Here is a 55,738-nt window from a genome sequence, read left to right on the forward strand (position 1 = left end):
CCTTTCTCTAGGCTGAAGTAGGCCCGAATTCTAAAACGCTTCTAACTTAAGACTGCTTCCTTGCGTTACACGAGGAGCCCTTCATGCTCCCTAAACGAGACAAACCCTAGGAGGGCTGCCCCGAAATCTGAAAGCCCCCTTCACACTTCCTCCCGAAAGGAGCGCCTCGCCTAAGACCCGCCTGGTATCGAGATTATATGCAATAAACGCCAACAATATGTCAGCATTTGACAAAATTAACTGCGTTTTTGCACCTGCATGTAATTGATACAAGCGAGCTTTATATGAATTTTCATTTACATACTCGGCGAAAGTTTTTTAGGCTGTAGATTCCGCGGAGGAAAACACCAGCTTTGGCAACAACTCCTTCAGCGTTGTGGCTCTTGGCCGTCATCACCATTGCCACCGCCACCTGTTTACAGTGTGACCCCCACTGCCCTGTTGCACAAGCACGTTTGTGACAGAAGTGCTGTCATGCTAGGCAGAAGCTATTTTTCTAAAGAGGAGAAAGACCTCCTTGTCGAGCTGATACGCAAGTACAAAAATGCTGTCCAGAGCAAGAAGACGGACGCCGTGCCGCTCAATGCGAAGTCAAAAGCGTGGGAGCGCTTGTGCACAGACTACAACAGCATGCCAAACGTGCGCCCACACGAGGTAAAACAGCTGAAGAAATTGCAGTACAATTTGAAACAGAAAATTGAAATTGGCTCATACACACGACCACGCAAAAGCTCACTTGCACGGCGTAAAAACCCAAGTTTCAAAGCTAATGTCCTTGGTGACAAGCGGCTTCGGCAGCACTGCTCGTTTCCTGAAGGTAAGGAAACGGGCTAGTTGGTGTAAAATTGCTTGAAAGGAAACAGCGCGAACACAGGTCGAAGAGGAACAAACAACACAGGAGCCGTGTTGCTGTGAATGCTGCACTGAAAAAAAAAATGTTTGAAAAGTTACATATTCTCCACTAATCTTCACGTACTGGAGAGGGGCTGATCAACTGTTGTGCTGCTAGTGCTGGACAGACTATTCCAGCAGGCCCATGAACAGACAATGAGACCTTGGGGAAATCCCAACCTATATTGGCTTTATGTGGCCCCATATCAGCATCATGGTCTTCAGCAAGCCACCTTTAGCAATTTTGTTCTCTTAAACGTCCGTGGTGCAACATCATGCAATAGAGCACTGCACGGGCCAGATTTAGCTGCCAGAGCCCCGGCTAATCGCTTGAAGCCAGAGCCCGGCCTGAGCCCGAGCTGACATAAAGCAGGCCCGAACCGGGCGCGCGCTACAAAAACTCGGCCCGGCCTAGGCACAGCAGTCATTCGTTGAGGACTACTTAAGAATGCACAGTTAAGGCGAGAAAAAAACACTGAACGCTTTTTATTCAATCATAAATCACCTAGTCCTGATTGACATGCAACGCTATGTAATAGTCTACATCCCAAATAAGCGGAACGAAAATTCCAGGCACATAAAAGAAAGAAGATTTTCAAAAGACTGCATGAAGCACTTTTTTTATCGAAAAAGCGCAAAACTGCACTACCAAGGCTCTTATTTGGGCAAGTTGGTAGCTAGAATTGGATTTAGGGGCTACCGCACGGGAAGCGTCCACCTAACTTCTGTACGCATTTTCTACATATGCTAGCCATTTGCCAGTACCGAGATTGTAATAAACTTACCATTAATAATGTATATGCTAAGAGCCATGAGTAATTAGTTCTCTCTGTTGTCTCAATTGCTGGATTAGTGATGATAGGTATGCTGTCCACATCTCGTTTCCTTTGGTCAAGACTATATTTCAAATGCAATGTTTTTTTTTTAATTTTTACTATGAATTTTACTATTTACTACTATTTACTATGAATTTTTACTATGAAGTAAAGCACTCCTATCTTAGCCATGCATAACACTGATAATACTGCTAAATTAAACATTACTGCTTAAATGGTACATAATAACAAACCAAGATGAGAGCAAAATGTGTCAAAATATTCTTCTGAGCAGATGAGGGCACTTTTAAAGTACTGGCAGAGACAATTGCTTGATCAAGAAATTTCTGGCATGCCAGTTTAATTAGAGCTGTTGTGCTCATGCACTTTCAACAGCTATGGATTACAGGGATTTTAAATATGCCTCCTTAATATCAATCAGCCCTTGAGACCAGTTATTTGCTTAATCACGCGCAGAGACTGCCCCCAGCAACTATTCCACAGGAACCTGTGAGGAAGGGCAGGAAAAGAAAAAAATCTACAAACTTTTGTGCAACAATATTCTGTTGATGAACTTCATGGCCGCTCTCCGCATCTTTATGAAGACTGAACGAAATGCCTGTTCATATTCTATAGTAAACAAACATTCCTAATTCAATGAAGTTTCTCGTAGTGTAGAATTTTTTTTTGGGGGGGGGCCAAGGTGAAGACGACTACTTGCGGAGCAGTTGATTAAAGGTCCTTCTTGAATGGCCTTTATGAGGCTTCGTATGTCTAGTCGTTGAGGGTAACCTAGAAACAAAATGTTACAAGAGTGCTTTCTGCAAGATACTGCTACGAAGATGACGAAGCGGGCAGTGGCGCGGGGCAGAGCGCTCGCGCCAGGCCTGTTGGCCATTAAAGCATATTTCATAGTCATGTCACCACGTCGTTCTGTTTCTGTTGTGTCGCCGTGTTCCATCGCTTGTCACGCCACCACTTAACATTTGGTGGAGGTGCGGCTCATCCCCATCCTCGCCTTGCACCGTCGAAGCCAACCGTACGCCGGGTCCATCTGCTGAAAGCCCGTGGAGATCGCCGCCCAGCCCCGATGAGTGTGCTCACTGATAGTTGAAAAATCTCAAGCTAGCCCCGTTATGTACTTAAGTAGGCGAGTGTTCATGGAAACGAGCCGTGTGCCATGCGTTGCAGTGCTCCATTTTGACCTGCACATGGTAACAGAGCATGCTGCAGAGTTTTGCGCATTTTCTTTTTAACTCTTTCGCTTGTGTCGCTGAATGCCAAGATGCGTACACAGCCAAAGTTACTTGGACAAACCACCGAGTGCAGCTGATTGAACTCTGTCTACGAATAAGCCTTTTCTCTCATCCGCTATAAAAAATATTACTAATTTATTCATAAACCACTTCAACGATTTTAGCGCCGGAATTTCTTAATTTCCGAAAGAAACAGTACACAGGTAGCCAAAGCCTGGCCTGGGCCCGCATCTTCAAGCCCGTGCCCGGCCCAGGCCCACAACTTCAAGCCCGAACCCTGCAAAACGGCAAATTTCTGGCTTGGCCCGGGCTTCCGGGCCGGTCCGATCCCATGCAGTGCTTCATGATGCAAGCGTCGTCACTCGCCAGCAGGCAGCATACCTGGGAGGCCACCTCGCACAACAGGACACGTTATCACGAAGCATATAAAAAAATGTTGCACTGGAAATAAAATCTCTTCCCACTCCCGACAGAAAAAGGCATGCAAGCACTGAACAAGGACTGCAAAGCTCTAAAAAAATTCAATCAACTTCTTGCGGAAGATCAGTTTTGTGTTCCCCAAAAGAAAACCATGAGAGCGTCATCCTGGAATCAACTTGCCTGCGAGGGAAGAGGGTACAAATACCTGAGTGTGGCTGCCGCTACCTGCTGACTGCACGCTTCAAACACATACTGAAGACATCAAATTGAGCCAAGATATGTGGCAATGTTTAGGTGCACAAAAACTGTACCCGTCTTTTAGCGCAAACTTTTACCCATGTTCCGATAGCGGCAAGAGAGGTTGATCAAAACTATACGGGTGAAGCTTCTAGTTTCAATTTTTTAAAAAGGTAGCACTGTCCATTCCAGCATGCATCCGTATTGTAGCTATATGGTAAAAGCTATGGTATGTAACCAACAGCAGTTTTTCTTTTCTGGGTATTCCAGAGGGTTTTTCCACCATTACCTGCAAAAGTGGCAGCGTTCAGTCCTGAGGAGTCCTACGCAAACAAAAAAAGTTCAGTTAACCAAATTGGAGAAGCGTTAGCTCAGTTATATAAGGTTTTTCCGTTTTACTCTATTGAGACCTTTTAAATGATACGATACTTTACCATGTACCATAAGTCGAAGTTAATTACCAGTATTTAATTAAGGCATGTTTTAGTTTAGCGCAGTTATACTTGACACGAGCTAAGCAATGATATACGAATCGATGTCCATAAACGTCATTTTAGTTGCAATCAACTATTTAACTGTAATTAAGCACAACACATAATTATAAAGCGGTCAGTAAGGCATGTGGTCATGCACCAGTTTGCCGACTAAGCGAGACTTGTCACTAGCAGGCTGAGGCCCAATTTGACCTTGGCCGAGTCAAAGTCCAGGTTGACAGACCCAGGCGTTTTCTGGGTTTGTACTTGTAGTAGCAAAAAATGTCGCTCGAAAATGAATGTGGTCTGCTGTCCACATGCCACTAGAGTTCGTTATACTAGAACTAAATTAATACGCTCTTTTTCGCAGAGCCCTGATATTTGGTTGCATTTGGCACAAGGTGGAATACAAAAATTGGATCACAAGGGACCGGCAAAAGTGTCAGAGTTAACCGAATTCCGGGTTATCGAATTTACCACGAAAACAACAAAATATGTACTAGGCATACCATATACCTTTATTTATTAAAAAAAAAAATGAGTTATTTTTGTTTGTTTCTTCATCTCAATTTGCCTGATAGCAATTTTTTTCATTCCCATTAAGTTGTGGCACGCACGCTTATTGTCACGTAATCCAACAAAATTCCCCCAGTACAGCGACAGCTTCGGTGGCTTCTTGCACAGTGCGACATCGCTGAAACGACTGCTCATGACTTTCATTGCCGGAACAATTTCAGTCTTCATCGAGAACTTCCGATAATATGTTGTCATCGGTCAGCATACCAGCGACGGCAACATCGTCATCGCTTCATTGGAGAGGAGGTCGCCGTCATGGAGCGCAATGGCAGCGGCAACAGGTCCCAAACACAGATGAACAGAGCAACGGGAGCTTATTTTCATGATTCGCACGCTGTCACCGTCGCATCACAAACAATTGGGACAAAGAAATCAGGCGTGCAGCTATCGCAGTCACGGGACAGCAAAATACAGTCTCGCCGCCCTGACGATAATATGGCTTCTCCCTTTGAAGCGCGCTGTCACCAGTGCCACCTAGCCACTGCTCAAATGATCCGCTTTCATTACTACAATTCATGCCCTTCAGCTTTTTTTTTACAGCTGTTTTTGTTCTCGCTGAGCAGTGCGCAGACAGACTCGCTTCACGTAGGTTTTCCGTTGCCCGCCCGCTGTGAATTCACTTCCATGCTGTATCGCACGGTAATACAGGAAAGCCGGTGGTCCTTATCCTCGGAGTTCTCAGAGTTAACCGATATGCGGGTAAATGCCTCCGAGATAATGAGCGACTGCCGCTACTGAACTATACACAGACTTGCCAGGACTGCACAGAGTCAGAGTTAACCGAATTTCCGAGTTAATAAGATCCAGATGAATGAGGTTTTACTCTATTTCAAGTGGTCCACTGCACACGTTAAAGCTAATTCCTATGTCGGAAAGAAAAAGTATGTGGCAGTAATTAGCTAAAATTTATTCTAAGGAAAGTGTTAGAATGTGCGGTGGACCTTTTGAACAGACTTGCCAGGACTGCACAGAGTCAGAGTTAACCGAATTTCCGAGTTAATAAGATCCAGATGAATGAGGTTTTACTCTATTTCAAGTGGTCCACTGCACACGTTAAAGCTAATTCCTATGTCGGAAAGAAAAAGTATGTGGCAGTAATTAGCTAAAATTTATTCTAAGGAAAGTGTTAGAATGTGCGGTGGACCTTTTGAACTGTATGCATGCTACTAACTTTTTTCAATGGGAAATTATAATTGCCCTTAAGAAATAAAGTAGGAGTTATTTAGCCATACCTTCTTGGGATGAGATTTGAAATGTAAATGTGCATTTGAAATCAGCATTCTATTCTACACTTGCATGCTATGTTTCAACAAGATATGTTGAAAAATTGTTTCCAAGACCTGCATCCCCCCTTAAGAGATGTAAAAAAGTAGCATGAAAACGGAACTCCAAAAAGCAGTTATGGACTTTTATGCCCTCCCATGTTGCCAGTGAAAGACCACATTAACAACAGCAAGATACATTAAACGCTGCATCAGTGCACAAAAGCCAAATAATGAAATGTGATTGAATAAATGAAAGATTTCAGCTGATTCCTTTGTCACAGAAAAGATACTGGACCCCATATCTGACATCAGATGCTGTGAAGGCATTGGTCTTTCAATGGATTGCATTACTTTAAACATGGGTGAAAGTAATCAGGCCGTCATGGCCACAATATATGGCCGTCCATGGACCACCTGTCCCCATCCAGGTGGAAAAGACTACCGACCACTTTCTTGCAGATGTGCGCCACCTGTTGAAAAACTTGCTCGGGCGTCTGGTTCGGCAACAAAAAATACTTCCAGAATATGAAACTGTGTACAACAAGTTGCCAACCAATTAGGTAAGTACCTTTAACAATCTGACACTGTTGTGTTCAGAGTTTAGTAGTGTGGCAGTTGCACGTTACTGCCGTAGTGTGGTGTGAGTGGTGTTCCAGACTGGCAACTATGAGCGGGAGACTTGTGTGGCATGCCAGTGGCGCTGTGCTAGTAAAGTGTTTTTTTTACTGTTGTCACGGCTGGGGCCAGACTAAGTTTTAATAAAGGTTGTGATGGACCCGACTTAACAGACATCAACTGCTATTTACTTCTAGTATTCGCCCAGACTGCCCACTTGATTTGAATTCCTTGAAAAGTGTTTTCATATGCAATGAAGATTGTTTACTTCCACTTAAGTATTTCTATTTGCCACAGCATTTGGAATGACGGGTCACGAAATCAAACAGCCATGTTTATAGTTTTTACCCTGGTGAGAACAAGGCAACAATGCACACCAAACTAGCAATACCTGCACTGACTAATCTTTTGATCCTTCAATCACTGACCACGTGCCATCCTTGTCGCTGAATACAGCACTGGAGCGTCCAAAGGGTACTTGATCCAACAAAAAAGGTAATGATGGACCCATTACTAGCCAGATAAAGAGACAAGGCTAGTCAAGACTTATTGCAGGTGCACACTCACCTAACAGGGATGCTCATCTAGGCTGTCTCACCTGAAGTGCACTGGGCGAAGCTGGCTGCAGATGACCCACTCCAAACCCAGCCAAGAAATAGACGGATTTTCCATGACACTAGACGTTGCCAACCCTGCACAATACACATCTAACTAAGCACTGATTGCCACTAGGGAAGATTTTGGGGTGAGCTCGTATGAAACAGCAGCCAATCTGGAACCATAATGTCGCAACAATTTTTACCCAGGTAAGATCTGGATTTCACCTGAATGGCTTCCCTATAACTACTATAACCAACACCTATAACCATTAGGGAAAATGAGCAGCTATGTAGCAGTGCTGCCATCTCCTGAGACCACAATCAACGTTAGTAATGCAAAGTAACATATTTTCCATTCGAAGTCGCAGAGACCACCAAAAATATTCAAATTAGGCGAACATGGTAAACAATTTCGTTCCGGAAACACGACACCTTCTGGCAAAGCTTTGTGGCTACAACTTACACCAATATACATGTGACTGTCATGGTGTTGGAAGAGTGGAAAAAGTACTGATGAAAAGGGGGAGCTGTGCACTTCTACAACTGTCTCCTTCGAGCGAGGCTCACCGTAATGGAGTTACACAAGGAATTGGAAATTAAAGAACCGAGAAGGGGGGATGTGTCAGGTCAGGGAAGAAGGCAAAGAAAAAGGCAGAGGAAGGGAGTCCTGGTTTAGAGCACCGGATAAAAAAATGGACACGAATTACCGCAAAGGAAGAGAGCCCAAGTTTGGAGGAACAGATAAGACGATGCAAGCACATCAGTATGCGTGAATGGTAGTGCGCATGTGAGGCTAAATATGACTGCGGTGGCGAGCACTTGTGAAGACTGCTTCTTGCGTAGGGGAATCTTGGATAAAGATGCTGTCTAAGGGTAATAAATTGGCCAACAGCAGGAAAACAATGCTCTGTGCCATCACTGTGGTAAAACGACAGCAATGGAAGCCTTTCTTGTGCTTTATTAACCTACCAAGCTTCCACTGAATTATCTCAATGCTTTCATATGCATGGCTCAGATGAAGCGAGCCCCTACAGGTTGTTTGCTGAAACCATGCTCGGAAGGCGAACTTCCCATGCAAAAAGCCAAAACAGATGTTCCAGGAATTATTCACAGTTTAAGAACCGGGGATAGATTTTGCAAGCTTCAAAAGTCTGTTGGAGTAGTTTGGCTCAAAACATGTGACTACAGATGTTGCAGGATTGTATTACACATTGATGAGCAGAATTCAGTTCTAGTTTAAGCTTCAATTACAAATCACCTTTGCCACCATGAGATGCTTTGATGTCACATCGACATGTGCAAAAATGCTCATCTTTTCTTGATCTCAAAACGCACGGAAATTCTGAGGTATGACATAGCAAAAACATTTGCAATTTTCTCTTCCCGCACTTTGACAATGCCACAACTTCAAGCACAGGAAAATTCAAACTTTAAACACATGCTCTTGCCCACAAGGAACGTGGTGAAGATCTTGCATTACATTACTGGCACAACTGTGATCACTCAGGAAAACAGTCAGGCTCATTCCTTCTCCTTCATCAGCCCATGGCAAGATATGTGAACACACGACTAAACACAGCATGCCAGCAAACCATGGCTTTTACAGTCGCTCATCTTGCTATCCGACAACCAGCAAGTTCTCAAGTTTATAAACAGCGTAACTATGTCCACAGCTTCAGCACACAACATAACCACTGCTTCATATTTAAATAGCTCCAGCTAACTGCCAACAGGGCTAAAATGACAGTGAGTGAACAAAGAGCAGTCATGGGTGGAAGCAGGCTTGAGCATTTGGAAGCAGCTTTAGGAGCAGTAGTAAAGCCATTTTGGAGCAGCTTTGGAGCAATGAAACAAGAGTTTTGAAGCATTTGAATTATGTTTTGGAGCTGGTTTCTACGGTGAAACGCATTTGATAATTGCAGTTTTCTTTTTCTGAAATATAAAATCTCAAATCCGATTCCTTTTTATGCAAGTTCAATGCCTTTCAACTTCGCACTCATCTCCGACAAGACAAACGGCCAAAACATGTAGATATGCAATACAGGCCGATGACAGCAAAAACTTGGAAAAGACTAGCAGCAAACACACTTCATAACTGAACATCTAGTCTGACCTAGTTAGCATTTACCTATTTTGACTTGATAGATTCAGATGTCAAATCTACACTTCGATGCCCTCTAGCAGTGATACTAGTTTGGAGTTCAGATTAATGGGAATGACATTTGCGCTTCCTATCTTCTGCATATCTACTTTATTTTGCTTATTTAGAATACACCTAAAGCCCCCAGATATGGGGTATTATATGACCCTTTTTGATCCTATCCAGGGCTGATAAATGCCCGATCACAGGGATATTTCGTCTGCCAAAAAGGAGTCTTCAGACCTTAGTACTGCCGCTCCCATGCTTTTTGCCTATAGTGGGACCGCAGACTATTGCAGCACAATCTTGATCGTCTTGACTGTTTGTATATATGAAGGAGGTTCTACAGGGTGGAAGCAGGCTCGGTCATTTTGGAGCAGTTTTGGGATATAGATAGATGGCATTAAAGGGTAGCCTTTCCATCCTACAGCTTTTTTTACTTCACTCCCTCCTGCCAACAGTTCATCATTCTTTGCTTGAGCAATGCCGGGGGTCATTTTTAATATTTTGGTGATAAACCCCGAATGCCTTTCCGGCAATCTTGAGAAACTTCCTAGTGATTGACAGCTTTGGCGTACCAACCCATAACACTTCAAGTATATTTTTTTCTGCTGTAGGCCTGACAAGCTTGTCATTGATAAAAAGATTCAATGGTGAAGTACCTGCTTATTTTCACAGCAGAATCATTGTAATACCTCATTCAGTTTTCGCATTCAGACAAGTTTCCTTCCTAACGGTTCACAGTAGTTTGAGTTTCCTGCTTCGCTTGCTGATCTCGCTTCTCTCCACCAGAGATTCAAAAGGCTGAGAGGAGGTTGTATGTCACATTAACAGTGCATTTTCTTTTTGCAATTATCTCCAATCACCGCTGGCTCATACTAAATTTACTTGCGAACAAATATTTATTATGCTCCATGCTTCTTTCCCTTACAAAAATTTCATTTGCATTAAGCCCAGTGCAAGGTGTGTTATATCTTTGCCATTAGTGCAATGACATTGTTCCCGTGTTCTGCTAAATTTGATTGGAGAACATCAAAACAGCCAGTTTGGAGCAATATTACCTTTTGGAGAAGGATGGAGCAGGGAATGCAGTTTGGAGCAGAATGGAGCAATTGGAGCAGCACTTCTACCCCTGAGCAGTGCAGCTGTTGTGTGCCCCGTATAACCACAACCCAACCCGAACTCTTGAGGCAACAGTTTATGGCAATCTAATATGCAGTTGACACTGCGAGGTAAAGTGCTCGTACAAGGCCTTTTTTGCTCACTGAACAAATTCTTCTTGATGGCACTTAGGTAGTGCACCCATTGAAGGGCCAGAGGTTCACCACACCCTTTAAAGGAACACTGCAGCACTTTTTGCAAAAGTTGGGCTTTCAGCAGAAAGCCATTTTCATGCTGCGAGCTCGAATATCAGATTAAATTAGGCAGAAGAAAGCAGAAATAGCCTTTTTTTCAGCAGATACGCAGCCCGCGCGACGGGGCTCACCGCGGGTCGCGCCACCGTCCGTGATTGACCAAGACGTCACGCGACGACATTCTGAGGAGCGGCGAAGCTGCCGATGCAGCTCCTTCGCTGCGCTGGGTTGATCGCAGCTCTCTGCGGCTTTGTGAATATCATTATGGCATGCCATTTCCACACGAATGACTATAAGGATTTTTACCGCATGTATCTGTACAAGATACGCCCACAAACGATGCAGCCCTTCCGTTGTGGGGAGAGTAGATTTGGCATTAAAACTTGCTTTAGTTGCAGGTATTTTGAAAAATAGTGTGTTTCATTATTAGCAGAAACTACATGGCCCTCAGCGAAACCTCGGCCCGCATTTTCCTGGGAAGGAAGGGCAGCGAACAATGCCATAGCCGACTACCTCCGTCTCAGGCATTTTGCCCCGCCCGAAAGGTCATTGTTGTGAAAAATGAACTCAAAGCTTGGTGTACCAAATCCTGCTGTGAATTCCAGTCGTGGTACCTTTGTCAAACGAAGAATGTTATAGAAAGGGTGAAGCAGTACACGGCTACCACCAGACAAATGAACAATAAGCGAAGCGTGGTTGTGGAGCTCTGCAATACAACAAGGCATTGACGGGGCCATTGTGCTGGAGACCAAGTCAAATGCGCGCAGAATGCTGCTTGAGTCATACGACATTTAGCAGACGTTGAAAGCCTTTCCTTTTTATCGTACTGTCACAATACACGTTTAGTGAATTGACGGCTGACCTATGTTGAAAGCCAGGCTGCAGCTCCTCCGCACCCATACATTCATGAGAAAGCCGTGTTCTGAAATGTGTTTTCTCACAAGAGCTTCGTCGTTTTCATTTCCAACTTAATGTGCATCTCCAAACAAGACAGGGCTATGTAAAATGACGAGGCAGCAATAAGTGCAAAATCGCAAGGCCATGTATGAACAACTTTGATGATTGATTGCTTGGACGCACCGAAGGAAACCTCGCTCTTTGCGCTCCTTACCTGAATGCGCCTCTACCCAGCTGAGCGGTACCTTCCTTATCTTCTAATAATGCTCCCGAAAGGGTTCCACGAACATATCAGGCACGTGCCGTGCTGGAAAAGATCTCGCAGTCTTCACAACCTAGCTCGACACAGCAGTGACTCTTCTTAATCATCTGCTAGTTCGCAAAAATCATCAGAGCGTGCTACTGATGCGTTGTCCATGGTTATCACAGAAGCCGTGGCGCGAAGCTTTTGCACAAAAAAAAAAAAAGACATGCGAATACAACCATGCGCTGATGCTGTCTGATCGTCCTATCATGAGATAGCAGTCCATGAACGGATCGCAGATGACTGTCCGGACTGTTTTGTACAAGGAAACAGATGGAACCGTGTCATGGTTCAGCCATGCCTTTTTGTCAAAGCCCTATAGAAATCGCATTAGAAACAAACTTCATGTGGTCACAGTTACGAAAATGCTTCGTGTAGAATGTTTCCTTTGGTCGGCTTGAATTTATCTCTCTTCTCAGCAACACCACATTGCGCCGCGAGCTTTTAATACAATGGAAGATCCCATCTTCGCGTCCACAGCTGTTCGTGCATCCGAACACACGCAGAGCTGTGTTGCACCAGGTGCACAACACTAAGTTGGCGTGTTTCGTACATCCGTAACGTACACAAAACGAGGAACAGTGCACCCCGAAAACCCCCTCCGTTGGCTCTGAATGCCTCCGGCTCCTAACGGTGACGTCACAACGGACGAAGAAGCGAGGTTTCTCCCTCCGCTTTCCACCTCTGTAGCTGTCGCGCAGGGCGCGGGAAATTTCAATTGTGCGCTTTTAGTCGACGATTGTACAGGTGTTATATGTATAACCGAAAGAATAACTTCACAGGCATGATCAACAAGTAATCTACTTCAAAAGCCTATAGTATTGGTACATTTGAAAACCGCTGCAGTGTCCCTTTAACTACCTTCTTTTTGCAGCGTCAATAGATGTAATGTCCGATTATATTACACCCCCTCTTGACCAATAAGGCTTTTTCATGATGGGGAATGGTAGCACGAATTTTACAAGACCTCTAACACTATCGCAATAAAACCTGCAAGGCTTGTCCCAGCCCACAAATCTCTCATAGTTTACAAAATAAACCTGCTAAACTAGCTAGAAAAAACACAGAAAGAAGCCTCTGGTAAATTAAGAGAAGGTTATTACATGTACACGTAGCAATACACTTTTAACCAAAGAAGTGAACATTCATTTAACTAGTCAACGTTTGACTGACATGAAATTGTTTTGTTCCAAAGTCTCCATTTCCTGCAAATTGGACTGTTGACCCCTGCAATCATTAATCAAAGCACTACATACACATCTCTGTCCATTTTTTCATATAATAATAAATAATTGGTTCACAGGAAGGGAAAGGCGCAGTATCTGTCACACTTGCTCTGTGGACACCTGAACCGCCCCGTAAGGGAAGGGATGAAGGTGGGAGTGAAAGTGGAAAGAGAGAAAGGGGAGCCGTAGAGGCGGGCTACGGAGTAATTTCGACCACCTGGGGATCTTTAACGTGCACTGACATCGCACAGCACACGGACGCCACTTAATTTCGTCTCCATCGAAACGCAGCCGCCGTGAACGGGTTCGAACCAGAGAACTCCGGCGTCTTACAACTGCACCATTTTCTGGTGCTCTGACATCAGCTATTATGTTCGATGTCCTTAAAGGGCCACTGTCCAGGTAAGGCCCTTTTAAGCAAAGGAGTCCAGTGTTTCGATCAGGTACCGGAGATAGTCTGTGCAAAATGCTACAGTGACACGCGCGCCGCAAAGCATCGAAAATACAATTCAAAGCTCTCTCATGCTCTCCTTTGGGAAGCCAGCTTCCCCGTTTCCTGCGCAGGCCCGACGGGCCACAGTAATGACGTACGTACCGCGAACAATGTTCATTGGTCCGTCTCGCTGACTGACGGGAGAAGGATGGGTGTCTACCGCTCGCAGCGCGCTTTTCCCTCGCCACGGCCAGACTGAATCCAGCGGCGCGCGATCCCTCGACCGTTTTCTTTTTTTTTTTTTTCGCGCTCGCGGAGAGCCACGCCCCACCTCCCGCCAAACGCGGAGGAGAAAGGAGAATTTGTCTTGCAGAGGCTAGACGACCTCGGGCAGGAGAGTGAAAAACCTTTGCGAGGGAACGGAAGGAGAGAGGCATGACAGAATCGGGTGATTGCGGTGGCTGTAACTGCGTTATTAGTTACTCTTTTCAAAAACATTTTGCGGTCTTGCGTTCTAGGGGCGAAGTCTCGCAGTCACCGGGGAAGAAAACATTTTCGACCGGAGGGTGGACAGTGGGCCTTTAAACCATTGTACCCCAATGGCCAAACATACGGTAAGTATCAGGCGGTTACTGAATACAGAACAAAGGTGAAATGGCATAAAGTACTGCTGCCGTATCACCGCTGGTCTGGACACTAATTTTAGCATGCCATGTCACAGCTTCAGTTCTCTTGTATCGCAAATAATCTAGTGCATATGGCCAAAGGGATACAAAGGGGGAAGAAAATAAAGCACCCAAGCAAGTCTACTCCAAGGGAAAGGCACAAAAGAAACCATACAAACTGAAAGAAAAATTTGCATGAAACAAATGTAGTGATCACCATCTTCTGCCCCCAGCTGTCTGTAAGGTGGTTTAGCAGCTATCTTCCACTTTCCTCAGGAGACTGAAGCTAAAACACTTTGTGAGAAGCACAGTGAGGAGGCCTCCCACAAAAATAACAAAACTTCAGACTTTCAGTTCTTGGTCGCATTTTTCTTCCCCCACACTAGTGTCCCAACACATGAAGCATACGCAAAAACGTCGAGAGTCCTTTTCAGCGTCTGGTCTGCTCGCACTGCATCAGAGTAACACGGCGCATAGCCAGTCAAGTGAAGGGTAGTAGGCTTTCCTGTGTAGCAGCAGGGCTCTATAAACAGCGAGCAGGTGCACAAAATGGGAAATAAGCTGAACATCGCGCTTTTTCTTTCTTTTTTTTTTTTTCTGCAGTGACTGCTCGCGATGAAATGAAACAGGAAAGGGTAGAAGAAAAGTGTTGTGGGCGCCAATGACGACAGCGCCCCAAGCGGCAAGCTAACCAGGCAGACCGCCAGGAGACCCCGGCATGGGCGACCCCGTCAAGCAGAGCGAAAACGGGCGCCATTACCCGATGTATAAATAAACAGTTTTGCTTGTTATACCGGCTACGTCTACCACATGGTGGCAGCGGCGGGATAACCAACGCAGCATGACACCCAGAAGGACAGCGAGCCCAACGTAAGCGGCCACAGCGTCATGCCAGACACTAGCGGCGCGAACGAAGAGCGCGCGAGCGGCACTCCGCGAATGACGTTCAACCCGCTCGCCGTGGAACTGCCGACAAAGCTCGATTTCCGCAAGCCCGAAGTTTGGACACGATGGCACCGCAGGTGGGAACGCTACCGACTCATAGAAAATCATTTCCTACCTCGAAAGAATGTCATCTATGAGAGAGCGCAATTTAACAAGAGCAGCATGAAAACGTCGACGCATTTGCGACTGAACTGTTCAAGATGGCCGAAAGATGCGATTACGGAACTCTCAAAGACGAACTGATTCGGGACAGGCTCGTGGTCGGCTTGCGAGACGTAAAACTCAGCGAGAGCCTGCAGCTTGATGCAGAACTCACTCTCGAAAAAGCAATCACAGCTGCCCACAATTCAGAGAGCATGAAACTTAAACACAAGTAAATTCACTCCATCGAACAGCCAGCTCTCGACATGGGAGAAGTTCGCGGCCAGAAACGTCAAAACTCGCCGGAACAAAGCGAAGGTGCCTTTCAAGTCGCACCCTCAACGTACACACAAGACGGGAGACGAACGCCGCAAGTGGTGTGGTGGTGTGCGTGACCACACGAAGACACAGTGTCCCGCGATAGACAAGACGTGCAACCAGTGTGGGAAAAAAGGCCACAGCGCCCGCGTCTGCATGTCTAAGCCGAAGGACGAGACCTCGAGTATCCGACAACGACCAAAAGATCTTGGAGAGCTATATCTAGGCGAAATCAAAGTGGGAGTGAACACGCTGTGGAGGATTACTGCTACCGTGAACAACTTGCCTTTTACCTTCAAGGTCGACACCGGCGCGGATATGACTGCAATCGCACACGACCAGTACGACAGAACCGTCATGGGACCCATCAGGTCAACGCAACAGCTGTTGATAGGCCTAGGCCAGACAGCGACAGCCACTGTTGGCTACATCGATGCAACAGTCACCTGGCGCAACACTGAAGTCCAAGAAGCAGTCTTCATCATCAAAGGAACCGCTGCTCAGTCGACCAGCTATAGAATCACTTGGGATTCTACAGCGCCCTCTTGAGCTAGACGAAACCCTCGCACAATCAATTGATGTCCCCAACTTGTTGGCGTCATACCCAAAGCTAACGTCTGGGCTTGGAGTCATGAAGACTGAGTCCCGCATCAAAGTCAAAAAGGATGCTGAGCCATACGCAGTCAGTTATCCTAGGCACGTGCCTCTTCCACTGCTTCCACTTGTGAAGAAAGAACTAGAAAGGATGGAAGACTTGGGAGTCATCCAGAAGATCGAGCGAGCAACCGAGTGGTGTTTTCCCCAATGGTTGTCGCACGAAAAAAGAACAATGAGCTGCGCATCTGCGTGGACTATGGTCAACTCAACCAACAAATAATATGCAAACGTGTGCTCATGCCTACGGTGGACGAGTGCCTTGCAAAATTAGCAGGTGCAACAGTTTTCAGCCCCTAGATGCACGAGCAGGGTACTGGCAGGTGCCACTGTCCAAGGACTCTCGCGAATACACAACCTTCATCACACCAGTTGGCAGGTTCCAGTTCCTGAGGCTTCCCTTAGGAATCTCCACAGCGCCAGAGTTCTACCAACGAGAAATTCTCCGTGTGCTCGAAGGACTAGATGGTGCGAGTTGTCTACAAGATGACATTATTGTCTCAGGGAAGTCAACTGAGGAACACGACACCAACCTACTGCTGGTGCTGAGGAAGCTGGTAGATGCAGGTGTTACCCTCGACATCGACAAGTGCTCCTTTCGACAAACAGAAGTAACATTCTTAGGACACGTCGTAAACTCAACAGGAGTCGGCGCCGACCCGGAAAAGGTCAGGGCCATAGTCCAGCTCAACCCACCATGTGATGTGTCAGAAGTCAGGTCTTTGTTGGGCTCTGCAAACCACCTAGCGAAATTTCTTCCAGAGCTAGCCGACTTTACGAAGCCTCTCAGAGACTTGCTCCACCAAGACGCCGACTGGCACTGGCGCCCAGCTCAGCAGCAGAGTTTTGACAAACTCAAGCAAGCTTTAAGCAGGACGCAGATTCTCACTCACTACGATGCTTAGTCGCCTCACACAGTGTCTGTGGATGCTTCCTCATACGGTCTTGGGGCTGTACTTCTACAGCAGTCGCACGAAAAGCTCCTACCTGTGGCATATGCATCACGCTCCCTTACGGATACAGAACAAAGATATGCCCAAATCGAAAAGGAGGCTCTGGCAATCACATGGGCTTGCAAACATTTCCGCAAATACTTGCTGGGATCAACCTTTCACGTGGAAACTGACCACAAGCCGTTAATACCGCTGCTGACGATCAAACAACTTGACAAGCTGAGTCCTCGCCTTCAACGTTTCAGGATGCATCTTTTGGAGTACGACTACACCCTGTCCCACACTCCCGGCAAAAAGCTGCACACAGCCGACCTTCTGTCCCGGAAGCCATCTGGGGAACCAGCATACAAAGAAAGAACGCTCGAGAGTCCTCTGCGCGAGAACTGTGCATGGGCTGTCACCTGACCTGAAAAGGTACGTCGAGGTGGATAGTGAGGTTTCACTCGTTGATGGCCTGCTATTCAAAGGCGACAGAATAATCATCCCGCCAGACATCAGAGTAGAGGTTCTGGAAAAACTCCATGCAGGCCACTTGGGCACAACGAGGTGCCGAGCGAGGGCAAGAGAATGCATATGGTGGCCAGGCATAGGCAAGCACATTGAAGACTATGTGGAAAAGTGTCCAACTTGCAGAGAGCACAGAAAGCCAGAAACAGAACCCCTGCTTCTAACCCCATTGCCGGCACACCCTTGGGACACAGTTGGCATGGATCTCTTCACGCTGGAGGGGGAAGAGTATGTTGTAGTAGTAGACTACTACCGATTTTTCGAGCTAGAACAGCTGCCGAGGACAGCTACAAAAAACATAGCCCTAGTCTTGGAGCCAATGTTTGCACGGTACAGTGTTCCACGGACAATTTGCACAGACAACAAGCCGCAGTTCACTTCCACAGAGTACAAAGAACTAGTGCATCACTGGGGAGCCTCGCGCTTACTACCTGCAGGACAACGGTATGGCTGAGAGGGCTGTGCAGACAGCAAAGCAGCTTTTGAGGAAGTCTTCCAACATACACGAAGTGCTGCTTGCCTACAGGGCCACACCCAGCATGGAAGGGTTTTCAACAGGAGAACTCTTAAATGGCAACTGTCCAGGGAAGGCCCTTTTAAGCAAAGGAGCCCAGTGTTTTGATCAGGTACCGGAGATAGTCTGTGCAAAATGCTACAGTGACACACGCACCGCAGTGGGCACGGAAGCTCAAACAGGATGAAGGACTCACGGTTCATCGTTTTTGTCATGCAGATGCTCAGCTTCCTATCAAGCGGTTACCAGGATCTTGGAACGCCTTCTTCAGTGGCAATGGTCTGCTGCTGTTTTACTTCAAAGAGCCCAGTTTTTAACTGCATCGACACTGCATTTTCACGTGCGTCAGAGAGCGAAGCGCCCGGCTGCCCCAACAGCGTCATTCCCTACTTCGACATCGAGCAGCGCTGCCCAGCGTCAGTGACATCGACACGTGTGATCGCGGATGGTTTAAAAGCTTGTACCGCTTGTTACCACGCCAGTGGGCACGGAAGCTCAAACAGGATGAAGGACTCACGGTTCATCGTTTTTGTCATGCAGATGCTCGGCTTCCTATCAAGCGGTTACCAGGATCTTGGAACGCCTTCTTCAGTGGCAATGGTTTGCTGCTGTTTTACTTCAAAGAGCCCAGTTTTTAACTGCATCGACACTGCATTTTCACGTGCGTCAGAGAGCGAAGCGCCCGGCTGCCCCAACAGCGTCATTCCCTACTTCGACATCGAGCAGCGCTGCCCAGCGTCAGTGACATCGACACGTGTGATAGCGGATGGTTTAAAAGCTTGTACCGCTTGTTACCACGCCAGTGGGCACGGAAGCTCAAACAGGATGAAGGACTCACGGTTCATCGTTTTTGTCATGCAGGTTGGTCATCCCCTTCTTTTGCCTAGCAAATGTTAAAGTCAGATGATCCGTTTTTGATTGTGCTTCCGTGCCCAGAAGCGCTGCTTGTACCTTTTTCTTCTTTGCTGCTATTGCTTTGCGGTGATATTGAAGAAAATCCAGGGCCTGATAAAGCCATGGCGGAATTGCTTCAGATGGTCAAAGATACAAACGAATGTTGTATCCGAATTGAGGCTAACCAATCCAATATGCCACAGACAATAGCGGAACTTAAGGTTTCCCACGAGACAGTTTCTGCCGCTGTCACCGACATCAACGTGCGGTTGCAGATTGCAGAAAATAATATTGGCACTCTTCAGAATTTACAGCAAGAACTAGCTAACGCACGCGAGTCGCTAAGTCACGTAGAACAAGAAGCAGGTGAGTTGCGTGCCCGTCTTGACGAAGCCGAAGACAGGTCCCGAAGGGACAACCTGTTATTTTACGGTATATCGGACGCAGAAACTGAGAATTCTCGTCAGTCCGAAGAAAAAGTTATCGCTATGGCTTGTGACAAACTGGGCATTAGCTTAACGTCTGAAGACATAGTTCGTGCGCACAGAATAGGTAAATATGTACCGGGCAAAGATCGACCACTCATTGCCAAATTTTCCAGCTACAAGTCAAAAGAACTTCTCTTTCTAAACGATCCGAACTGAAGGATAGTGGCACAAGCATGACCGAAGATTTTTCTGCATCAACTCGCTACGCTCGTAAAAAGTTGGTGGAATTCGGCCTTAGCTTAAACACAACCTTCAAACTGCGGTACAAAAGGCTGTATGCAAATAATAAGTGCTACATGTTCAATGCTTCTGAGAATTCTGTTTACCAAACTTTCTTGCAACCCCCAACTGTCTCACCAAATGCCGGTGCTGCTTCCTCGAGGGCGACCAGATCAGGCCGCATCTACTCTTCCGCGAACTAGGATCACGCGAGGGGTGGCGGCATACCGTCAGAACTATCTATTCTGTTCACCAACATTCGCAGTCTCGTTCCAAAAAGAGACAGTCTGAGCGCTTTAATCAATGACACAGATGCTGATATAATCTTATTAACTGAAACTTGGTTATCTAATAAAATTGCAAACAATGAACTTTTTCAGTGCCAGAAACAACTCAATGTGTATTATTGTGACCGAAATGAGAGAATAGGTGGTGGTGTCCTCATTGCTGTGAATGATTGCATTGACTGTGCTCTTTTGAATATATCAACCAATTTAGAAATGGTGTGGTGCTGCTTAACCATTAGTTTTAGAAAGATCGTTTTTGGAATTTGTTACCGCCCGCCTGACTCAAACAGCTGTTTTTGCGAAGATCTTGATGACAGCTTAAACCAAGTACTGGTACGATTACCCGGTACACCAGTTTTCCTTCTGGGCGATTTCAACTTCCCTTCAATTCAATGGACTCATTTTTGTCCACTTGCAAAGCCGGCTTCCGTTGAAACTACTAGCTTTCTTAACACTTGCTTAGATTTCAATCTATCTCAACTGGTTCATCATCCTACACGTGTTTCTTCTACCACATATTCTTTACTTGATTTGATACTAACGTCATCACCTGATATTACATCCCCAGTGATCCACTTGCCCGGACTCAGTGATCATGACGTGTTGCATTTTTCTGTTTCCGTACCAGCCTCTAAAAGGAACAAGCGCCTGAAACTTATCAGAGATTATAATAGAGCTGACTTTGCCGCTATCAATGCCGATCTTTCTTCTTTTCTCGACAGCATCTTATTAAATCCTAATGCATCAGTCCATGACCTATGGGCATCTTTTAAAAGTAAAGCGTTACACCTAATAAAAGCATACATTCCCCTAAGGAAAGTCTATCAATCATCTAACGCGCCATGGTACACAAGACACCTTAACCGTTCATCAAACACCAAAGGTAGGCGTTTCCGAGCAGCGAAAAAATCGCCGACTGCTGACAAATGGTCCGCTTACGCCATTGCAGCAAAAGAATACACCAGAGCTTTGAAGGAAGCAAAACTTAATTTCTTTAACACCACCCTCCCATCGTTACTTAAAACAAACCCAAAGCGCTTTTGGAATGTCGTGAAAAGCCACGATAATCAAACTATAACCCTCACTAACGAATCAGGTGATGTAATACCAAGCAGTCATTGTGCTTCTGTACTTAACCTTGCTTTCACCCATTCATTTAGCTCCGCATCCTCTAGCAGCTTTCCCCCTTTCAATTCCCCTAATTTATTTCCAATGGACCCGTTCATATTTGATTCATCTGGTATACACTCGATTATTAACAATCTAAAAAGATCTTCGTGCGGCATCGATGGCATTACGTCCAAATTCTTGCAGGGCACTGCAGAATATAGTTCCACTATCCTAAGCATAATTTTCACGAACTCCCTTAACAATAGCTCTTTACCGAAGGACTGGAAAACAGGCAAGGTGGTTCCTCTTCACAAATCCGGTGACAAACATAACCCCTCCAACTATAGACCTATTTCATTGACATCAGTTCCATGCAAAATCTTTGAACACGTCATTTTCTCACATCTCGCTAACTTCTTGGAATCAAATAATTTTTTTCATAGCAGTCAGCATGGGTTCCGAAAGTCCTTTTCTTGCGAAACTCAATTATTAACATTCTGCAATGATCTTAATACATTTCTGGAAACTGGCTTTATTACCGACTGTATATTTCTGGATTTTTCGAAAGCATTTGACAGAATTAACCACCACCTACTCTTATTAAAACTCGGCAGACTAAACATTGATCCTTTGGTTTTAAACTGGATTCGAGAGTTTCTTTCTAACCGCACGCAGTATGTCACCACTAATGACAGTGACTCTTCTGAGGTACCAGTCGGTTCAGGGGTACCTCAAGGATCCGTTTTAGCACCGTTGCTTTTCTTAATTTACATCAATGACCTTCCTAATCAAATCTCAAGTTCCATCTGTTTATTTGCTGACGATTGTGTCATATACCACAAGATCGAAAGCAGTAACGATACAATCTGAATACAATCTGATCTGAATAACATTGTAAACTGGTGCGCGATCTCGCTAATGGAACTAAACACTTCAAAATGTAAAACAATGAGAATCTCTCGAAATCAGTCAACTTGCTCCACTTACGTACTTAATAATACTCCACTTGACCAGGTTAATTTATACAAATATCTTGGCGTGCATATTACTAACAATCTCACATGGAATCAACACATTGAATACATTACATCGAAAGCTAACCGCGTTCTTGGCTATCTCAAACATAACTTTTCTCTAGCCCCAGCACCTCTAAAAAAACAACTCTACATCACAAATGTCAGGCCTATCCTCGAATATGCATGTTCAATATGGGACCCAGGATATGCCACTCTAATAGAAATCCTTGAAAGCGTACAAAATCGTTCTGTCCGTTTTATGCTTAACAATTATAATCGTACTGCTAGCGTTACTGATATGAAGATTGCGCTTAACCTTCCCCTTCTTTCTTCCCGTAGAAAACTATCACGTCTTTCCCTTTTTCACAAAATCTACTATCATAACCAGATACTTAAGTCACATTTCATTACACCAGCGTCATATATCTCCCCACGTGTGGATCATCGTTTCAAAGTTCATGTACCTTCGCAGTGCACAGTCACCTACTCATATTCATTCCTGCCAAGGACCTGTCACGACTGGAACCACCTGCCTGCGTCTTTAGTTGCTATCACCAACACCGATCATTTTCGCAAAGCACTAACAAATATTTCAGAAAGTGAGTTTATTCCTATATGAAAACTTTTTTTTTTGTTAGGTTTTGTTCCTTACTTCCTTTTCTTTCGCATACTGTAAGCTATCTGTTTTTGTTTATCTATTTTGTTCAGTTGCCATATTACTCATTTGTCTCTATTTTGCCGATGCAATTATGTTCATCTTGTTTGTATTTCATTTATATAATGATGTGCAAAAGCCCCTCCCCTCTATAACGCTTCTTGTAAGCCCTGAGGGTACAAATAAATAAATAAATAAAGCATCGAAAATACAATTCAAAGCTCTCTCATGCTCTCCTTCGAGAAGCCAGCTTCCCCGTTTCCTGCGCTGGCCCGTCAAGCCACAGTAATGACATACATACCGCGAACGACGTCCATTGGTCCGTCTCGCTGACTGACGGGAGAAGGATGAGTGTCTACCGCTCGCTGTGCGCTTTTCCCTCGCCACGGCCAGACTGAATCCAGCGGCACGCGCTCCCTCGGCCTTTTTTTTTTTTTTTTCGCGCTTGCGGAGTGCCACGCCCTACCTCCCGCCAAACGCGGAGGAGGAAGGGGAATTTGTCTTGCGGAGGCTAGACGACCTTGGGCAGGAGAGTGAGAAACCTTTGCGAGGGAACGGAAGGAGAGAAGCATGACAGAATCGGGTGATTGCTGTGGCTGTAACTGCGTTATTAGTTACTCTATTCAAAAACATTTTGTGTCCTCGCATTCTAGGGGCGAAGTCTCACAGTCACCGGGGAAGAAAATATTTTCGACCGGAGGATGGACAGTGGGCCTTTAATGGGTCGTCATCTGAACACCACAGTACCAACCACTTCGAAGCTGCTAACCATGAAGTGGGACGACAGCGAATTCAGACAAAATTATGAAGCCTACAGAGCTCATGCAAAAAGATCATACGACATCCGGCACAAGGTACGGAGCCGAGAGCGCTTACCACCAGGCACAGTCGTGAGCATCCTCGGTGGAGCTGCATCACACGGCGTGGTAACACAGCCAACATCAGAACCAAGGTCCTACGTTGTACAAACCGACAGAGGACAAGCAAGACGTACAGCAAGACACCTGCAACCGTTGCAGGACACGAGCACCACAAGAAATGGATGTGTTTGCAAGCGACCAGAACACCTGGACCAGTGAGATCAAACCTTTCAAGAAAGGGGGGATGTTGTGGGCGCCACTGACGACAGCGCCCCAAGCTAACCAGGCGGACCGCCGGGAGACCCCGGCATGGGCGACCGCGCCAAGCCAGCGCCTCGTTTATTTAACTATGCCTGTCAAAAGAGCCCCTCGCGCCAAATCACACCCTTTCCTACCCCTCTTTCCTATTTGCAAGCGCTTGCGGCTCGTGGCGCTGCCGGCTGACACTAGCGTCCCGTGCGGCCCGGGTGTGCATTGGCATGCGAGACGCGTTCGCGTGAGGTAAACAAAGCAGTTTTTTAATCGCAGGTGTCAATGTGCGCAGGAAGATGCTGTGAGGTTTTATTTGCTTCTGTTTTGTGTACTGAAAGTGTCCATCATGAGGTACTGTTGCATGCCAATGTGCACTTCAAGCGCAAGGAACAAAGACGCGGGTGTATCTTTCCACGAGATTCCTGCAGACCTTGAGTTGCGTCAGCCGTGGTTAAAGGTGATCTCGCGTAAGAACTGGGAGCCCAACACCACGTCGAATTGCTCCGTTGTGTGCAGTAAGCATTTCCTTGCCTCCGATTTCAGGGAGAATACTAAAATTCGGCAACTGAACAAGGGAGCGGTGCCCAGCGTGTACCCGTGCTACCCCTCGTACATGAAGCCTGCACTTGCCAAGGTACGCAATGATGCAAGTAGTTGAAAGCGCGCTCTACAGCTCGAATGCGGCCATGAGAAGGCTTGCAAAATATGGAAAGTAGCAACTACTGCCAGCTTCGATGACACACGTCCATCGACGATAATGAAGACCCTAGCTGCCCTGGCGCCGCATCAGTTGCTGTCCCGCCACCAGCCTTTGTACCGTCGCCAATCACCAGCCCAACATGCTCAAACGCAGCTACAACTTTGATTGACACAGTATGCGCGGTAGCGACGGCTGTGCGCATCGAAGCATTAACTGACAGAACAGCGGCATTTGCGAAACGAACATTTTCAACGCAGACAGACAGGGCCACAAGTTCAAGCAACTTCGTAGATCACAGAAAACAGAGAGCTAAAGAAAGAGCCCTTTGGGTACAGATCGTCAGGTTGCAACAGACGGTTGATAGGTACAAAGAAGAACTCCGCAAGCTGAAGGAGGACTGTAATGTGAGTGCCTTTGTTGGTGTTGTCGCCGATGCGCACCAAAATAAGGCAAAGGCTGTATTCATTGTGGATCAGGTTTCAAATTACGGTAGGAAGAGGCCAACATGGTCTGAGACAACCGTGAGATACTGCACGATTCTGAGGAATCTCTCTACTAAAGCTTATGAGTATGTGCGGTCTGAACATCTTCTGCGTCTGCCTTGCAGAAACACCTTGCAAAAGTATATTGGATCGGCTACTGGAGAAATTGGCTTCAGCCCTCTGGTTCGCTGCCGGCTCAAGACAGAGCTTCAGAGCCTAACAACACCACAAGCAAAGGTGTGCAGTTTGGTGGTTGATGAAATGCACATCAAGCAAAAGCTTGAATATAATAAACGAGATGCTTTTGTTGGCGATGTCAATATGAGCGTTGATCTGGAGCATCTGATACCAGATAACAGTGATCAGTTAGCAAATTCATTGCTTTGTTTCTTGCTCTGTGGCCTGTCAACACGCTTCAAGATACCTATTGGGTACTTTTTTACTAAAGCTTGCACGGGACCAGAGTTGGTGCAGACCATTGTTCACGTCGTCAGGAAGACAGAGGGACTCGGTTTTGAAATAGTTTGTCTTGTCACCGACAACCACAAAACAAACGTCGCCGTCATGGACATTCTAAGCAAGGAAACAGCCAAAATATCTGCTCCACATCCAGCGGATCCTTCAAGACGCCTTTACCTTGCCTTTGAACAATCGCACATTATTAAGAATGTCAGATCACAATTTCTTGCAAAGGACACAGGTGGTGAAAAGGAAATTTCGGCAGCCCCTTTGAAAGAATTGTACAGGATGCAGCGAGGGTCGACTGTGAAGCCAATAAGATACTTAACACGGAAACATCTCTATACAACAAATATTGAGAAGATGAGTGTGAGACAGGCAGTGCAAATCTTCTCTCCGCCAGTTACAGCTGCGCTGCAGTATCTGAAGGACCAAGCTGGCCACACCTGTGATTTGGAGTTCAGGTCAGTGGGCCCAACTGTGGAATTTATGTGAATGATGCACAAATGGTTTACGCTGATGGATGTCAGCAACACACAGCAGCACATCCACAGGAACGACCCTGACAGCCGGCATTTCAGTGATGCTGACGTGAGGTTGCAGCGGCTAGAAGCAGATTTCCTTTACTACGTTGAAAGGCAGAGAAAAAACAGCTGACCTGACAATTTTGTTTACCAATGAGACGTACCAGGCACTGGTCCTGACAACAAAATCGAATGTAGAGTGCATTCGTTTTCTTCTAAAGGAAAAGAAGTTCATCTTTGTTTTCACTCTGAAGTTCTCGAGTGATCCTATTGAAGCACTCTTCGGATTCCATCGAAGGGCAGCAGGGTGTAATGATGCCATGGATGTGAAGAGTGTACTCTGTGGACTTGAGAAGATGTTGAAGACTGGCATTGTATCTGCATCAGTTCGAAGCAACGTCAACAGCTCGAACTCATTCTGTACTGATGTAGCAGTTTCCAGTGCAGACACTCAGAAAGGCAGCTCTACAAGCAAGGATTTTTTCCCATCAGCAGCAAAAAACAGATTGTGGGACGTTTGCGCTACACCATGGCTCCCCAACCTTGAAGTGGCTAGTATTGCCCTGATTGGCGGATATCTGGCCAGAGTCCTGTCAGAAAGGCTAAGCTGCGAGAGCTGCATTCAGCTCGTGGAAAAACCAAAGGGCAACGCCCCTGTTGATGGGCTGATTGCTTACCAAGACCGTGGCAGACTAAAGTATCCAACCAAGGAGTTGGTTTCTGTGTTAATAGGTCTCAAGTGGTTTGTAGACATTATGTTGTTCTACAGGAAGTCTATATCCAAACCTCTGGAAACAAGTGTGCAACATGCTGTTGACGTGCTTATAGATGTCCCCATCTTGATGTGTACGAATGAAGAACCAGGCCACAGGAAGATGTTTCTTGAAATTTTGTGCCGCAAATTCATCAAGCCGCTGCTGACTAATCATGCTTTCAATATTACCGACAAGGATTCAGTTGCCAAGATGTATGCAAAGAAGCCGTTGTCAAGGAAGCTGCTAAAATTGTAGCAAATCATGTGAATTGTTGCATTCTTGACATGTTGAGATGGCAATAAATAGTGATTGTTAACTGCCCCATGTGGTTGACTTGTCAGAAAATTTAGGCCATGGGAGAGAAACTTTTATTTAGAGCAGTCGTGAAATATTCGCCCTATACTCCATTTCATACATCAGGTGCAACGCAGCGAAAGCTACGCAAGTAGTCCGCAAGAAAAAAAAAAGGAGGCGTATCACTACGCGCTCGTTTTGTGGCTGAGTGGTTCCTGCGGAAACGGGATTCTATTCCGAGCATACACGTTTGCAATAACTTGATTCGCATGCCTAGACATCTTCGCAGTGCGGATGCGCACCGAAGAACCATTTTCTCGAAAAGAGATGCACAATGCGGAGGGCACAGCCAGCGGCATCTAGTGGCACAGCTGGTAAGGTTGCGGGGCAGCGAAAACGTGACACGAACGAAAACGACAAACAAAACATACAAATTCACCGAATCTGATCTTTTGTCCCTGAAAAAGGTGCTCCTTATGAAGTTGATGGCAAATATAAGACGTATTAAGCTTGCAGACAAAATAACTATTATTTCCTCTCGTCAAGAGCAGGCACTGTTTTTTATCGCGGATGCGGAAAGCGCAAACAAGAGCTGTAGCTTTGGCAGTGTTGCACTTGATGTATGAAACGGAGTATAGGTGGACAGCATGCTCAGCTTTTACAAAAGTGTGGCAAGTCACAAAATCGAGGAGGAGTACCGTTAATGGCGATTATTGTGCCTTACAACAGAGGAGGCCATGGCCTTACATTTCGGCCTCTCCCAGTGAGTCTGCAACAAAACACCTGAACGAGCAAACGAAACTGCTTGCTACTGACACAGCGGCTACGGCCCGCCATAATATTGCTATATCACTTGAATTATACTCAATATGAGCACTTTAGCAGTTCTTCGTTAGATTATTTTACAAACTATATAAAATGTTGCGCATCGTACTCAACTATCAACATAAGGAGAGCTAATCGTGCGCGGCGCGTCTCTTCCAGCAGCGTTCTGAGCGGCGGCGTAGTGGCAGCTGGCAGCGCCACGCAGCGAGCGGCGCGTGAACCGAGGCGTCCACGGCGGTCCCATTGTGTTCCGCCGGAACTGACAGGCATAGTTAAATAAAGGAGGCGCTGGCCACGCAGAGCGAAAACGGGCGCCATTATTTCAAAGGTAAGCACCTGCGATTAGCTGATTTTACTGCCTGCAAAAGATTTAGGGCATAAATTCACAATTTACTTCTTTTTTTCAATAGGCTGGATCATGCCTTCGCGAGATGAGGGCAACGGAGACACCATCAACATGGCATACTGCAAAGCATGCAAGTGCAAGCTGAGACCGCACGTGCAAGACTTAAAGGTCCACATTACTAGGCAGAAGCACATTCAGAACATGAAATCGATGAAGTTTGCTGCTGTAACCAGGCCTATCGACTCGCACTTCAAGCCCGGGCCTTCGAAGCCAACATCAAATCAGCTAAATGTTGCAGAGCTGCGTCTGGCAGTGCATGTCGCCATGCATAGGTCGCTGTGTACTGCAGATCACTTGGCTCCGCTGTTGGCAAGTGCGTTCCCGGAATCAAATGTTGCGGTCGGATTAACATTAGGACGCACCAAATGTATGGCGCTGGTAACAAAGGTTCTTGGACCAGCCTTCCGTGAGATGCTACTCGAAGACATCGGAGAGCAGCCCTACTCCCTAATCATCGATGAGAGCACGGACATTTCATGTATAAAGGAGATCGGCGTTGTCGTTCGGTACTTTTCTGTGAAAGCAGATGATTTCCAAACAAGGTTTTTGGGACTAATTCCTATCACTGATGCATCTGCTAACGGCATGTTTCTGGAACTGAAATCATTTCTTGAGTTATGCAAACTGGACATAACAAAATGTGTTGGCATTGGTACGGACGGTGCTAGTGTGATGTGCGGACTGCATCACTTGTTATATTCTCTGCTAAAGGAGGAAAACCCAAAACTTATTCTTTAAAAGTGTACTTGTCATTCCCTCCACTCAGCTTGCAGTGAAGCAACCGCTGCTCTTCCTGTCAACACTGAGTTCCTTGTGCGGCAGTGTTATAACTGGTTTTCGTGTTCACCAAAAAGGCGAGAGCAGTATTTATTCATACATCAGATCCTGATGTATAAATAAACAGTTTTGCTTGTTATACCGGCTACGTCTACCACAAAAAGAAGCCAGCTACTATGAAGGTTGAGACTAAGTAAAATACTGCTATTGGACTCCAGAAGCCGGGGTCAAGTCGAGACGGAACTACTTGCATCCCTTTGCATTCGCGTGCTTCTCAGAGCGCCTAACGACATGCTTATCCGATGTTTGGGTGCCGCTCGAACTCTTTCCAATCTTCTCGTCGTGCTGCTTCCTAGGGGCTAGTATGGCACATTAGGAGACGGCTGTCAGCCTCTCTTGTATTGCCTACGGACAGAAGCCCTGCATACATGGACTCAACACCACCGGGTCGAGTAAGCGAGGTCACCATTACTCGACCCGGTTGGTGTCTACATGAACTCGCTTTCTAGCGAGTAAGTATCGCAGCGGCGAGAAACGCGCTGTAGAGTGCAGCACACGTGACTGTCTTACGGACCGTGAAAGAACCAACGAATAATAGAAAACAGACCACACACAAGTCCACTTGGCATGCTGCCTAAGCGACACGACGCTTTCATGTAGCTTCGGACCACTCAGGCGAAGTTTTTAGGGCATGACTAAAAAGAACCATGCAGAATACGGCTACATTCCCGCCAATTCCCGCCCTTGTCAAAAACGTGCAACGTTGGTCCACTGTAGAACGTACGACATGCTTACCCGATGTTCGGGTGTCGCTCGAACTCTTTCCAATCTTCTCGTCGTGCTGCTTCCTAGGGGCTAGAATGCCACATTAGGAGACGGCTGTCAGTCAGCCTCTCTTGTACTGCGTACCGACAGCAACATACTGCCATGCTCTAGAGCGCAGCACACGTGACTGACGGTGAAGGCACAAGGTCAATGGAAGGCATGGTGAAGGAACCAACGAACAATAGAAAACACATACATACTCCACTTGGCATGCTGCTTAAGCGACACGACAAAGTTTTCATGTAGCTTCGGACCACTCAGGCGAAGTTTTTAGGGCATGACTCAAAAGAACCATGCAGAAATCAAACTCCGGCTACATTGCCGCTAAATCCCGCCTTTGTCAAAAACGTGCAACGGATACGTTGGATGGATGATAGTGGCTCTGCCCTTTGTATCGGACGGCAGCTTGCGCCGCCTAGCCAAAAAATTAAAAGAAATATATTTATCTCTTCCCCATTTTTAGCTTCTAATTCGCCCGTATCTGCCCCCCTCCCTTTTTTTCCCCTCTTTATTCTCTTGACTTTTTCCACCAATCCTCTAACCTCTCTTTTGTTATAGTGCTCTAGAATATTGGGCAGTGTGACGACCGGCGCCGGAGAGCGGGCCGCTTTTGCGATGACAAGAACCGACTCCCGCGAGAGGGCGCGACGTGCAACAGGGGTGCCACGTTCGCCGCTCGGCGCGTAGAGGCCGCGGGATAGCGGGGGTACAGGAGGGGTGCGGTTCTCTTTGAAGCGATTTTCAGACGTTACGCAATCAGTGTGATAATTAATAAAGAGGCGACTTATTCCAGGTGCTTAAACTGATCCCTGTCGTTCTTTTACGTCTATCTGGAGACATTGTGCACGCTTGGGTAGTCCTTCGGAGCAGCGCGCTATGTTTGAATCGCTATCTGAAACTCTCAACATTTATTCCTGCGGACAGTTACAAACCGTCCAGATGATCAAATTGTACTTAATTTTTGCAACGAAGCGTGGTGTTTTGCATTCGTTTTTCCTGCAAGGGAATAAAGGCTACTGCCCAGGAGCGCTATTAACACGCGGAGAAAAACAGTGTACATGCGAATCAAAGCTTGTGCTTAGTAAGGCCTCCTTAGGAACACTTATTTTTTACAAACCTTATTTACGAACACCTGCTTACATTTTTCAGCTTGCGCTTATTAATACATAACAACGTTTATCTTAAATCGTCAGTTCTGTAATATATCTCTTTAATCGGTTTTCTTTATGTGCCCTAATCACCGCTTATATAAATTACAAATACAGTGTGCGAGCAAAACACATTTATTCACTACAGTACTAACTTAAAGCACTGTGGTATTTACCGGCAAAAAAAAAAAAAAACAAGGTATACGCGACTCAAGCATTTGTTCTTTGTTCGTGATTAACATATACGTATATCACGGACATTTGTTTGCGTGCCACTAACCAAAGGGTGAACCAGCTGTGTAGATGAAAGAAAAAACAAAAAGTCAAGTACAGCTACGGCATTACTTCAAATAAAATGTCAAAAATGAAACCTGTCACATACGTAATACGTTCATAGTGGGCACTTGAGTGCGGACGCTTTACTGGCATCAAATGGTACAGAGCAAACAAGCAAAAATAAAAGCACTGATAATTACGCGTCGAATTGGCAGGTATGATGCAGTTCTTGGCGCGCACCGAGAGGAAGCGGAAAAATGCGAAAAAGATGACGGACACTTAATACGCAAGCAATTAAAATAATGCCGAAATCAAACGCGGACATAATACGTGTTTATTCTTTGAGTGTGTGGTATGAAATATGATCGTAATCGACTGTATATACTTGCAACTACTGCTTACCGGACTATATATAATCGGGCTACTTGCCGCGGGTGCTCTTTATAATTGTTAACAAGGTTGATATTGCACGTGAAATACTTCCAAAGGAATTTAATTATTTTCCCTTTGGGAACTCTTGTCGTGATTCGCTTACTTCGCAAAGAGCGACGCCGCAAAAACACTATAAATTTCATTGCTTAGAGTGGGAGCTTTTTTGGTGCTCCAAGTAGGTAAACTTTTTGAACCTTCACATTTTACAGGAAGTTTGCCAAATCTGAAGTGCAAAGCAGTCGAAAAGGACCGTGCATCGAGCCAAATTTTTGAGTAAATTGCGACCTAGCTTCGAACCTATAGCGCTATTTTTGTTCATATAGTGAGAAACTGTGCTGGCCTCACAACCTCTCTTTCGCAGAAGGATGATCTAGCGGAAGCGAATAAGTGTATACCCTATAGCCTCTGCGCCCTCTATTTTCCGTCGTTATTTCTTTTTCAAAGCTATTCATTTTTTTTTATTTTGTATGTACATAAAACAGGACTAGAGCGCTCTTCTGGAGGTAATGACTTGCATATTACCGGTGGCTTGCGTACCCTAGAATGGAAACATTTTCTTGAACAATTAGGTCATCTCTACCTCCATGCGGGTAGTCCACATTTAATGCATTCCAACTGAATGCCGACTTCTCTTGTGGCTTCAGTGACGTACTGTAGTCGGCATAGTTGGCGTGGGAAACAACGGAATATACCGTTTTGGACTGTTTTGATAATGGGGTTACTGTGACCAGTTATAGTCAGCGCTCGAACGCACGTGTTGTATGTTTCACTTCTTCATACATCCTGCCTCCAAACTGCCCTCTTTTCAAAACGACTACATTTCTGGACGTGAATTGGGTGCTTTAGGTATGCTAAAGCAAGCTGTACGGCGAGTGAAGCGTGCTGTGCGAGTCGTACGCCGGCCCTCTCCAAGCTGTTTTCTTCGGAGCCAACTCCTGTCATGTTACTTCCCCGAGGTGTTGCCGACGGCCAAAATGGAAAATAAATTAGGTGATTGCTAACAGTACTGAGCACCGTTAACCGGCATATTTGTAAAATCTTGTCGCGAACAGCTCGAGACGACGCACAAGCAAACAAGAACGTACAGTCCGCGCGGTATCCGTCCCGCCGCACAGCGCGCATACGCGGGCGCTCGGACGGCTGACACACCAGTTGCTGGTGGCGCCCTCTGCGCTGCGGCGCCTCCGTCATCGCAAAAGCGGCCCCTCGCTCTCATGCATTTCGCGGCGCGGTCGACACACTGCCCAATCTTCTAGAGCACTATACTTTTGTTATCAAAACGCGTTCCTCATCCATTCGTCCATCTTCCCCAGCAAATCCCAGCGCTCTCTCCAGATCTGCCGCTTTTCCCGCGGGAAGGGCAGGACGAAGTTTTTGGCACCTTAGAACAACATGTTCCGTTGTTTCCTCCTCAGTTCCGCACGCCGCGCATAATATATCTACTTCCTGAAATTTTTTCCTGTACGTTTTTGTTCTGAGGGCCCCTGTCCTAGCCTCAAACAGCAATGAGCTCCCTCGTGAGTTGTCGAATAAACTTTCTTTCTTTATATCCTGTTTTCGAGTTCTATACATACCCAATGCTGATTTTCCTTGCATTCTTTCCTCCCACATTTTCCTTTCTGCCTCCTTTACCTGCTTTTCAATGCTGCTGTTTTGCTGCGGTGCATCTCCAAACTCTAGGTACTTAAATCTGAGCTTTCGGGTTCTGTTAGTCCATTTCGTATTCAGGCTTTTCATGAAGAGGTGCTTGTACATTTTTCGTGCCCACCTTGATTCCTCCATTTCGGTTAGTCTCTGATCATATTTTAGTTTGCTAATTGCCTCTAACCTCAAATGATGCCCAGCCCATATCTCCCTGGACTCCTTCATTAGGTGTGTTGCCATGTGCTCCCAATGCCAATCTACCTACCTTTCTCTGTCTGATTTCAAGGCCTGACTGTACTTCTGATTTCATGCACAGGACTGCATTTCCAAAAGTGAGTCCTGGTACCATAACATTAAAACAGAAGCTTGGGCATGTTGGTAATCCGCCTTTTGCGGCAGGATGTGGCGCCATCATGCGGAAGCGGGCGGGAAACACATTGAGCGGCAGTGTAGCAGACGACGCGAGAGCGCACCATACGAAATGGCCACGCCAACGCTGGTAGAAAGCGAAAGCTTCCCCCCTTTTTTGGCCTCGGAGCGGAAAGTAGTGACAGTGATTGCAGCATATCATGTTCACGCAGTATGGGGGAAGGTAGAGAGTTTTCACAATCCACTAATAACGCACGTACGCATATACAATCTTCGTATTGTAAGAGCGTGTAGCGCGGGCCGTGTTCGACGTGACAGAATGAGCGTCTCAGCGTGCAGGTTTTCGGCAGGCAGGAGAGCGTGGGGGCAGAGAGAGAGAGAGAGGGGGATCTCAAAGGGCAAAGCAGCCAGGGGTTTGTTGATGCTGCAGAGCTAGGTGGAATCGTCTCCTGTGACTTTGAGCGGCGCATATGCGCGGGGTGTCTTGAGTTACCGAGCACAATGCGGTCACCGCGGCGCCGGCATGGTGCAATGGGCGTCGCTTCCTCCTCGCGTCATCTACAACCGTGCAGCTATAGGATTTCATCCACGAAGATCGGCAGAGAGTCACATATACACACCCCGTGAAAAGGGCATTGTCCCGGCCCGAATGCACACCTGCAGGAAACTCGCTGCATTTTTCTGGCAATGGATGATTCAGAGCTGTAGCCGGTTTCTGGCCTCAGGAGTCAGAACGGATGTGGTCGCAGTGGTGAAAAGGTTCTCGGTGCGCAGAGAATGGTCATTCTGTTGTGAAAGGATCTCCAACGTTCATTTCTGCCTCCGCCGCGATTTCTGCGGAATCAACAACTTGGTGACACATGTGAATCTCCTACATATCGGATGCGCATCTCGGTCAGGAACGATCCACTCTGCAAGTGAACGAGCATGAACCCTCCAGGAGACTCATTTATTGTGCCGGGCGGTTTCCTTGCCGTTGCAAACGGTTGGACGAAGACGACGATTATCAAGCTTCCTAACGAAGTGCATCTGATTGCGTACATTAAAGGAACAAAGTCCGGATGCTTTGGCGTGCACGAAGGCGAGCCTTTTATTAGAAAAAAAAATACTGTGCGTCGTGCAAGTGTCAAGTGCGTCATATGCTCCGAGCGGCAAAAACATAGATACCACAGGTATGTATGCATCTAAGCGAAATAGGCATGATGAAAAGTACCTACTGGAGTTTTCACCCAGGCTGTAGCGCACCAGTGATAGGTGCAATGAGGATATCTTCGGTGCGTGATTGCTTCAGTTGCACCGGGGCCTGAAGGCGATGTATTTTGTCCCTTCTTATCTTTATGTGGGAAAGGGCTATAGGTAGCTTAGATATCACAGGCGGCTGTGTGCGCTACGCCGTAATATTTAGCATGTTTTATCGTGACTGCCACCTCACTAACAAGAAAAAAAAATACGGCGTTTTAATGCACTGCCGTTCGCGAGCCTCATGACCAGCTCAACCACTCGGCTCGCTAACGGCGGTGCATCACAAAAAACACCCTTTTTTTCTTCTTTTTAGTCAGGCGGCAGTCGCGATAAAACATGCTAAATATTACGGTCTAGCGCACACAGCCACCTGTGATATCTGCGCTACCCGGCCCCTTCGCACATAAATAAAACAAACGACAAAATACATCGCAATCAGACGCGCCGAACAAGTGCTCATTGCGGCTATCACTGGTGGGTTACAGGCTTGGTGCAAACTCCGGTAGATACTTTTCATCATGCACATTTCCTTTAGATGCATACATACCTGTAACGAAGTGTTTTTCGCACAGTCGAGAGCACGCAGTCGGCTGCCAAGGTCGCCCATTCACGTCTTGACGCTTGGTTGCCCTAATCCAAGCTTCACGCCGTTGCAGGTCGCGACTCGCCGAAAGAAACCTAACAAAACGCGTCTTGCATCCCGGCACGCCTCGAGAGTGGCAGCCGTAAGCGGCACAGGTGGTTGGCATCGTTTTACCGAGGCTGTGAACGTAACGCGCCTCCAGCCCCCGTGCGTTGGCTATGAGTGCGGCGACGAGAAGCGCCGTCGACGCCTCTCAATGTGTTTTCATCAGTCGCCGCTGGGGCTTCGCGCATGCGCAGAAAACTCGCGCAAAAGGCGGATTCATTGTGTAGAACAGCGCGAAAAACACGACAGGGACGAACGAAGACAACAAGACGAGCGCTGACTTTCAACTGACAAGTTTATTGCATGCCTGCATCCATATATATGAACACGTTCACACAATAAACGAAACAAGAACAACTAAACAAACACCGAAAAGTGTAAGAATGCAATCGAACCATGTGTCATCCAGATTTTCACAACGCATCATTTTCTCGTGTTCATAAATCTTACTTCACGTTCCGATAAAGCTATAGACGGGCTGCTGATACAAGTTTCCTTTAACCTGTTGATTTCTTTTGCTTCTAAAATCTCCCGTACTGTCTGGTCATTATGCCGATTGATTATTTTTGCTTCCTGTAGAAATGGCTGGCAAGCGTCCCTGCACTGCAGGGACGCTTGCCAGCCATTTCTACAGGAAGCAAAAATAATCAATCGGCATAATGACCAGACAGTACGGGAGATTTTAGAAGCAAAAGAAATCAACAGGATAAAGGAAACTTGTATCAGCAGCCCGTCTATAGCTTTATCGGAACGTGAAGTAAGATTTATGAACACGAGAAAATGATGCGTTGTGAAAATCTGGATGACACATGGTTCGATTGCATTCTTACACTTTTCGGTGTTTGTTTAGTTGTTCTTGTTTCGTTTATTGTGTGGACGTGTTCATATATATGGATGCAGGCATGCAATAAACTTGTCAGTTGAAAGTCAGCGCTCGTCTTGTTGTCTTCGTTCGTCCCTGTCGTGTTTTTCGCGCTGTTCTACACAAAGTACCATAACACCCTTCCATACCCCTCTAACAACCTCATACCTGTTATAATTCCAGAGGGCCCTGTGTTTCATATTGTCCGAACTCCTTTTCCCTTTGTCTATCGTAATTCTTTCATGCTTTTCTAGGTAATTTTTTCCTTCATTGATCCATATGCCCAGGTATTTATAGCTCTCCACATGTTCAACCTTGGTGCCTTGTATTTCCAGCACATCCCCCCTTTCATCATTAAATACCATTATTCCTGATTTTTCGCTGCTAAATTGCAGTCCCAGCTTTTCGCCCTCTTCTCCACAGATCTTAAGCAGCTCCTGCAACCCATCCCTCTTATCTGCCAGCAGTACAGTGTCATCCGCGTACATCAATCCTGGTAGAACTTGTATTACTTTCTGTCCTCCCTGCATATAGCTTGCATCGAATCCCATTTTACTTTCCTCCAGGCGCCTTTCCATTTGGCTCATGTATATAATGAAAAGCAGCGGTGACAGTGGGCACCCTTGCCTAAGCCCCCTTTTTATTTTTGCTGGTTTTGTTGTTTCCGTCTCCCATACTATCGCTGCCTCATTATCTGCATACACTTCTTGTATGAACTGAACCAGGTTTTTATTCAGGCCATATTCCTTCAACTGGTCCCACAGTTTTTTCTGATCTACACTGTCATACGCCCCTTTAATATCTAAAAATGCTATCCATAATGGTCTCTGCCTTGCTGCTGCTGTTTCTATGGGTAACCACAAATAAATTATCCTCTAGACTTCTGTCCTTGCGGAAACCATTTTGTAGTTCCCCGAGGATATTCCCTCCTTCTGCCCATTCCTCCATCATTACTTTTACTAACTGCATTTTGCTACACTGTGATTGGCCGATAGGACTTTGTTATCTCTGCTTCCCTTGCCTTTGTATATTAGTCTCATCCTGGTTAATTTCCAATCTTTTGGTACTTGTCTGCCCTTTATTGTTTGTTCAATCAACTGTCGCAATTTTACTTTGCTTTTTTGTCCTAATCTGGTAATCAATCCTATGGGTATGCTATCTGGTCCTGTCGCTGTTCCCAAGGGGACCTTCCGTTCTATTCTTTCCCATTCTCTTGCTGTCATCTCCTTGTATTCTTGTTCCTCGTCCCTGTGGTCCTCATTATTCTCCATTTCTTCCGCGGCATTCACTTCCAGACTGGCAAAGGCTGTTTCTATTGTGCGCCTAACATATTCCTGTGCTTCCTCTCCCTCCACTCTTTTTCCTTCCTGTGTGGTCAGTGAGTGTTGGACCCCTTCCGTATTTTTTGCTTGGAGCCTTATGTGGTTCCAAAACCTCTTTGCAGCATTTTTATCTTTTTTACTTATGTCCATCATCCACTGGACCCCAGCTTTTCCTATTTTGATTTGGATTAAGGTTGACGCCTCCCTTTTTCTCTCAAGGTACTCCTCCCATTTGGATTCTACTTCCCTTGGTGTGGCTCCCCTCTTCTATGCTAATCTGTGCTCTCTGGATGCCTCTTGACGCCTCGTTATGGCTGCTTTAACTTCAGCATCCCACCAGCTTTTTGGTTTATATTTTCTCTTTCCTCTTCTAATCTTGCCCTTTTTTAGCTCTCTTTTAAATACTTCTACAAGGTCATCGTATGTCCATTCTCTATTTGGTTTACTATGTCCTCAATGCGCTTTGACCCTTTTTCCAACTGCATATCATTGAGTTTCTGGTTGCTTTCACATACTTGCATTTTTGTTGCGGCCGCTGTCCCGCCAAATTGGAGTTTAATTCTTTTGTGATCGCTTCCTAAGCTCTTCGCCCCTTCTTCATCAATTTCCATACCTACTAACCTGTCATACAGCTTTTGGGACATCAAACAATAGTCGATTGTGGAATGAGAGTTATTTCTTTCCCATGTTATTTTTCCCTCACACTTTATCTCTGAATTAACTATTGTGAGATCCTGGGTTTCACAAAATGTTCCTAACATTTTGCCTGTCGTATCGGTAGCTCCATCAAAAAATTCCATATGGGCATTCATATCCCCTAAGATTATCACTTCCTTATTCTGGCCAAATTCCTCTATGTCTTTAGCTAAACATTTGAAATGTTCTGAATTTTCCTCATTCGAGTCATTTCCTGTTTTTAGGTAAACAAACCCTAGTACTGTATCTAGGTTTCCCACTCTACCCTGGAGCCATATATGTTCTCTGCAGCTTTCTGTTATCCTTTTCCAATCTTGGCCTTTGATTAGCGCCCCCAGGCCACCTCCTTTTCGGTCCTTCCCTTTTCTATTGCACCCCAGCCATGAGTATCCTTCAATGTGTGGAGGTTCTTCACTGTCTCTAAGGTGGGTTTCTGCTACACCATATACTACAAAATTTCCAGTTTGCAGCTGCTCCTGAATTTCATCCCATTTAATTCTACTTCTACCCCCTTGCATATTAATGAAGGCCAAATTTACGGGTTGTTTCTTTTTCCTCCTCCGTGCCTTCGTCCTGCCCTTCCTCCCTCCATCTTTGTCTCCTACTTCTCGGTATGCAGGGGCAATCTGCTCGCCTGTAAAAAAGCTAGCGCCCTTCGCCCCATCCGCAGCCCAAGCTGCCATCCCGCTGGTGCGGTGTAATGGATGCCATCAGGAGTGAAGGGGAGGTAGTTCCTATCCCCATGTATCACCCTGTTCACATCCATGACATCGCACCTGAGGGCCTTCCCTACCTCCCAGATCATCTCATTAGCCCTCAGTACTTGGTGTGCTACGTACGGGCCGTCCCTTGACTGCCGGCACTGTGCACAGCACTATGTGCACATTCTCAGCTGTAGCCCGTAGCTTCGCCACCCCTGTTCTTATCTGCCTGCCTAGGTTTTGTCCCCTGTTCTTCAGCACGTCGTTTACTCCGGCATGGATGATTACCAGATTGTCTCCTTCTCTATTTTCCCACAGCATATCCCTTGTCCTCTCCACTACCTGCCCAAAACACTCGCCCGGCCTGCTTTCCACTTGTACTTTCTTATTAAACTGCACTGTCTTTAAGACTGCCTTTTTAATTCTCGTGACATTAGAGCTCCCTACCACCCATACCCTCTTGCTGCCGGCTCCTGTCTCTTCCCTGTCAGTGCTATCCAGTCCCTGCTGCCTCGACCCCTGTGTCCCCTCTTCCCTCCGGTTACCATCAGGGCTCGTGTCCCCCAGAATCGCTTCATTCTCCCTGCGCGCCCCCTGTGACGCGTCCGCCCCCCCCGTCGTCCAGGGTGGCATTACTGCCTGCATTCTTGTGGAGTGCTTTCCGTCCCTCTGCCTGTCTCTTTGTCCACTCTTCCACCTTTTCTTCCAATCTGCTTGCCTTATCGCGCACCTCTCTCAACTCGCGCTGTAGGCTCTCCACCCTGACGCCCCACTCCTTCTCGACTCTTGTCTCAAACTCCGCCCTTCTCTTCCTTTCCTCCTGAAGTTCCTTCCTCATCCGTTCTACCTCCTTGGTCAGCTCCCCCTCTACTTTCTCCACCGCCGTGCATATTTTGCATTTCAAGCTGGCCTCCTCAGCTTCCATCATGCTCTCAAACCCTGTCTCGTCCAGGAAGCACCAGCGCTCACACGTTCCGCACTGGACGAGATCCCCAGGATCCCCACCCTTTGCTTTCCTGGCCGGCCGCCCCATAGCTTCAACTCTGCGACAGAATTCGCGTTGCTCAGAAAACTTTTCCGAACTAGGCCTAAATACTTTTTCCTAGCGCTGTTCTATGTTATTTAAGTCCTATATTTTTTCACTTCCCTGTCTCTGATCTTAAGCTAAATTATAATCTAAATTTGCCGCTACTATACGATTACATATAAAAACTGGTAAAAGAAAAGTACTCAGCTTCGGCTTCTGTCGTCCTTCGGCATGGCCGGCGTCGCGCGTCAAATATATATTTTCATGGTTTCAAATATATTTTCAATATATATATGGTCATGGCTCCTCAGGGCTACCAGATTGATTCAACCACAAATAACCAAATCCGCCTACGGAAATATTTATGTAGACCAAAAGTACCTGCTGATAAAAATCAGATATTTTAGGCGAGTATATCTTCATTTTCTTGCTTTTTTTCCTCGTTTCCGTTTAGCAGTTGGTTGCTTCGTCGATTCGTCCTTCCCGTAAAAAATAATATAAGCTTTCCACGACAACGGCTACCTGTTGGCCTGTCAGTTGCATTAGAAAAATAGCAAAGCTATAGCAAAGCCTTCGCCTTCGACAAATACATTTCATGAAAACGGGTCCTACATGGTAGAAGCGTAGAAGTCCTTTGCATTCCGAAGTGACGACACCAACAGCGCGGAGGCACATGTAGCAGGACGCCGCTGCAGACGACATGCGCAAAGCTTTTCTGGCCGACTGCCGACCGTCAGTCGACTCGGCAGAGCTCGGCCAACCAATCCAGGGCCCGTGAACCATAGAGTCGTTAACGGTCTAAAAATTGGATGGTGTGAGGGGGGAAGTGGTACTGCATTTTCAGAACAAATGTTCTGGGTTAGGCGACCGCACCCTTGACCCCCTCTGCTTTCCTTTCTAGATTCCCTGAACATACAGTAAAAAAGTTAAACTAGGGGTCTTAGGTTGCTGTTTTAGCAAGTTGTGTGAATGAATTGTGATGAATGGATTGTGTTAACTGTATACTTGTTACATCCTTATTGGCGGAATCAGGGTACAGACTGGCTGGAGAGCTGCACTCACGTGACACCTAGTGACAGGGTAGCCTGACCCGCTATAACAATACTGATACCAATGCCATGCACTGCACATATTGCAATTTGGTTTTACTGGGATCGGCCCAATAAATAGGCACTGTTTTAGGGGCTTGCAAAAAGGCTTGCTTTATTAGTCATCTGTTACACTGCTCGGCAGCGTTCTAGGAATGGCCTGCAACACTCCAAAATTGCAGGCTAATCATGCTAACAGTAAACCATCACTGGTTACAGAAGCAACCACAGAAGTTTCCAGCAAGGCTTCTAGGTGCCAACCGTCCATGTGCCATAGATGGGGTGTTTAAACGTGTGGGTGAATATCAAAGCCGAAGAGTAAAAGCAAGCAGTTTCATACAGGTTTCTGGCAGCAATCACTACTTTGCCGATCCAGTATTCACCTCAAGACGACAGTTGGCTAAAGTTAACAAAAAACCATGTCGAGTCTCTTTCACCGAGCACTAGGGCTTGGGATAAACGAGATGGAGTTTACACTCTGAATTTTGATGAAATGGATTTTAAAGAAATAAAAAAAAAAGGGCCCTATGATTAAAGTCACAATGTTCATGGCTTTATGGATGACAGCAATATGCGACCATCAAATAATACTGACAGACTCCTGGATTGCTTTGTGGCTGGCATTTCTAAAATGCAGGTTGAGCCAGCTACATTTAACATAGGGCACACATCAGCACTGACACCTGTTAAAGTAGAATACCATTTGAATGAACGTATTCAGCTGCACAAACATTATTAAATCCCCGCATTGAAGCTCCATTGAACGTTATGCAAAAGCCCTTCATTTTAAAGAATTTGTTATTTCTCATTTGTTCTACCAGAATTTTCCGCAGTGTCATCCAGTTTCTCCCATGTCATACTGAGCACTTCAACAAGAACAGCCCGCACTTTGTGTTGCATATTTTAAATCAGAACCACGTTGCATTACTGTGTGACAAAAAGTGGCCGTCATTTAGCTTTAAACTGAATTGGTTATCTAAACAAGCCTATGGCCAGCCGCACCTATAGCTAACTTTGCACGCATGATCAGCTCCACAGTCATAGCCAGCCGTAACCAAAGCTTCAGCCCTACTATAGTTCATCATAGCCTAACTATAGTGTAAATAGTGAATTTCGTAATGAGCTCAAGAATAATTATGCAACGTTTCTGCCCTCCTCTTACAATTTGTTAGTCTATTGTAGCCACAGCAGGTATTTTTTCGATGGAGGCGAGATGCTAGGTGCAGATGTATTGTGAGATGTCAGTGCACGTTGAAGAACCGCTGGTGGTATAAATTAACTAACTATAGTGCTCAAGATTCAGAGCACTATAGCCCTACTTATAACCTTTTAGCTTTTAGCTCCATGCTGATTAACCATGATCTGCTGAAGCAACAATCTGCCTATAAAATGTTAAGGCCTTTGCTCCCAGCAGACCATTGTGTCCGTCCAAGGTTGAAAGGAGCTTGCCCACAGTGACCTAGTTCAAGACCACTGTAGTCGCAAGTTCAAAAGTGCTGCAAAAGGTTACCACGTTCTTCGCTCGCAGAAGAGCGCAGTGAAAAATAAATGGGTTGAGATACGATTTTAGCACCCCGTGCTTCTTAGAGCTAATGGAAACAAGCTTCCATCCACTTATTTCAGTTCAGCAAACTTTCACTTTAAGAATATTTTTCCTAAGGCCTTTCCAAGTTCGTTCAAGAAGTTTATACCGAAAATGTTTAAAGTAAAGCTAAAATCGCAATGAGAGCAATAATTTGCGACCAAGTAATGTCAAACATCAGCTTGCGTCACCAATTGGGCATGACTACGAACAAGCCTTTTCTTTTTTTTTTTTTTGAGAAAAGGTGAGTGAATGTATTCCATTTCTGATGTGTCGCACTTCAGTAATACAACTTGAAACAATATGCAGGATGCAAAGTTGAGTGGGCGCAAGGTTTCGGATAGTCCGCAGATTGTGTGCAAGCTGAAAAGTTGACTGGAGGCGCGGTTGCGGATTGTTCGCACGCCAAGCGGCTTTATGAATCGTTAAATCAATCTTGCGCGGCTAAGTTTTTCCCTGGAATTAATTGAGTGGCACATTTACCAGAAACCTTTTTCAAATATGAATGTTGTCGGGGCAATGGAAGTCATTACTACCACTAGAATGGCAATCATGTCGCTAGCCTATGCAAAGGAGCTTCCTGCATCAGTTTTGTGAATGTATCAATAAAATTTCCAACTCACTGAATAGCTCAAGCATCAAAATATTTGCGAAGAGGTGTTGCCAAGCATTTAAAAAGGTTGACTGCAAATGACTTGCAATTTCTTCAGGATCAGTTTGTCATAGAACTTTGCTACAGGCAAAAAACGTCATTGCCTGGCAGACAACTATCTAGGCCATTTGTCTTTTGGACGATCCTTTAAACTTTGTTTACCTGCTGACCGGTGGGCTGCGGCCTGTTCCACTAGCGAATACACTTGGACTTGTCAGGCAGATTCAAGGGTGCCAAGTGAGGTCAGTCCCAGTACAGCCTTTTTTGCTTTGGGACCTTTCTGTAGAGTATTCACTGATGTACTGTTTATATCTTTAAATAAACTCTCCTTCAAGATGAATCCAAATGTTTCTTAGTTTAAGTGAAGGTGTAGTCCCAGCTCTGGAAGAAGGAATCGATAGGATGTCTGTCTTGTTTCTATTCATTCTGAACAATAGAACAGTAGCAACGGGCGTGATATATATGTTCACTTATTTCAACCTTAGGCAAATGCCCAAGATTAAAGCAATGTGATGCCCTGTGAAAGACAACTGTAGTACAGTGGAACCTCAAAGATACATTACCAGTTTATACGATTTCCGGTTTCATGCGCTCAAAATCGCGGGCAGTAAAACATCTCCCATAGAGTCACTATTTTTCTCCCAATTATTATGTTCCTGAATAACACAATTTTCCGGCTACTCCATTCGAAACTTTGACAAATTGTGGTAGTACAATATGTTTTGTGGTCAACCGGACTACGAACGAGCGCTCGAGACATGAAAAACTGATCAGCAGCGCTTACCCACCGCAGTTGCTTTCCTGCGGTGCCTAAGTGCAAAGGCGTGAAGCATCAAAGAAAGCCAATAAACCAGCGTACAAGGCTCCCATTCCCGTGGAAATATGGTATCGTGAAGGGATGCGGTGGCTTCTTTGCGGTGCCCGAGGATAACAGGGGTGAACCATTTGATAACTACAAAAATTTGCTTGCATAGAAACGGGCCTGGTCTGAGGATGCAGCATAAGCAAAAACACAGCGACTGTAAGAAACTGATGGCTTCTTCACGTCACTGATGTAAGGGGGTAAAGCATCCCGAAACAACCAAGAAAGTGATCCCAGCTTGTTCACAGCCTTCTAAAAACAGAATTTGCTACTAAATCTTTTCTGTGCTTAGGACAATGCAAATATGAACATAATTCTGCAAGAGTTATTAAAATGCTGTACATACTCGGTGTCTATAAATGCTAACCTACTTTTATGCAGTGAAAGTTTCAATTTTAAATGCCTTGGTACCTCATTCAGAGTTAAATTTTTCGAAATCCAGCAGTTCGGATCATGTTTTCCTGTGTAATATGTTTTTTCCCGCAATTTTTAAAGATGTACCAATGAAGTTTTACATTATCTATTGTATAGCATAATGCTTCAAAACAAATTATGTGCAAGGCTACCTATGGCACTGGTGGGCACGGTGTGTGGAATTTAAGCCGCAAAGTTGTTCCACGCACAAGGTGACCTAACAGCACCCGGTTTACTTCTCATGTTGAGGAATGCATGGAATGTTCCTCAAGGGGCCATAGCAGTTTGCCCCACTAGCCAGATGTTTGAAGAAATAAGCATGATTACATTTCAGGGCTACTACTGTACCCTTGTGTTTACACGGCTAACTACTAAACAAAGTCCAGGTATTTCAGCACTAAAGTAATGATGTGTGGCGGTCCCACAGCAGCTGTTCTTCACACCTACGTTGAGAAGGGATGGCGACCCATCACCCGAAATCACGTGACCAGTCAATACATGCAGCTCACGCCATTTAACACAATGACTTGAGGCACAAATGTGTCCTCGGTCCGCACTTTGGTCAAAGTCAGAAAGAAGTGGCACGATAGATGTAAAACATGGGTGCACGTCTGAATAAGGGAGGGTTAAAATAGCAGAAAAATTAATGTTGACACTCAATGTCGATGGATTGCTCAATTCATGCAAATGGGAATTAATGCCTTCTTTTTTCTGAAGTGAGACATCCAGCACAGTTGATTTCTGGCCTCCTACGGCTTTATTTCTCTGAGCAGCACGCAGTATTAACGTCAAAAATAAGGCTCGCCTGCGATCTGCAGCTGCCACTGTACAGAGTTCAGCACAACCATATATAATACACACGCTCTCCAGCACAGGGCGCATATAGCCCAACAAAGGTGGACAGCAGCATACTTTGATACAATGCTTTCATCTGGAAATAAATCGCACATGAAGAGAAGGGCGTTGCCTCGACTGGCTGCGCACAGCAAATATGCAGGGATAAAAATGCTCGTAACACAGCAATGCAACCAAGAACTGTCAAGTGTAGTCTGAGAAAATGCCGCACAAATTCTATTTAGGCAAGCAATCAAGTGATCTGAAAAGCCCTACAGGGGCCGCACAGGACGTTGTGGGCTACTTCCGAGCACCGTGTGGTGGGCAAGGCCATGCTTTACGCGGAATGCCTTCAAATCCCACACTATGCAAAAAAGATGCAATGCTTTTGCACACAGGCTGCTCAAGAGAGTATACCAAATAACCCCAGTTGTTTTTATGCTCAAACTGCCAGAGCAGAGCATCCATTACTGTGTTACTCCATTAAACTGTTCACCACAAAATGGCAGGCCTAGCTTCCCGGACCATTGCTCATACTGCGGTTGCTTCCCTCCATCACCGAGCAGTTTGTGCCATCTACTGAAGCTTCTTGTAACATAGCATGGATGGAAAATCTACCGTAACCAAAGACTCTCCTTTTGCCATCACTCACTTACAATGAAGAACTGGTTTAAAAATATGCCTTAAATGATGTGTACTACCAATATGCTGCGCTCTAAGAGAAACCTATTGGGTGCAACCGGGAACTATATTCCATAGGATAAGAACAGAGGGTATGTTTTGGCTCCTTTGCTCCACTGCCAAGAAAAGCTGTCATGGAGTACTATGCTCTCTCCTTCAGCCACATTGTTCTCTCCTTCCACACATTGTTAAGCAGGCAGAGGCTAGCACAGAACTAGCAGATGCTTTGGAACACCGGACGTTCACAGCAGACCTCATGGCTGCCATCAACTCGCAGTGTGTTTCACAAGCACTTTAGGCAATCTCTCGGCCCTGCAAATGGGCGGCAGCAGTGCCTAACTTTTACACGAGTGAACTGAGCTCACATCCTCTGCGCTTCCTTCAACATTTACAATGATGTCTGGGAATCGGCACAGGCCAAATTCTTCAAGGATGCAGCGAAGCGATTGCGACTATGGGGGAGGGCATCATATAGGTGATGACCTTAACTGACTTAGTTTGAAGTCAAGAGAAATAGCTCAGAAGAACCAGTGGACAGGCTTATCTAAATGCTATGTTGGGTTAACCTTTGACGAGACGCACTTAACCCCATTTCAGTGGCAGATGTAAGCAGATTAACAGGTGCAATATGCCGGGCTAGTTGATACTGCATAGCAATATAACAGCGCAAAAAACGGGACGAAGCACGGACGCGCCCGTGTCCGTGTTTCGTCCCTTTCTTTGCGCTGTTATATTGTTATAAGCAGATTACCGTAAGTCAGGCATTGCCATGTACGTAAGACTGCACTGCAACTGGCTCTATGCTCCAGTTCATGAAACGTGCAGTCATGCAGTCAGGATTACTGGACTTATTGCAACTCAACGGGTGATGGTTTGGATACACAAGCTTACAGTGCACTTTGACACTAGGGTGAGGAAAAAAAAAAAGGTTACTAAAGGTGAAAACATTGCCAGGAGATTGTAGCCACATCGCATGGTGCAAACAACAGCTTCTCCTCATCCTAGCAGACACCACGGCCACACAAGCAAGGCAATAGCATCTTCTACTTGAAAAACACACTGACTGGCATACATAGGCCAAAGGTGAAAAACAAGGTATCTTCAGTGCTCCAAATGTGCTGAACCTAGATGTGCTCAGTACTAGATGTCACACCATACTGAATTCCACCTTGCCTGATGAAAAAAAGCAATGCAAACCTTGGACATGCACTAAAGTTTCTTATCCCTTTGAGAGACACTGTCACACAGGGCCTCGCATTAATTACAACCACACAGGAATCATAGGTGGCAGCTGAAATGCTGGTACAGCAATATTTTCGCAATCTGCTAAACAGAGCACCAGGCCAAGAGAAACCTGTAAAGGAGACATGTTAGGTTCTCGCACGGTGCAAGAGAAGACAAGAGCACTACTACTGCTTGTTCAGCTGCCAGTCGCAGCTTGTTCCATTGCTACTGAGAGGTGGTGCTATATGGCTCCTTCACCTAAATATTCGCCAACGCACATTAATGGCAGCATCGCGACATGCAGTGCTCAGAAGGCCAATTTATCTCCCCAAGTACACATGCAACGCTACCTACAAAGCCAACCACAGTAGATCGACACCTGTCGTGGTGCCTGCCTCGGGAGGAAAGAGGGAGGGGAAGGGGGCTGTCGTCTGAATTAGTTTGCAAATTGCCCAGCAGACAGAAAAAAAAAGCAGGAAATACTGCATAACTGGAAACCAGGCGCGATTTTGGGATTTCTTGTTCTTGCAAGTTTAAAAAGAGGCAGGTATGACACTGTTCTCTGTACTGCCTTGAAAGCCATGCTAACACTCAAGATTCACAGCAGAGGCACAGTCAGAAACTGCTTCGTGCCTCAAGCATGCCTTGTCGTCTACCCTTTGGCCCAGTTACCTCTACCTGGCTGCACATATAGCTAGCTGCCCTTACTCAACTTCAATTGCGAGTTCTGCAGTTCTGGGCATTCTTTAAGACATCCTCAAACCCCTGTAACTGCAAAGCGCCGCAACGTGTGTGACTAACAATTCTGAACAAGACAGCCTGCAGCAGCTCTCTGTATGCTGAGCAGACGTTGGTGATGACGGTTCTTGCGGAAGAAGGTGCAAGGTGCTGTCATGGTTAATATGACCTACTGCAATGTGCCAGCAGTGAACCCCCAACAGCAGCTTTCTCATTATAGTAAATCAGAGAAGCTTAACAAAGAGCACTAAGCATGCACAAACTATCAGCTCTGCACCATTTTTGGTCTTTTCATTTGTCACTAGGGCCAAACATGTGGAGTCATAAGAATCTCCGTCAACGTAAACGTAGGAGAAGGTATGAGGAGTGGCACTGCAATGCGATGGACACATACCATTCATGAGGTAACATGCAACGGTGTCTGTACCACCTACTGTTCCCAGTGCCGAGCATGTGCTTGAACATGTGCTGCTGATAGCCGGTTCGGCCCCATCACTCTCTGCGCATGCTTAAACACCGACAAACAGCTACACTCAAAACCATCTTCTAAGACCATATATGCCTGGCAGAGCACAAAAAGGAATGCAGGGGTGTCACTACTGTACCTCAGAAATGGGCATCCTCCCCTCATGCTGGGTAGCATCCCCAAAGTAACAAAGTTGCAGCTAGTCCACTCGGGAACAATTTCTCTGTACAACAAGACTCCATCTCTCGCTCTGTCAACAACACAATAAACTACAGTAAAGCTGGGTCTCGCAGGGATTCAAAAAAAGCCAATCTCAAACTGTGACAAGCACATCACTGGAAGAGTTCACACGCTGCTCAGGGCTTAGCATTAGCAATGCCTAGCGAGCGTCGACGAAAAAGCAGTAAAGTCAGGGAAGACATGAAGAGTACCAATTTTGTCTTCAAGACATCTTAACGTAATTAGCTGAGTGTACAGTGATGTAGACACACTGGCCAAAAAATGCAGACGAAGAATAGTCCTGACAACTACTGAACCAAACAAAGGGTCAGCACCACGCGTCGGCTGGCTGATGCAGGCACATGAAAATGATGCAAGGACACACTGAAAGGAGCAAAACATGGCGCCAATGATGGCTTGATGAAACAGTGCAAAAGGACGAAGACAAAAGAGGGAAATTATCCTCTTCTGTCTCCGTCCTTTGCACTGTTGCATCAAATCTGATCAACTAACTAACCCGTACCTTAGCCCTTATAAGAAATAACTGCATACTGTAAGGTCAAAAGTAGAAGGTGATAAAGGTGACGCAACAATGCAGCCCGGAACCAAGTGCCAGTGGCATACAAGGTTGATAACCATCAGTGACATAAGAAACACTGCTGATTATCCCCTAACTGAGTGGAATCACGAGGCAGGTGCAGGTAAGGTGTAGCAGCAGGGAGTCAGAAGGGTGGATGAGATTAGTGGTCTCCACAATTTGTCGCCCCAAACTGCTGGAAAGGCATTTAATGACAGCAAAGAGAAGACAGTAGACCAGCAGGACCTCAACGCAGAACTAGCCACTGTATCTGCCTACGGTGAGAAGACAGGCGACACGAAACTGGTATCAAAGAGCTCTACGAAATCAAACCTCATGCGAAGAGCGATCCACAATTCTGTTGGTAACAGGAGCCACTCCAAGCCTAACTCTTAGTCTTCCGTCCACACCAGTTTTATCTCAAGCCAGTTTCCATTTTGGCAACAACCAATCTTCCGAACCTGGAAATCGCCACGTTTAATGGAGACTTGCAACCATGGTCGAGAGTTTGGAATCAATTTGAAGCAACTATTCACAAGAATCGAGCTCTTTCACCAATCAGTAAATTTTAGTGCCTTACAAGTTATCTATTGAGGCATCCTTGAGCAATGTAAACTACGCAGTTGCCATCAATACCCTCACAAAAATATTTGGAAGAGAAGACACCATTATCAAGGAACTCGTCTCACTTGCCCGGTGTTTGCCTGGTAAGCAACCTCCTTAACACAAAAAGGCTCCGGACACTCAATAACGAGATACAGTCAGGCATCCAAAGTGTCGAGGTACTGGGTGTGGCATTGAACATGCACATGTTGTTGGCGACTGTCCTTTGAAAGAGCATCCCAGATCAGCCTTGTCTTATGTACTACTGAAGGAAGGCTACCATCACAACCATTCCCCAAGACAAGCTCCACGATTTCCTCAATTTCCTCTAAGGAGTGAAAAGTACAGTAAGAGCACAAAGCAGCAGCCTACACTCACTGAACAAGGATACTGAGCCGATGGAACCAAGCCTAATGAGAAAGCCCTCACCTGCAGCAGCCTTTGTCATAAAGAGCAGCGAGTCATAGTGCTCAACAAAGTCAGTGGGTCACCTTGCCATGAGAGAAAAATGTCTCCAATTTAGTGACAACAAAGCCATAGTTGCTCCGAGGCTTCGGTCGTTAGCAACAAATCTGATTCGAAATGACGATGTCATGCAAGGCTATGATCAAGCGCTGCAGGAGCACCTGGTAGCTTGACACGCTGAGGAAGTCAATAAAAATGTGCAGTACAAGGGAATGTGTGGCCCTGTTAGCTTCGTTATGTGGCATCCACACTAGATCATAAGACATTAACGTCACAAGTACGAAACTTAAAACATAACCCTACTTCGCTACCCCAGTATGCAATTTCAACTTTCGCTTTCTTGAAGAGCAGTCTTAAGTAATCATTCAACTGGCAACATGACTCTTGTTAATGCCATGTCATCAAAATCATGACTATCAGTCAACGTGCCAGTAAATTTGTGCTATCAAAAGCACATTCTTGGTACTAATTTATGCAGTCTTGATACAGCATTGCAGCTTGATGAATTTTGTATATGTTGCCGCACACAAATAAAGCTTTTCACTTTTTGGTTTTTTAAGTTTTGGAAACTTCTTGGACAGGGGAGGTATTGCTCCGAGCTCTACATAGAAATGACAGCGCGTACGAAGCATTGCCTAGGAAGCTCAGTACAATATGTAAATGTCCAAGGGTGCCAAAATGGATGCCAGGCAGAATCGCTCGTCAGTCTATTCCAGCAACATTCCACGTTCCAATGATCGGGCAGGAACTTGCGCACTGCAATTATTTATTAACTCGTGATGTATATAAAAAGAAAACCAAAACCTGTTATATGTCAGCATATCAAAAAAGCTGTGAAAAGCGAGAAAATAGCTGCCGATGCAACTGCAAGGTACGCAGAAGTGTCGAGTGTTACCAGACTAGAATGGCACAGGACATCTAAATGAAATAGCCTCAAATGACTAACATTCATGACCCAAAATCATAAATCAGCGTTTGTGTTTTCAGAATGGCTGACAAGCTCTCATCATAAAGCAGTTGGGGGTAAAACATGCCCCCTAGTAATGCAAACATGCAGACATAAAAACACATTCAATGCATAGTGTAAAAACACCACAGAAAAAATGACTGGGAAAGCTCGTAAGCATTAGGAGACTTTCGTGTGTATGTTGCAGCTGTGAAAGTTACTGTGTCTACTAGCAGGGTTAGTGTCACACGTGATCTGTGTACCTTAATTCATTCTGTAGCAAATTCTTGCAATTAGCCGAGGGAAAGGGAAACCGGGTCACCAACAAGCAGCAAAGTGAACGCGATATGGGTGAAAACAAGCCTCAGCTGATAAATGACCAGGAGTGCGTTCAAGAGATTTAAGCCAGGACCATTCTTTACTGCTGAAGGGGAACTCATACATTACGTTCAAGAGCACCAGTATACCGTTACGTAGTGCAAAATCCTTCAATTTTATGGAAAAAAACTACACACAAAAAAAAATTAATAAAAAAATGGGGTACTAAAGGTGACGTCTGAAGTCTGGCGAGCTAATCATAGTGCATCAACAGCAAATCAAAGAAGACAGGACCGAAGGTAGACACATACAAGTATCTCCATTACATATTCTCTTCGACGCTCTGTGGACACATTACAAAAAGAGGGTCTCTAGTGTGACACTCAATGCACTTCTCGAAACATTACAACCCATCTTGTAACACAAAGGGCAACCGTCTGCCAGCATTTGCTCGAGAACTATGAAGAGAAGGTGGTGGCTTTTCCCCAATTCGCGATGGCTACTGTACAGACTGGAAACCTCACGTCTTGGATTAGGAACTCAGACAACATTTTGCCTATAATGGCAAGAACGACCGGCTCGGAAAAACAAACATGCACACTGATGCCGGCGGCGACATCAAATAGTATAAAACATAAAAATAAAATAAAATATAAAATAAATAATATAAAAAAATATATATAAAGTGAGAGACGGAGGCGTCGTTACTGCCTATCGCTTATCTCCTGCTTGTAGGGAATGAATGCCGCGGGCCCCGGGAGGCCCGTCCGCGTGAGTTACCCAAGTCTCTCGCGCTGGAAAAGCTTTCCTTTTGGCCGTCATCTCCTCTGCGAGATTTTTGTCCTTCCGGGTAAAATTTATTTGAAGATTTCGTCTTAATAAAATTACAGAAACATTTACTTCGTTATATCGAGGTAAAATATAAATGGTTTCTAGTGTGCATTATGTGATGTATTCTTTGTAACTTCGTTATATCGAGGATTTTGTTATACTGAAGTTCGTTATACCAAAGTTTTAATTTAAAAATGAAGCGTTTTAACGTCTTTGTGTCATCCATACTAGAGTGCCTCTGGCTTGAGTTTATTAGCAGACTTCTATGTAGAAATTTGTGCGCATACTTTTAAGAAGAACATTGGATATAGAGAATAAATTTTCACACCAAACACGACTTCACGAAAATCAGATTCAACTGTACTTCCATACTGGAGGAATGATGTCAGTGATCATGATCAATCATAGGAAGGGAAAAACACTGATGACAGTAAAAGGTAACAAGATGGCTTACAAAATGGACGTAAGAGCAAAAAGCTAACCATCTCTTTCACACTCCCTCGCAACTCCCGAATACAAATGTGGAATGCTGTCCGAACAGTAGCACTCATGATGACACATAACCATCACAGTTGTGCCCCGTTATTATGACCCTCATCAATATGGATAACCCGTATCAGGGATACTTTTCCTGAAGACCATGCTTTTTCAATATATTTATGCCTCGTTAATATGGAAACTCACAGTCTGGACAATAGATAGGATAAGAATGCACACAGCCCATCGGGCCTCATGAAAGCAAGCAGAGCAGTCTGAATACAGTTGAACCCGGATATATCGAACTCAAAGGGGATCGCGAAATAGTTCGATATATCGATAATTCGATATACAGAAATCGGCTCGTGACAGCACTTACGATGCCAAAAAACGATACTGTATTTGTCGCGTAATCAACCCACTCGCATTATGAACCCACCCTCCACTTTTGCTTCCGAGAATTTGAAGAAAAAAAAAATGCGTTAAGGCCAGCTCGCTCACATGCAAGCGACTGAGCGATCTCAGCGAGGAGTGGCAACGACAGAGTGAAAAATTTCAAACTTGTTGGAACTGCGTCCCTCTCGCCACTCAAGCCACCGCGGCAGCTCAAAACAAGGTTTCTAGCAGAAATAAATCGCGAGCGTTTTCGCTTACATGTCGATGGCGCACGTCACTCTGTTTCGGTCGTCTCATCCCCAGCTCATTTCTTGGCAGCGTGCCAAGATGCTGCGCATAACGGGGCAGATTTATCTTTTGATAGCTCCTGCGGTGGCGGGGAGCAAACTTGGCAGAGTGCCTGTGATGGCTTGATTGCACAAGCCTGTTCGATTTGTCACGCCGCGCTTGGGCGGGCGTCATGATCACAGCAGCTGACCGCGTGCTTTCATTGATTGATACATGCAAGGATAAACGACTCCCGACAAAAAAGAAAAAAAAAAAATCGCCTCTTTTTAATGTCCGAACAGCATAACGATAAGACAGGATGACTCGAAAAAAAAAAAAAAGAGAGAGAGAGAGAGAGCTGCCGCTTCTTAACGTCAGCAGGCGCCGCACGCAGAGGGACGCTGGAGAAAGCGTCGGACGTCTGTCTGAAAACGGGCTAAGCTGGCTTGGCGCATGCGTAGCGCGTGCTGAAGGAGAGAGAGAGCTCGGCAAAAGAATGGGCACACCCACGCACATGGCTTGCAAACGTCATGTGTTGGCGCGCGATAAACGATAACTGCAGATGCGCGCGCCGGGGCTGCCCAGACCAGCCGCCGCTGAACTGTCCCCTCTCATTCCTTTCACGCGTGGCTTGAAAACGTCACGCGGCAAACGGCCAAGGGTGATAAGATCGTCTTTGGGGAAGGCACGCTTTCCAGAATGTGTTTTTTAGCCCGATATGTCTTGCTCGAGCGCTCTACACAAGGGTGACATCGACTGCACAGTTCTCACACATTTGTCTTGCTAGATTTCAGCCGTGATGACTTACGAAATGCTTATTTCAGTGAAATATGCATCTTTGCCAAGAGAAATTATAGTACGCCGTGTCTGAGGGTTGCAGTTACTCAAGTGGATAGTTTACCCAGAGGGCTATGGAACGAAAAATGGTAGGGGTAACATTAAGAGATAGGAAGCGTGCAGAGTGGGTCAGAGAAATAACTCAAGTTACCGAAATTCTAGCGGAAATTAAAAAGAAGAAATGGACATGGGCAGGATATGTAGTGCGAAGAGAGGATAACCGATGGGCGCTTAGGGTAACAAACTGGATTCGAAGGGAAGGAAAGTGTAGTAGGGGGCGGCAGAAAGTTAGGTGGGCGGATGAGTTTAAGAAGCTCGCAGGGGTCAAGTGGATGCAGCTAGCACAGAACCGGGTCAATTGGAGAAATATGGGAGAGGCCTTCACCCTGCAGTGGGCATAGTCAGGCTGATGATAATGATGGCTTACATGGTAAAGGAAGATGCCTAGCATCTCGAGTGAACAGTTTCATGCAGAACGTAGTAACACTGACAGCTCTGCTGTTTCCTTCTCGGGAGGATCTCAAAAAGTTACTCAGCGGCTATCAGCCAGAGATGAAATCTAGGACTTCAAGGAAACCGGCTTCTTTAAAAAGCTTGGAGCCTCTGCAACTCTTGCTCACAGACCTGCAATAGGGAAGATGTTCAATAAGGAGAGAGAGGCAATGTTCAATACGAGTGCGATGAATGAGGTGAAGCCAAATCAGGGAAACTCTAAATGTTTTCCCCATTTATCTACCACACAAATGAATGAAATACAAGTTCATGGATGAGTTCAAACATTCTCAGAAGATATCTGCAGAAATTTGACCCTAGGCTAAGGCCAAGCA

The 55,738-nt window shown here is 45.7% G+C and overlaps 1 long non-coding RNA gene across 1 annotated transcript; it reads right to left on the reverse strand.

Annotated features, from left to right (window-relative positions):
• Window positions 1-4,621: 4,621 nt before the first annotated feature.
• On the reverse strand, window positions 4,622-30,398 carry LOC146174710 (uncharacterized). Its single transcript, XR_014701958.1, has 2 exons — window positions 29,998-30,398; window positions 4,622-7,240 (listed from the first exon to the last, which is right to left on the reverse strand). It is a non-coding gene; the product is annotated as an uncharacterized LOC146174710 (long non-coding RNA).
• Between the last annotated feature and the right edge of the window lie 25,340 nt (window positions 30,399-55,738).

This window comes from Amblyomma maculatum, chromosome 11 (assembly GCF_055883805.1).
Source record: "Amblyomma maculatum isolate TAMU_Amacu chromosome 11, ASM5588380v1, whole genome shotgun sequence".
Taxonomy (NCBI): domain Eukaryota; kingdom Metazoa; phylum Arthropoda; class Arachnida; order Ixodida; family Ixodidae; genus Amblyomma; species Amblyomma maculatum.